At 47.7% G+C, this 71641-nt stretch overlaps 1 protein-coding gene across 2 annotated transcripts; it reads left to right on the top strand.

Annotated features, from left to right (window-relative positions):
• The first annotated feature begins 13360 nt into the window (after positions 1-13360).
• LOC144115636 (5-phosphohydroxy-L-lysine phospho-lyase) lies at positions 13361-65836 on the top strand. 2 transcript variants are annotated; one of them, XM_077650061.1, is made up of 12 exons: positions 13361-13661; positions 16679-17165; positions 18289-18410; positions 19182-19341; positions 24035-24109; positions 32507-32600; positions 33114-33325; positions 38714-38814; positions 42616-42740; positions 56820-56974; positions 57959-58048; positions 64909-65836. In XM_077650061.1, the coding sequence occupies exons 3-12, from the start codon at positions 18356-18358 to the stop codon at positions 65183-65185; spliced, it is 1344 nt and encodes a 447-aa protein (XP_077506187.1). In that variant the 5' UTR covers positions 13361-13661; positions 16679-17165; positions 18289-18355; the 3' UTR covers positions 65186-65836. The 2 variants fall into 2 exon arrangements, with proteins under 2 accessions (XP_077506187.1, XP_077506186.1); XM_077650060.1 differs by lacking the exon at positions 16679-17165 and having other exon boundaries at positions 13400-13661.
• The last annotated feature ends 5805 nt before the right edge of the window (positions 65837-71641 follow it).

Below are 71641 nucleotides of genomic sequence, written 5' to 3'. Positions count from 1 at the left end.
GCTCGTTTGACAAACATATGAAGGAAGCCAACAAACACCGAAACCAAGGTGCACAGGGGCATGTTTTTTTTTATTTGTAGGGCCATTCAATTGGTTTAAAGAAAATTACATATAAAGCAGCAGAAAAAACAACCATGCCGCCGGTGGGTTCCGAACCCTCGACCTCCGAATATCGCGTCCGTTGGTCTACCAACTAAGCTACGGCGACGGCTATTCAATCTGCTGCTTTCGTGGGTATTAATATTTTGCTTGTAAGCTAACCTTGGTGCGCGCGCGCGCACACACACACACACACACGCACGCACAAAGACACACACACACACACACACACACACACACACACACACACACACACACACACACACACACACACACACACACACACACACACACACACACACACACACACACACACACACACACACACACACACACACACACACACACACAACTGCGACGTCTTTCAGATTGCGCTTTAACAACCATAAGGCTTACAGTGCCAGCTTGGGCCCAACCTGCTCTTATTTAAGCATATAAATGGCACCGATCCCTCATTTGATGAATTAAAAGCCACCATTTTGGAATCTTGGTTTCGATTACACTACGGCCGAGAAGTCCGAGAATCGCTTTTAATGCACAAGTTTAAAGTCGTCTCGTCAGGTATAAACCAAAGCGTATAGGTAAGCTGACTTGCCTATCTTAATCAGCCCATTTGTCGTGACCAACTGCTTGAAAAGAGAGGGGACATACCTGGTATTTTGAATTCCGTTTATAATTTGTGTTATACTTGACCAAACAAGGCATCTCTATTGCGATTGCATGCCACTGAGAGTAGTTGCCATTTCGCGGGGTTTCAGTCATTTTATTGGATGTGCACATATAGGAGGTATTCACATGACGTCATCCGCAAGGGGCGCTAGCGGCCGGCGCGGCATTCGCCATGTTGGTGGTCGCGCGCGCGGCAGCCGCAGCATTTACCTGGCTTGTGATGTGTGAAATGTGAGTGTATTTAGCGTCTCGCCGCAGATCATTTCTGTCCGACCCGTAACACCGTGTGACTGAGTGGATACGCCGTGAACTGCGCGAAGCAGAAAAGACCGGGCACGCTGAAAATGTTACACTTTGTGGAAACGTTGACCCGTAGGAATGTGCAGGTGCCAGCGTGGTGTGCGACATAGTACAAGACGGTTGCCGTGCGTTGAATTCACCGATATTGAGGTTTGCCTTGTGCACGGCCTAAGTTTGCCGACAGGCCAAGGAATTAAAGCATGCAAATCTATGAGAGGGTGCAATTGCTTGACAAGCGGTCGAGCCCAACATTCGTGTTGAGGGTGCCGACGGCCGAAGTGCCGTTTTTCACCTAGGTGAGTAGTTAAACGTGTCTATTCGTTTAGCTAGCTTAACTTGATATCTCTGTCTGCTGAAAATGACGTGTTACTACTGAATGTAGCGGAATAGCTGCACATCGCGTTGCTGCGAACCGGCCTACAGATTCCAGGTCTTGTGCGCTGGAAGCAACGCTACGTTTCTACAACCAAACCTGCAAAACATTCTTGCAATGTCTGCCATTCGTGCTGCGAGTGCATGACAATATTTGCTCGACCATTTTGTCGCGTAAATAAAGCAGCCATGACGCAATATGCCTTTTTGCTGAAACAATGAGGCTTCGGCAGTTCGCGGACTACAGCCGCTGGAAATATGAGTTTCTGCAGCGTCAGTTTAGGAATATGGGTAATTAATCATGTGCTGTGTTATCCACGATGTGTCCTGCATGAGTAGCTGACAGTTATGAACTGATATTAAAAGCTGCAAGTCGTGTACATTCTTGCGTGCAATGCAGCCGGCCTGTTTTGCTACCGAGTTGCGGCACGCAGCTCGGTTAAATTACGGCACAGAATTCTGCTGCAAACTCTATGCACAATAAGCGTTCCACAAAGAAAAGTGGACGTTGGCGCATTTAACAACGTGCAAAGATGTTAGAGATCACTGGCAATACAGGCCGGATACCTCACGGCGTACCGTGACACTGCGCGAGCTTTCGTGAAACGACCGCAAACATGGCGCGTAGCGCGGCCTCAGTGAATACCTCCTATTGCAGGCTATGCATTATCGTTCAGAACATAGCTTCGCCTCCTGTTCTTTTGCTTCTTTCCTTGTGCAGCACCCGGCCTTTTTACGCATTTGTGTGCTCCGCATTATATCGCCCCTTTAAGTTCGCCACGCGTCTATGTTCTCTTGGCATTAATTTGGTTTAGTGGTTATGGCGCTCGGCTGCTGACCCAAAAGACGTGGGTTCGATCCCGGCCGCGGCGGTCGAATTTCGGTGGAGGCGAAATTCTAGAGGCCCGTGTACTGTGCGATGTCAGTGCACGTTAACTAACCCCAGGTGGTCGAAATTTCCGGAGCCCTTCACCACGGTATCCCTGTGTCGCTGTGTGACGTGGAACCCCCATAAACCCGACAGCTTATGGGGCACGATGCAACCAAATTTTGTCGAGCCACAGCGGCAAAAATAATCGCATTTTCGAAATTCTAAAAACTGATATGGCTATTACTAATGGCCGGCTACAAATCTCTCATTGCAATAAGGTACCTATCGGTAATAGTTAAAACATTAACTATTAGAATTCAATTAATCACTTCACAATTTAGCATGATTCCCCTGTTCTCTGAAGTCCGCCAACAATGACATAACTTTGGCGTAGAAAGCTTCTCTTTACCTCAGAAACCCTATACTTAAAAATTACTGATCACCTTCCCTGAAACACCTGGTATATATACTGCAGGTTCCTTTGGCGGAAGGTGAAAGGTTGAAGAAAGTAGGCTATTTCAAAGATCGGGGTCCGGTCTTTCCCAAGACTGCACTTACATCGCTTCAGATTGACACTTTAAAGGGTTGCTAGCTGCAGAGAACGGCGAAAAGAAAACAAACAGTAACAGGCGAAAAAACGGGTTCGGACAGGAATAAGGTGCGGAAAAAAAAGAGAGAAAAGAAAACACGAGAGCAAGGAGGAAGAAGACAGGGCGGGGGACAGGGGAGGACAACTACAAAAGCAGAAAAAGGAAACTAACAAACAAACAAAAACGTGCTCCCCCGTCGATATGGCGCCAAGGTGGCGGCGCTGAGCAAATGACGCAGACGGCGTCGAATATACAGAAGGAGAAGCTTTGCGGAGGTTTTTCAGTAATTTTCCTTGAGGAGATATACGAAAATGTTAGAGATGGGCGGAATGAGCTACGTCGTCACACTCATGCAGGGGTTATGGCCAAGAACACACACGGTGCGGGAGTTCCAAAACAGTTCGAAGGGTTAACCGCTCTGGCTGTGCACAGAATGGACACTGTAGGGAGGGATTGTGCAAAAAAAAAAAAAAATGAGGAAAGGTCCGGTGGCGCTTGGCTCCCCAAGAACAATGCTTTCTACTCGCCGCCCGTTCGGTGTAATAATCTAGGCTGGCTATCCTTGAGCAGGTCGTCGAACCGAGACGGGGGAGCGTGGGATGCTCTCGAGCCCTCGCAAGGAAAAGAAAAGGGGAGAAAAAAGGGGAGCAAAACTAGCCAGGAAGGACGGTCAAGGTCTCAGAAAGCGATCTTCCTGAAAGTTGCTTGTCTTGATAGTGAGAGTAAAGAAGGGCGAGAAGGGGGATTTGAGGTGTTGAATTAGGCATAAATATATACAGCGGTTAACACAGGTATGACAGGTTTAGGGTTATTTGGTTTCAGGAGCGTGGATAAGAGTTCTAGGCATTTCGTTAAGACCCTCTTGAATGGTATTAAACTTTTGGATAAAACTCACGTTGATTACGTTCTGACGTGTTTTTGAAGCCTCCTTGAAGAACTGTTACTTTTAGCGTGTCAACTTGCTTGATGGGAGTTTAACGTCCCAAAGCGACTCCGGCTATGAGAGACGCCGTAGTGAAGGGCTCCGGAAATTTCGACCACCTGGGGTTCTTTAACGTGCACTGACATCGCACAGCACACGGGCCTCTAGAATTTCGCCTCCATCGAAATTCGACCGCCGCAGCCGGGATCGAACCCGCGTCTTTCGGGCCAGCAGCCGAGCGCCGTAACCACTAAGCCACCGCGGCGGCCTTTTTAGCGCGTCAAATGAGTGTTGTTGCGAGTTTACATTTTTGCATAATGGCAGATTTGGAAGAAACTCGATGTGGGGCGCTGTGATTGTTAACCGGAATGCGGAATGGAGCAACTGCGGCGAAATTCGGAGGTCGTGGGTTAGGATCCCAACGGCGGCATGTTGTTGTTTTTTCGTCTTTCTAACCAATTATCTTTCAGCGCTAAAATAATTACACTGTTAAACTACTATTGATGAACACCACAAATCAAAACAGAAATAGAAACATTCTCCTATACTCAATGGTTTCGGTCAGTGCTAGCTTCTTCACAAGTACGTATTAATGAGCCCTAATTTTCCTTCCCTTGCCTGCTCAATAGCGTTACGAGGGCCTCGGTTCTGGCAGTCTTGATGCATGAGAGGGTTATCGCACAGCTTCCGCCCTCACCGTTCGATGATGCTCCACCTATACTCGTGATAATACAGGACGTACTACGTCCGCCGCCTCGGACGAGGGTGGCGCTGGTGAACACTGTCAAGGTCAGGTTACACACGCCATAAATGCAGCCGAAAGCAGAAGAATGGGCAGTCGCCGCCATAGTTCAGCTCGTAGAGCACCGGACGCGAAATTCGGAGGTCGTGGGTTCGGATCCTACCAGCGTCATGTGGTCGTTTTTCTTCTGCTTTCTAATCAAATATCTTTCAGCGATAAAATATTTACACTATTAAACTGCCATTTATTAACACCTCAAAATAAAAACAAATAGAAGCATTCCCTTGTGTTCAAGGTGATGGTTCGGGTTAGTGGGTATGCGTTATGATCCATAGCGCCGCAACAAAGCGCTTGTGTTCGTCCCCTGTTTTGTTGCGGCGCTATGGATCATAATAACCATTGTGTTCCTTGGTTTCGGTAACTACTGGCTTCCTTCATATGTATGTCCATAACGAGCCCCTCATTTCCCTTCTCTTGTCTGCTCTATGTATTAATTGCTGGCTATACAGACTGCATTCAAGAAGATAATGTTTGATGAATCGTATTCAAGGTTGCCATTTATTGAGTGTTGGGTTCCTGATCGCGTACTCGTTACGGAACATGTGGTTCGCATGTTTTCCAATCAAAACGTCCAGACGACACGCTCACATCCTTCGAGCAAATGAAAACTCCGGATGGTCGCACTCTGCCTGCAGCAGAGTCTAAGCAGAAATAGGAGGGAGACGCTCCCTTGACACAGTGCAGTGGAGAGTGGCTTGTTCCTTGTTTTGGCTACGAGTGCGCGGGGGGGGGGGAGTTAGCGCCACGGTGGTTTTCAGGAAATTTTTAGAAAGTTTAGTGTGAGGTAGCACACTACTTCCGGCACAGGAAAAAAGGCCCATTCCTTTCTATTTCCTACCTAGCCTCTACTGTAGTGCTACAGAAGGTTGGCTGCAATCCCCTGTTCCATTGTACTCTTTCGACGGCCGCCGCCGACCGGGGAGTGGACCGTTCGTTCGGCCGGTACGTTCAGTCCCTGTCTCTCCGGGAGATGTGGCCTTCGATGGCATGCGGGGGGTGCAGCCCGCTGCCGTCTTTCTTTTTTTGGCTGCCCCCCCCCCCCCCCTCCGGGTTTCTTTTCCCTCTTATTCGCGCATCTATTCTGTTTCCCCCTTCCTCTTTTCTTTTTCGCCACCTGTCAGCAAGGCGGCATTGTTTTGGCCCCTTCCTTCCTTTTCGACCATTCCCCCTCTGCCTCCTCAGCCAACACCCTCTAGGGAATTTGAGAAGTCCTGAGTACTCCTCCCGTGACGTCACGAAAAGAGGCCCACAGTCGCCGCCACTTACGGTGGAGTTTGTGGAATCGCGGCTGGGATCACCTAGCAGAAATAATCCACATTTTTTTTCTTCCACTAAACGCTAGAATAAAGAGCCGGCACTTTACGAGTCATTTATTTAGGGGCAATAGCCATTAACCAGCTTTGTAAAGGTTGTTTATAGGTACTAATATCAGCAACTCTGTCGCGTTCTCGTCTTTCTCACTAAACGTTTATCTTTGTACATTCTTTTAAATAAATTCACCTCTGTTTTAAAACCTTTACCTTTCTTATTTCTGTACCTACAATTTTATGGAGCGCGTTTATAATGAGAAATGAAGCACACTTGATTAGGTTCACAGCTGCGTATGTAGTTTTTTTTTGGGGGGGGGGGGGACATGTATTCATTATAATTTTGCTCTCAAGACAAATATATACACTTACTTCTTCCGTCCACTTAATGACAACATAGCAAGCAGATGTCTTCGTTTGCGGATTTGGGATTTTGACTGGGGTAGACGCAGCTGTGCTCAATGCTCACAAGTAGCTCCACCGCGGATTTCTTGCTGTTTTACTGCAGATGGAGTGGAGAAATTGGTACCCATTTTCATTATCGGCGTTTTTACAAAGTAAACTGTGACGATAATGTCAGCTTTTACTGCAACTGCATATTTGATGCCTGGAGCTTGGCCTTCAATATGTGCAGTAAATAAGGCGTTCATTTCCTTAGGTAATGTGCCGGAATGTATCCACTTCCTGTTCTTTGAGGAATACTTCGGCAGACTCTTCAAGCGCCGTTTTCAAAGCAGCAGACTCAATACGCGTTCCCTTCGAGTCGAGGACATCCCTCGCAGAATTGCATTCAGCTGGAAACTTGGTTGGGATTGTGGCTGTGCGAAAGCGGCGCAGTTGTGGTGCTCTCTGTAAGCTCCTCGATGTGGTGGCCGTCTCGCACGAGTGAAGTTTCCAAATCTAGAGGGAAGTTCAATTTTGTTTAAATAGCAGCAGTAAATAGGCAAGAGAGCTATCTCTTGAAGTTCTGGATTTGCTGCTTACAAGCTTTTTGGTTTACAGACACTTTTCTATAATACAGCGCTAAGTCTGTCCTATTTTTCAGAAGATACTATTACTTGGAGACGTTCCAAACATCTTACCTTGGAGTTCGGTGACACAACGAGGTTTGCTCGTGGTGTAGCCCTAATCCAGGCGTCCTGTTCTTCACCCAGGGGAAACTTCAAAACGTGGTTTTTGGGCCCCGATTTGCAACTGATCCGGCAGTTGGGCACGCAGCGCTTGTTACGCGCATCCCGGCAGGAGGGTGTTCCACATTCCGCTCCAAGTAAGGCACATCCCCTCGAAGGACACACAACCGCGAGCGCAGCACGAGAAAAAAAAGTGCGTTCGGAAGCATGTCGCGACGTGCCACGACTCTGCTTTCCCCGAGGCAATCAAAGGAAGTGTCACGTGTTTGCGGAACCGATCTCACTGTCGTCGCCGTCTTCCCATCTTCCCCCACTCCGACTTCTCTGAATAGGTGGGGTTAACCATTGTATACCTTGCTGGCCTCATCTGCAACACCCCTACATCGCTCGAAACGTGCTGCACGGAACTTCTATGTAGGCCTCTTTTGCGTGACGTAGCTCAGGGGGGAAGAGCCAGCAGGCCTTATGTTAGGGTGTTCGCTCGTCCCTCTCGGCGTCTCCCTGCGAATCGTGAGTCCAAGAGCAGGGGCGGACTTCGGCGGGTCGGTGACGTCGCGCACCTCCTCTCCACGTCCATCCGCGCCGGTGCCCTCCGTGTGAATACCGCAAGGGGGTCCCGACCACACCAAGGTGCACGGCTATCTCCAGCACCACGTCTATATAGCTGAACCGACCGGCTCGTCATTCCCGTCCTCTGCGCATAATTCAAATCCACGGTGACGTCAACCACCACCGAAAAGAAGGTGCCAGCATGGCATTTTCATCAGTAGGTGCACAGGGCCATCACCGACATGTCCCGCGCTACGCGCTGTTGCGCGTTATAGGTGTGTAATGCTTTAGTTCGTGAGAGCACTAATCCGACGGGTATACCAACCCCGCGCAAAATCGTTCCTTGTTCTGTTGTGTGTCGTCTTCTACGTGGCAGAAATCCGTGCTTTCGCACTGATTGGAATGTAGTAAACATTCTCTGTAGTTTGTCTCTACGTACGCCAGAAGTGTTGACCCCGCGACCACGAGTGCTTTTGGATATCACTGTTGATTGTTTTTCAATGACTTTTTACTATTGTCCTTTGGTGATACTGAGTTGAACCCAGGGCCCCGGACTCATTCCCAGTCCGCGGTTGAACTAGTCTTTGCCTGACGAGCCGTCCGAGCAGATGAAGCTCATATTTCATCTCCTAAAAGATCTTAAGGCTCGATCCGTGCACGAAGCAAAGAGCCAGACCGATATGGGCACTGACATAAAAGCTATCAAAGCTAGTCGAAAAAAAATACTGAAATGAACATTGGCGCTATCGTAAATAGACTAGACGCCCTGTAAGAAAAAACAAACTCATTCGACCAAATTGATTATGAAATATATCTACCGTGCAAAACCGCAGTGCAATTATTGTTCGTTAATTCCGCCTCCTTGCAGTCATGACTGTCCGAACTTGAAGATCAGTCGAGACGCTGCAACCTTTATTTTTTTATGGAATAGATGACTGCCGGGCATCGTGGGCAGAGTGAGACGAGTAAATAAAAACACCACTGGTAAAGAAGACTTTTAACGCAAGCAACAAATATGCAACGCCTCCGTTAGAGGAGGCGTTGACTGAGGGCAGCGACCAGACAAGGCGTCACGAACCCCTTAGACCAATAACGTTTTTCACCATCATCATGATCCCCCTGCGGAGCCACCATGAACAGGAAATTTGGTTTAAGCGGAGATTGCGTAAGCGCCTCCGTTGAGGGCTGACAACTGACGCAACAAAACGCGCGTAAAGGTTATTTAGTCGCTATCTTGGTCGCAATACTCAATATCTGCACACCTGAGAAGGCACGACACAGCACACATGCATTCCTGCAGTAGGTTAATCCAGGGGTAGCACAGATTATACCGCAACTTTTCTATGCAAAACACCTAAAAACGAAAAAACAACAACAAATTATTGTTCATTATCACAACGTGCAGCCAACTTAAGGGAAAACACTACAGCACACCGGATGCGTAACACAGCCTTGGAAGCCGAAAATTTTGAAAACAATTTATGTTCTGCGGACAATATAGTAGTAGTGGTTTATTTAAAATAACATAAAAGGAAGGTAAAAGATTTTTGCTAGCCCCGGCATCTGCCATCACGTGCGGCGGCACCTGAGCTGGGGCAGCGGAAAGAAAGGATAGCAGGCAGGTGGGAGAAATGAAATAAAAGAGGTGAGCGGACAGAAGAAAGACATGGGGGGAGGTAAATAGTACACTACATAAAATAGATATACACTGCATAAAAACATTAAAAGTGAACACTATAAATGCAAAATAAATATACTATATACATTATTTACACAAAGAGTCAAAAAGTCAGTTGTCTTCGCGGCGCGCGTGTGCTGATGACGGGAAACTCGGCAGTCAATGGTCACACGCGCGCCGCACTTTGCACACAACAGCTGGTGTGGGGCGCCCAGCTGTTAGAGCGTCCGAGGTAGCACGGACAATATAGAACCGACTCATTGTAGGGGAACAGCGGTGGGACATGTATGCAAGACAAGCGCTTTACCGAACAGACTCCCCGGGATACTGAGCAGATTAGATGAAGGTCACATAAAACTTGAAAGCATGACGTTTAATGAAATTCGGCAGTTTTTTAAGAAGTGCTAGGACATTTTCTCTATTTATGTCCAATTATTCCTAACTGTACATCTTGTTGGAGATTGGTTCCTCTTACCTCGATTCAAGCGACAATATGTGCTTTGTTTGTTTTTTGCCTGACTCCACGATCGTTCTACAGGTCTTTCTGTATACCTACCGGATCCGTGAAATTGTGAATGTTTCTTCTTACTTCATTTCGCAATAACTTTTTATGTTGCATTTCCAATCGGCAAGGGAAATTCCAGTCGTTACCGTGAATCCTTTTAAAGCAAGCAATGCTGCTGTGACGATGTTCAGTGTATGGGAGACCAGCGGCTCTGTCAAGCTTTAATAATCACAGAGCCACCGTAGCGGCTTATTTTTCTTGTTGTGAATATTATTATTGTTATTATTAGTATTATTATTATTATCTTGCGCTTATTATCTTTCAATTATTGTATTGTTCCTCTGCATTCATGTTTCTGCATCTGTTCTTCATTTCTTGTGACGAAACTGATGTGTAACACTTTTTTCTCATTTTTTCTCTCTCTGTGTTCTCTTACAAGCCAATCCTTGGAAATTTTCTTTCTGCTGGGTTTCTCTGTATTTTCGCAATTTTGCGGGGCCTAGACCCTCAAGCCATTGTTGGCTTTGACAGGCCCGTAATTCAAAATGTATCATGGAAACTGGCAATGAGATTATTAGTTATTGTTGTTTTTATTATTCTTATTATATACATCTCTCTGCCTACCTCTTCTCGGATATCACACAAAAATTCCTGCTGACAAAAGAAGATAAACCCTTTTGCACAGAATGCGGAGATGAAGTTACGGTTAACCCTATTTTATTCTCTTGTGCAAAACTAGAAGAAGTAAGGAAAAAGTACTTTACTCAATTTTATAACGAATACATTCCTTTTCATCCTGCGCTTCTTTTAGGAGATAATACAACTGTTGATATGTCGTGCGTTTTCAGTTTTCTTAGAGAAACGGGATTTCTCGAGAAACTCTAAATTTTGTACCCACTGGTCTGTTGAATTTTAGTACACCTCAGCCACTTTCTCACCCCTGAGAAGAAGGCTGAGGCCTTTGTTTGATCAGATGGGAGCCTCGAGATCCCTGCCAGGGCAAGGATGACCGCCTAGGTTACCCGACGCCCTTTAAAACTTTTAATAGTACCAATTTCTAATTTTTTTTCCCCTTGTCCTTACGGGGTAGTTGTAACTTTGCGAGCACTCCAAATCACTGAAGATCTTTAACATTTCTATAAAACTACCCAGGAAATTTCTCCATACCTTGTTCTTGGCGCATGATGACCTACGTTGCCTATGTGGCACAAAACCCAACACACAACAATCTTCTCGGATCAACTGTTTGGAATGGAACGTGAAAGCCCAACAGCGACCATATCGAAAGGGTTCAGAGTGAGTTCTTGTCCATTTGCAAGCACCGTTTCCGTCACCTCAAAGCAGACATCAACGGTGACATGCATTTCCTGGAAATTCGTCCCAAGCTACCTGTGGTGTCGACGAGTGCGAGTAGGTGTTCTCTTCCTTTACAGACTTTTGCATCGTGATATTATGTAGATGACCTGCGGAGGCTTAATTAACAATCGCGTACTGAACAAAATTGTCTGTTCAAATCGCCATTTCCTAATTGATGTCTTGCACAGCCGACACTCTCCCATTGTATAATACTTACTGGGACCGTGTAGGCATTATTTCAAACCTAGCTCCTTATCCTTGCTTTCGAACAAACTGAAAACTAGTTCTCTAGCTGCCTTTCACATGTTCGCATGATTGCTGTTTTCGCTGCTGGTTTCTCTCCTCTTCACTCGCGCCTTGCATTATGCTCCGCTCAGGTGATGGGCCCTGCTACAAGAATTCTCTCTTCATCTAAATGCCCTCTGTTTGTCATGCTTTTGTTGTGCGGTCGAGGCTTTGCTGGTACTTCTTTTAATCGTCGTGATAGTTTCACTCTCTGTTGTCCTTCCTATCCTTATCGATCGATTGATTTGATTCATTGTATACGGCGACCTTGGAAGAGAAGGGTATACCTCCCGTCACGACAAGCTGTCCCGTTTCACCACCGAGGAGCACTGCTCAGCAGGAAATGAGGTCAACAGAATGCAGCGCACTGAAGCGCAGCTAGTGTTTTTTAAATTATACTCCATCAATTGTCTCGCAAAGCGCAGTCATTGTTATCAGCAGTTAGTAGTCAAGTTGATCGAGTACACGGCTTTCTCCTTGACAGCGAACGACGAGATGGTTACAGCGCTGACGAGACCGCTCTCCGGTGCTCTTCAAGTGAAACAGATATTACTGCGGAGGCGGGATGCTCACGGAGATGCGAAAACCTCGCGCTCAAGCCTGTAAGGCGCCGCCCAGAGCCTTAAATCCTCATTTCTCGCTCTCCGGTTGAGCGCCAAAGCGCTCTGCTTAAACTCAATGTCTGAAAAGAGCGCTAACTTGGCCAAAGGGCCATATCTATTTTTATATTGGCACAAAGCCACACAGGCTGTTCGCGCGTAGTTCCTCTCAAACTCCCATTTATTTAGCTCTTTCTAATTGAGAAGATAGCTGCACTAGATAGCCAAACTCCACAGCTTCCTTTCTAATTTCATGATTCAGAGCAATACGGCGATTCGCCTATCCCACTGGCCGACGACACAGATGGCAGAGGCATGGGGCTGGCGACTGTACACGTGCCGTTTTCGCGCTCTCGACTTCGTCGCTTTCTACGACCCACGCATGAATGGAGAACCGTATCAGACACTTTAGCAAAACGAAGCGGCCGCACTGCGGATAGCCGTAATCGATCCGAGGCTTACATGGCAGCAAGGCGAGAGCTGGCACTCGAGCGAAAAGGAAATAAGGACACTCGGCAGATAGACGGGGGCCTGCGGGGCGCGCCGATAACAGCGCGACAGCTTTCGGTGGCTACTTTGTGAAAGCCGGCTCCCTGGAATCTGTAAGCGACGCGCACGCTCGACATTACCGAAAGACCCGCTCAAGGCATTCCCAGGAGCAATCAGCTGTGCGGAGTGCGATAAAACCCAGAGAACCGGCTCCGGCGCGCGATTGCAACGACAGGAATGTCCTTGTGGTGTCTCGCCAGGTCGCACACACCCCCGTGAGCAATTAACACGCCCTCCGGCACGTTATCGCCACGTGCACAGCACATGGGCGTCGTGCCCTCTCGCTTGGCGCAGCCGCCGCTTTCTCACTCCGCTCACGCCTGCGCGTTCCCAATGAGAAAAAGAAAAAAAAAAGCAGCGAATGAGCGCTCGGCCGCCGAGGTGGTTTTGGCTGGATCTGCAAACCCGGGGCGTCTGCTCACGGCGCATGTTTACGCATCCTCACAATCAAAGCGTCCAGGCGTCGGTGGCGTCGACGCGTAGAAGATTGGCCGGAAGTTGGCCGTCCCGCCTCCATTCCCCCCAGTCTTCGCCCGTCAGTCCGTCTGCCGAGAGCAGGGCAGCAGCGCTGGGAGGGAGGGATTGCTGTATCGGTATTCCTAACGCGCTCCCCGCCAATACCGAAAAAAAGTAAAAAAGCAGGCCCCCTGCGCGGCTGCACGCTGCACTCTTCCACGCAAGATAGCGTAGCAACGACGTCGTGCCTCTGGAGGGATGCAATTGGCTAGTGCAGCAACGTATTCCCGGGTCGGCCAATGAGCGTCGTGGCGCAAAAGAGGCACGGTGCCATTAAAAGCGGGCAGTGCGGCTTCACTCAGAGAGGTCGCGTCTGTGTGTGCGTCAACCGTTACCGCTGGGAAACATCGGGCTTTGCCTGAACTGCTGTTGCACTGCTGTTGCTGAGTGTTCAGTGCAGTTTCGCTGCCTGCTCGAGCGTACTGTTCGTTAAAGTCTAGTCACTGCAAGCACCGCGTTTCACGCGCACTTACGACCCGGCCGCAATGGAGACCAGCGCACCGTCCTCACTCGAGAAAATTTGCAAAGAGGAAACCATCCGGCTTCGCGACATCTATGTCGGGTGAGTCTGAATGCGTGAAAAACTCGTCTTAAATCATTTTCACGTCCGTTCAGCGCTTGGCTCATGGAACTCATTGTGTCGAGCTAGAAGCAGTGATTGCTCGGACTCCGCTGCCAAAATTTTTGTCCGTTGACCCTAGTGGACGAGCGCCCTTCACTTTGCCGTTACCTGTTCCTCACTTCATATCCTTCGCTCTGTCTTTGCCAAGTCGGGTAGTTACCGGTAGGCTGTATAGCGTGCAGACATTCTCTTTAACCGCGTTTAGCGCTTACGATGTGCGCACTTTCACAATCCCGGCGCATGCCCATTATTGCGTCACTCGCGTGGTTACCTATTTCTGGTGCATGTAGTACCACTGCTAGGGCGTTGAGCCAGAAATCTTTGCTGTGCCCGGCGTTCTTAGGCAGTCTTTGCCTCGTTCTATTTTCAAGTAACTGGCTGCCCGACCTAGCTGACGTTCCGCCCGCGGTCGCGTCTCCGTAAGCATGGTAGTTGCCAAGAGCGCAACTGATAAGCTGAGTAGAAGCGCGCACTTTGCATGACATGATGGTCGGGTGGCGTGACTCTCGAAGGATCCTGGCACCAGCAACTTTACCACAGCGTCTAATTGTCGCGGGGATAAGTGCCACACAGATAAGTGACAATATACATGCGTTTTAGCGGCATATGATCGTAATATGCTCCGCTAGGGACCTAAAGGTTAGTGTCACCCATTCTGCTATCAAGTTTATTTGGTTGTTTAGGTGGCCTCATATGCAACTAATGAAACCTCGGACCTGATGCGGTTGGCGTGATTGCCATCAATGATCGAATCTATGTGTGGTCCGTTTGTTTGCAGCGTATTCCTGCTCATTTTCCGACGTGCCCTGTTCACCTGTGTTTGGCGCTGTGCGTCGTACAAGCATGCACGTTGCAGCTAAGTTCAGATTGAATGTAACAGATTGGCTGAATTTGCCAGCTTCTTCCGAGCAGTCCCTACTTCAAGCAGCATTCAACCTGGTTTTCAGACGTCACTCTTGTGAAATGGAAGACTTCACAAGCCTTGCCTGCAAGCTTTGGGAAAACTTCGCTTTCCTTGGCACAGCAAGCAGTATGAAGTATATGCAGCAAAATAGTCATTGCATAGACGTGGATAATTGCAAGGCTTGTGAAGTTCCTGCCCTTTGAGTGGTTTTGGGAGCCGGAAGTACTGGTGTGCCCGACTAAACTCTATAGCCATCATATGAAATTGGGGGGAAAAAGCTGTAGGCACCATATGCAAGCTGTGTTAACTTTGACAATAATTATATTGTTGCAAATGTTGTTTTTGATCAGTGCACAGATGAGCATGAATGTTCCATAAAATCAAGTTCTGCTTTAGCATGTCTTTTAGGTATAGCTGTGTGGATCAGTTCTGGTAATGTGGCCCTACGTGCATAGGAATCAGCCTAGTGCATCCTGAAGACTGCAAACGTTAGGTTATGGGTCCACACAAGCATACCGTAGTTTTACTAGCTACGTTCAAGATGTAAACTTATATGGTTTGTCTTAAATCTGCCCAGTTTTTCTGCATAAATCCCTGGCCCCCCTCCTTTTAGCACGTTGGCGTTAAGGCTCCCATTTTGCATAAAATCTGGCGATCTCTATGCTGTGAGCGAAAAATCCCCAGAGAAGCAACCTAGGTGGGCTACTGGGTCACGTGACCTTGTGGTGTCATCACAACCTGCCCACCAGATTGTGAGCAAACTGACCACCATGGCAGGGGACACTTAAATTGATAATTGGTTGCAAGAGGTTGCTCGGAAAGAGCAACCAGGGTCACGCAAGCCCCACTGGTGGCAGCAGCTCCGATCTCAAGAGAGTGGCACATCACTAAACCACTGCACCGCTGCGCCAGGAGTGGTATGAGGACTCCCGGGGATCTGTGAATGTCGAGAATGACCAATTTTGCATATGTGGGCATTAGCCCATAATGCTATCCCATCATACCCTTAAAAGGCAGAGTTTAAGTGTCCTCTCCAGTTTTTTTTTTTTTCTTTCAACATGTTTGTCCACCACCACCTAGGTGTGTAAGTGAAAGCATCTCTGCCTCTCAAGTGCCCGTGCGTCTGGGGGCATGTGATGCACAGAGATGTATTCAGTTTAGAACATGGGATGTCATAAATTTCCTTAGCTTTGTCCTTTGAACACCAAAGACATCTAAGACCAAAGCAGTAGACTATTTTTTTTTTTTTTGGCATGTTGCATCTATTACACCCCTGCCAGGTTGCTTTGTCAGGTTTCAGGTGTAATCAGGAGCACTCCGTACACTGCTTGTTGACAGCGGTCTGCTTGTGAGCGGTGTATATGTGACAGAGCTGGCCTTGAGGACTGAGTTTGGGAGGCTGGCCGCATTTCCCACATCTAGAATTCCGTTTGCATGCTCTGTGGCTATGGTGTAGGCCCGACAAGCCCAAGATTGGGGAATCGAATCCTGGCCGCAGCTGAAATTAGATGTAGGCAAAATGCAAAAACTCCAGATCGTCTCAATTAATCCAGAGCCCTTCACCATGGTGTCCGTCTTGGCCCACATACAGCTTCATGATTTCAAGCCCTGTATCAAACGAGGTTTGGACGTGCATTTGCAGTAATTAAGCTGTGGTAATAAACACAAACTGAACTCTTTTTTTTTCTTTTTAGCAGGGATCTTCTTGTACTGTGAGGGCAAATGTTCCAACTGTATGAGACACTCAAACTGTTTGTATTTGCACTTGATAGTTCTGAAGCGCATTGCAGTCACTGTGATAACACTGCTGTGTTGTTTATGGGACGTAATTATTGCAGTTCTGCATAGTTTTTTCTTCTTTCTGCCACCTCTTGCACAAAAAGTTTTGCCCATCTCACTTTGGGTAGTGCCTTGATGGCTAGGTTTCTAGATTGGGTGCACCACTGCTCCAGCGCTCGCATCTGTTTGTGTGTGCTGCTGTGCGTGTCTGTGCTAAAGACGAGCCCCCTGGTCCGTCCCTGCTGCACATACTAATCTGCCTCACCTTTTTTAGTTTCCTTTTAGGCGCCCAAGCCCTAACCACCACAAAGACCACAGCTGCTGCTGCCGCCAGTAGCTCCCAGCAACCATCAGACAGCCCTTACCATTGCCGCAGGTGTAACATGGACAAATACCCCACGCGGCTGTTTGCGGTGTACCAGAAATGGGGGAAAAGGGCTAGGACACTCTTTGTAGCGCTAGCACACAGTGGACAGATGGACGGACGGATGCACATGCTCTTTGGCTGACTGAAAAAGCCCAAGCAGGCACAGTGGTTTGTCGACCAGCCATTCCCTGTGGCCAGAGGACCACTTCGGACTACACTGGGGGAGATCCAGCGTGCACTGAACTTGGAGGAGATAGCTAGCCCCACCCATGTGCTCTAGTCTCTTGTGATGGCTAGAGGTGTCCACCACATGGGTGGTCATCCCGCAGTTGTGCGGGTGTGGCCTCTGCTGCCAGGTGGTATACGTGTATTGACTCGGCAGAAAGAGGGGAAGGTAATAATCTCTTTGATCTTCTTCTACTTTATTTTGGAGGGCCCACTTGGGCTCCTCTTGCACATAGAGCCAGGGGCTGCTTGTTGGTTGAGAGAGGAAGTGTTGAGAGAAATCTGCGTCGAGTGTTCTGCAAGTGCTTGGCACTTGCATGCGTTTGTGTGTGTGTGTGTGTGTGTGTGTGTGTGTGTGTGTGTGTGTGTGTGTGTGTGTGTGTGTGTGTGTGTGTGTGTGTGTGCGCGCAAGTGTGTATGCCTGTAGCTGACAGTGCCATCCTTTCCCATTTGCACTTTGCCTCCCCTGGATTCCTCCCTGCTGTTGCAGCCAGGTCGGCGTGACAGTTTTGCCTGCCGGCGAGGTCTGCAACACTATTTTCTCCCCCCCCCTTCTATTTTTTGCTTGCCCGCCTTTCCTTTTTTTTTGTGCTCCAGAGCCACTGCGTGTGTGTGTGACACTTTTCAGCTGTGTTCTGTTGCACACAGAATGCTCTTTGCAGCCAAGAGCACAACACAGTGAAGTGTGCTAAATTTGTAATCAGTTCGAGGCACCACCCTTCCCCTCTCAGACTGCCGCAAAAAAAAACAAAAGGTTCCAGCGTTGTCTCTTAGGTTGTGCGACTGGTTGCAATTCATCATTTGTTTTGGTCTTGTGCCAGCTTTTGTATTTAGGGCAATGCCATACCTGCTGAGGCTTCATTTTTGGTCTGTGGTCACTCATTCACAGATTCATCCTAGGATTTCGGAAAGCCAGCAGTGTTGCGAGTTGTCATCGGTAGCTGACAGTGCTTGCTAACTGATTAATTTTCGGTTTACTTTGGCGCACCAGCAAGCGGAATAATGCTTCGGCAAACAAAGGCTTTCGAATTGTAATATTTCATTATGTGGATGCATCAATTTCCCCATTGCATGCATAGTGTTTAAGGGCTGCCTGGTTATAGGCTTTGAATTTGTCAGGCTGCAGCACAGCAAGCAAGCAGGTGCCTGCTGTGTCAGTTGTGCAGCCCAAGAGACATACGTTGAATCTGCCAGTGCGTTTTTTTTCTTGTTTTCTTGTGACCATTTGTGGTGGCACCCTCTAACTCTCTGTTGCGTGTGTGTGTGTGTGTGTGTGTGTGTGTGTGCTGCAGGAAGTCGTGCACAGTGTTCTTCAAGAGCAATGGGCCCCTGAAGATCGTCCGTGGTCAGGGCCAGTACATGTACGACGAGTCTGGCAATGCCTATCTTGACTGCATCAACAACGTTGCCCATGGTGGGTGTATGAAAGTGCATTTTGGGGGATGGCTTAAAACAAATGTTTGGACAGGGGCTGTACTCAAGGACAAACAAGCAATGAAGGTGAGGGGACTCATCCAGTCTTCACCTCTCCTTCGTTTGGTCCTTCAGCACACTCCCTGTCTTGTCATGCAAAATTGTCGGCCAGGGCCGGGCTTCAGTCATTTTCTGGACGTTTAGCTGCGAGCAGCACTTTTGTGCAGTCGCCGAGGCTTTCTTCCGCATGCTGTACCAGGGTTGTAATCACACATTCGTTAAACTTAATTATTAAGAATATTAGTATTAAACCATGCTTAAACTTTCCATCTTGGTGACCGTGAATGTCTCCATTTGTAAGCAATCATGCCATGTGCTATATTTTGATGGTCATTGTAAGATGCAGGAGCAGATTTGTGTTGCTTGTGTAGAACAAGAATGTTTCCTTCTCAATCTATAGGGGTATGACCTGTCCTATGGCCTTTAGTGCCTCTTGCATATAGGGTACAGGTGCTTGTAGCAGTTCCTTGGGCCACAGAAGCCTGGAGGCTGTGCTAGACTTTGATGTGTGCACTGTGTATACATGGGGCAGTTGAGGGCACACAGTCACCTTTGTTGTTGCTTTTTGAGGGCCCCGTGGGCTGAAAACTTCTGCAAGTGCCAGTACCTGTCCACCTTGCTTGTTGCCGTGCTTGAATGAAAAGGGTTGAATTGAAGGGCAATCATGCTCTTGTTTGCTGGAAGCATGAGCACACCTCGTTTTATGTCCCAGTGGGGCACTGCCACCCTCACGTGGTCAAGGCTGGCTCGGAACAGATGGCTCTGCTCAGCACCAACAGCCGCTACCTGCATGACAACCTGGTCCTTTATGCTCAGCGGCTCACGAACTACTTCCCCAACAAGCTGTCTGTCTGCTATTTCGTCAATTCAGGGTCAGTCCTGGCTTACCTCTGTGCAGTTCCTTTTCATTTTGGTGATATTTGGCACTTTGAAGGGATACTGAGCGCAACTCCATTCAGTTCTTGTTCTTGCAAAATTGGTTGCTTTGTCTGTATTTCTGTGTGTCGCCAAAGGACATACTTAGGCTCGGAAATTGTGTTTTTTTCCCCTTGAAGTGGATGGTAGTGTAGCCTAGCCTGAGTGATTTGCATACAAAAATGCTTGCAGTTCACAGTTTTGCTTGTGAAAATGGCCAGTTGTGTGTACTTTTTTTAGCCTTTTCTAGCATATAAGCGGTTTTCAATGAAAGCATCCTTTGTTAGAATGCAGAAATCTATCAATACAGGGCAACTGCAGTTTATCCTCCGTGGCCTTTGAAAAACCTTCAATAAGGGTAGGGGGTGCTGAATTTCACCTTTTTTTTTGGGGGGGGGGGGGGGGGGGGGGGATGGAGGGAGAGTCTTTTTTTTTAGCCCTTGCCGACTACACCCATTGCAAGGCAAAGGCCTCTCCTATGTCTCTCCAGTGAACCTTGTCCTTTGCCAGTTGCGTCCACCCTATGCCTGCAAAGTTCATCTCATCCGCCCACCTCACCTTCTGCCACCCCCTTCTACACTTCCCTTTTTTTGGAATCCACTCTGTTACCCTTAAGGAACAGCGCTTATCTTGCCTTCGCATTGCATGCCCTGCCCAAGCCCATGTCTTCCTCTTGATTTCAACTAGCATATCGTTAACCTACATTTGTTCCCTTGGCCACTCTGCCCGCTTCCGGTTTCTTAATGTTACAGCTATCATTTTCCTTTCCATGGCTCGCTGTGCTGTCCTTAACTTAAGCTGAACCCTTTTCGTTGGCCTCCAAGTTTCTGCCCCGTAGGTGAGTACCGGCAAGGTGCAGCTTTTCTCTTAAGCGATATTGGTAAACAGACATTCATGATCTGAGAGAACCTGCCATATGTGCTTTACCCCATTCTTGTTCTTCTAGTTATTTCCCCCTCAGAATTTGAATCAGCGGTCACTGCTTTCCCTAAGTAGACTCATTCCCTTACCACTTCCAGCGCCTCGCTGCCAATTGTGAACTGCTGTTCCCTTTGTAGACTGTTGAACATTACTTTGGTTTTCTGCATGTTAATTTTAGACCCACCGTTCTGCTCTGCCTGTGTAACTCGTTGATCGTGATTTGCAGTTCACCTCCTGAGTGACTCAGCAAGGCAATGTCATCAGCGAATCGCACTATTTATGTATTCTCCATTAACTCTTATCCCCGATTCTTCCCAATTCAGGCCTCTCAATACCTCCTGTAAACAGGCGGTAAATAGCATTCGCGAGATTGTCTCCTTGCCTGATGCCCTTCCTTATAGGAGTGTTAGTGCTGACTTTGTGGAGGACTATAGTAGCTGTGCAGTTGCTATATATATATCTTCCAGTATTTTGACGTAAGGCCCTCCGACACCCTGATTCCGCAATGCCTGTATGACTGCTTAGGTTTCCACTGAGTCCAATGCTTTCTCGTAATCAATGAAGGCTATATATAGGGGTTAGTTATATTCTGTGCATTTCTCTATCACCTGATTGATAGTGTGAATATGATCTGTTGTGGAATATCCTTTTTTACGAAGGCCTGCCTGATCATTTGGTTGATTAAAGTTTAAGGTTGCCCTGACTCTATTAGTGATTACTTTAGTGCATACCTTGTAGGCAATGGACAGTTAGCTGATCGGTCTGTAAGTCCTTGGAGTCTCCTTTCTTATAGATTAAGATAATGTTGACACTCTTCCAAGCTTCTGGTACGGTCGAGGTCATAAGGCATTGCGTATACAGGGTGGCAAGTTTTTTAGCACAATCTCCCCTTCATCCTTCAACAGATCTGCTGTCGGCTGATCTTCATCAGCTGCTTTTCTACTTTGCATTGCTCCTAAGGCTCTCTTTGCTTTCTTTTCGTTGCTGGTGGGATGACTCATTGCTGTGTGATAGCCTTAGATGCTTATGCGCCATTAAACCCAACACAATACACGCATACGTCTAGTTTTTACCTATGCCTAGTTTCCTCTTGACCGCTTTTAGGCTACCTCCGTCCTTTAGAGCATGCTCGATTCTCTCCATATCAAACTTCCTTATGTCTGCTACCTACCGCTTATTAACTTCAATAGCTCTGCTATTTCTGTTCCGTCTGTAGGGTTAGCCGCCCTCATCCTTTGGCATTTCTTAATCGGATCTTTTGTCTCCTGAGATAGCTGCCGAGCCGTCCTACCGCCTACCTCTACTGCGCACTCCGTAATGGTACCTGTGCGATTATCGTTCATTGTTCAAGCATTGAAATCATTTTCCTCAGAGCCGAATAACCCTCTTCTTCAGCGATATCCTAAATTGCTGTTTTCCCTCTTACACTAACTCGTTAATGGGACTTCCGCTTCATTTATTTTTATTCCGCATACCCCTAAAGGCCCTCCTTCGAGGATATTACATGGGGGGGGGGGGGGGGGGGGGGGTGGGGTCAGTATAAAAAAAAAAGCATGTACAAGGAACATCATTAACAAGCAAAGGAACAGTAAAAAATCTAGGTACAACGTGGAAAAAAATTGAGCAGAGCACCAAAGAGTAAGTAAAGAAGCAAGCGAAATAGACAATATAATACAAAATATAGGTTTAAAGAAAACGATTTGGCATAACGGAAATGAGAAATACTACAGTGTAAGTATAAGACACGAAAAGAACAGAAGTAATCGCAAAGTACAGCAACAGCAGGTTCTTCTGTTCCCTCTTCAAGTCTAAGTTAATTTGAGAGCTTGCCATTCTGTAGTTGCTACAGTGCACCTTTCTGAGGGTGACCACATCCTGAGTGATGCCAGGTTGAGTGCATAGTCCACTTCCTGTCCTCTCGTTTGTAAAAGAACGTATTCATGAGCCGTAAGCTATTCCTATTTGCAAAATCTGCTAATAATTCTCCCCTGCTATTCCTAGAACCTATCCCATATTTGCCTACCGCCTGGTCACCAGCCTGTTTCTTGCCCACCTTCGCATTAGTCTCCCATCAGTACAGAGTATTGTGATTTCACTTTGTTCATTGCCGATTCCACGTCTTCATAGAAGCTTTCAACGGTCTGGTCATCATGGCTGGGTGTAGGTGCATAGGCCTGCATCACCTTCATCTTGCGCCTCCTATTGAGCCTAATTACAATAGCTGCCACCCTCTCGATAATACTATAAAACTCCTTTACGTTACCAGCTATATCCTAATTAATTAGGAATCCCGCACCTAGTTCTTGTCTATCCGCAATAGCAGACTAAGTGCCTGCCCCTTAGTACTGTATAGGCCTCACCTGTCCTCCTAACTTCGCTAAGCCCTATGACATCCCATTTAATACCAGCTAGTTACTCGAACAGCACTGCTAGGCTAGCTTCACTAGATAAGGCTCTAGCGTTAGACGTTGCCAGGTTCAGATGCCAATGGTGGCCAGTCTGGAGCCAGAGATTCTTAGCACCCTCTGCTGCGTTGCAGGTCTGATCACTGCCTTGGTCAGTTGCTCTGCAGCCACTGGGGAATGAAGGCAGAGTGTTAATTGGCTTGCTCATGGAAGATTGTTGCCAAGTACTATACCAGGGTAGCCAAATCCTGTTCTAGTGAGGGAGTGCGTTGTCGGTTCTGGCCACCGAGATTGTCGATGGCCACCGAGGCTGCACCCCAGGCCTGGTTATGAAATTCCATCGACACGCGGAATTTTATTTTTCTCGCTCCCGGTGGAGAATTGCGCTGCACCAGGTTGAACTCCGGTCCTCTTGCACGCGAGGCAGATTCTCTACTTCTACACCATCTCTGCACCTCCTGTATTCCCCCTGCACCTCCTGTATTCCCCCTGCACCTCCTGTATTCCCCCTGCACCTCCTGTATTCCCCCTGCACCTCCTGTATTCCCCCTGCACCTCCTGTATTCCCCCTGCACCTCCTGTATTCCCCCTGCACCTCCTGTATTCCCCCTGCACCTCCTGTATTCCCCCTGCACCTCCTGTATTCCCCCTGCACCTCCTGTATTCCCCCTGCACCTCCTGTATTCCCCCTGCACCTCCTGTATTCCCCCTGCACCTCCTGTATTCCCCCTGCACCTCCTGTATTCCCCCTGCACCTCCTGTATTCCCCCTGCACCTCCTGTATTCCCCCTGCACCTCCTGTATTCCCCCTGCACCTCCTGTATTCCCCCTGCACCTCCTGTATTCCCCCTGCACCTCCTGTATTCCCCCTGCACCTCCTGTATTCCCCCTGCACCTCCTGTATTCCCCCTGCACCTCTTGTATTCTTCCTGAATCTAGTGTAATCTACCAATGCACAGCATTCTTGATTTTGGGAAATGTTTGTTCGTTTTGTATTGGGATGATTTGGTATTTTCTTAATGCTTGTTCTCGCCGCTGCGCTTTTGACTTTTGTCAACCCCACAGCTGCAAGGCTGTTTTCATGTCAATTTTTGGGGCTGTAGCTGCAAGAAAACCTACAACTTGAGTATAGAATTTTAATCGCGCAAATGAGATGGGAATGGTCATACTACGTGTAGAGACGGGGTGTTGACGGCAGTTTCCTTGCATCAATTTTCTTTAACCATTTGCAGAGCCACAGTGTACAGCTTCCCCCTTGTTTTTGTTCGATTTTATTAGTTCCTGTTGTTTCAGCTACACCTTTTGCTGTTTTCTTTTGTTGTAGATCGGAGGCGAATGACCTTGCCATGCGGCTGGCAAGGTGCTACACTAAGAACAAGGACATCATTTGCCTTGACAGGTGTGTAGTCCTTCACTAAACACTTCTTGTGACCGCTTCTGTTTTCTTGCAGAAACAGGCATGAAGTCATTTCATATGCCCTTCACTTTTTTAAATCCCGTTAATGCTGTGCCTCAATGGTAGTGCTACTTGCTTTGTAATAATGGTGGGGCTCGAACCTGTAAATGTATTGTCTTAGAGGCAGTAGCAGGTGAAAAGCTTTCCTTTGGAGGAAGTGAAGTGGTGAATGCCTTATACTTGCTTCATTTGAGCTTAGAGATGTCTTGCTAGAGCAGTGGGCCTGGCACGTTTGCTCGGTGTGTGTGCTGTGAATAGATCGAAGATTGCTTGCTTGCTTGTTTTGTTGTAGGATGAGAATAATAGCACACTGGTGTTTGGCATCTTGCTTGTGTGTGGCTTGCATAGTTGGATTTAGTGATACGTGAAAAGGCTTAGCATAATTCAGTTTACCCTGCACCCATTCCATTGATTGTTCATCGGGTTATTATTTTACTGCCAGCTTGAATGCCAGGCTGTGGGCAAGGTCTGCAGTAATTAGTAGGGAGCAGTTGCATGATGGGCCGCCCACAGACTATACAAACCGATAGTAACAAGCACAAGTGATACAGTGGAACCCCGTATGTGTCCCCCATTTATGCGACGACCCACATTTTATGACTAATTGGTGCGGGCCCCGCGCGTCTCCCGTAGGGGTAATGCATTAAAAGCCTCGATTATATTGCCGCCAATATTTGCAGTGTTTGTTCGCTTTTCAAATCTGCCGCGACACCACCTTATCTCGATTGATTGCAGCCAGGCAAAGCTGATTCTACGTTGTTCCCGAATGTTCCAGTAACTTTGCGCCCTTTATCTCGAATGTTGGCTATCAGCTTTAAATTGAGCACGGCCGACAGCGGCGGGCATTCTGTTCGACGACCGCCGAGCACGCTTGTCGCTTCGCCGCCGCTGAGTGATTCAGTCCATTTTGGGTGCAAGTCAGCCCAATAAACAGTTCTTTTAGAAGACCCTTCCGTCCGTCTTCATCGCTGCTTCGACTGCCGTCACCACTACGTGACATCTGGTGGAGGTGCTGGGTAACTTCCGTGTTCCGGACGCCCCCTTCAAGTCGTGAACCCAGCCCTAAGCGCTTCACACCCGAGGACGAACCAGCAGCTCAGCGAGCCAGCCGACGTCTCCAGGGAGAGGAGCCTGAGTTCGGGAAACTGCCGGACCGCACCAGACAGCGAAAAGACGCTGCTACCAGCACTGCAACCTCGCCAAAGATGTCGACACCGATCATACTGCAGCAGCCGCGGGTGCCGCCAACTTTCAATGGATCCCTAGGCGAAGACCCTGAAGAATGGTTGGACCAATTTGAGCGCGTGGCGTCATTCAACAAGTGGGATGATGCGGCAAAGATTGGACACGTTTTTTTCTCATTGGATGGCTCCGCACGCACTTGGTACGAAAACTACGAGTCGTCCCTTACGACATGGGAGCTATTCAAGAGAGAACTATTGAAGGTATTCACCAGTGTCGTGAGGAAAGAAAGAGCCGAACGACTCCTCGAGTCCAGGATCCAGAGTTACGTCGAGGACGTTTCAGCGACGTTTCAGCGAGTAATGGATACAGTGCTGGCAGGTCTGAAGTGGCAGATTTGTCTGGTATATTTAGATGACGTCGTTGTCTTCGCCTCGAACTTTGAAGAGCACCTCAAAAGACTTCGAACAGTACTAGACGCAATCAAGTCGTCTGGCCTAACCTTGAAAGCAGAGAAATGCCACTTTGCCTACGAAGAGCTGCTGTTTCTAGGCCACATCGTTAGCAAGGAAGGAGTACGCCCAGACCCGCAGAAAACAGCTGCTATTGAACAGTTTCAACCGCCGGCCGATAAGAAAGCAGTGCGCAGATTTCTCGGGCTATGCGCATATTACCGACGATTTGTGAAAAACTTTTCGCGCATCGCCGAGCCCCTGACCCAACTGACGAAGGCAGACGTGCCATTTAAATGGGAAGCGCCGCAAGCAGAAGCCTTCAAGGAACTTCAGCGTCGTTTACAGTCCCCACCGATCCTTGCGCATTTTGATGAAAACGCCGATACTGAAGTTCATACCGACGCAAGCAGCGTGGGACTAGGCGCCGTTCTCATTCAAAAAAGTGACGGGCTGGAGAAGGTCATCGCATACGCTAGCCGTTCCCTTTCCAAGGCCGAGGCTAACTATTCGACCACTGAGGAGTGCCTTGCCATCATCTGGGCTACGTCGAAATTCCGCCCCTACCTCTACGGACGGCCGTTCAAGGTGGTCAGCGACCACCACGCGCTCTGCTACCACCACGCGCTCTGCTGGCTTGCAAATTTGAAGGATCCCTCTGGCCGACTCGCTCGATGGAGTCTGCGTCTCCAGGAGTTTGACGTCACCGTCGTTTACAAGTCCGGACGCAAGCACACTGACGCCGATTGCCTCTCACGAGCCCCTGTAGATGCACCGCCGCTGGACGACGATGAGGACGCCTTCCTGGGACCCATCAGCGCAAGCTCTTTTGCTCAGCAGCAACGCTCGGACCCCAACCTAAAAGGCCTCATCGAGTACCTGGAAGGCAAGGTTTCTTCACCCCCCGCTTCATTCAAGTGAGGACTGTCTTCTTTCTGTGTGCAGAATGAGGTCCTTGTGAAGAAGAACTTTACAGCGAACAAAACAGCGTACCTCCTTGTTGTACCTACTTGTCTCCGTGAAGAAGTTCTACAGGCTTCACACGACGAGCCGACAGCTGGACATCTCGGGTTTACTTGCACCCTCCGCCGCATTCAAGACAAGTGTTACTGGCCCCGACTGTCTGCCGATGTCGCACACTATGTGAAAACATGCCGAGATTGTCGGCGACGAAAGACTCCTCCCACACGACCAGCAGGATTTCTGAACCCCATTGAACCTCCCTCAAGACCCTTTCAGCAGATTGGCATGGACTTGCTTGGCCCTTTTCCAACGTCAACATCTGGAAATAAGTGGATCATCATAGCGACCGACTACCTGACCCGCTACGCCGAGGCGAAAGCCCTACCGAACGGAACAGCAGCAGAAGTGGCCAAATTTTTCGTGGAGTGCATTCTTCTTCGACACGGCGCCCCCGATGTGCTCATCACGGACAGAGGAACAGCATTTACGGCGGAACTCACGCAAGCCATCCTGCGCCACAGCCAAACCAGCCACCGGAGGACAACTGCATACCATCCGCAGACCAACGGACTGACCGAGCGCCTGAACAAAACCATCGCCGATATGCTCGCTATGTATGTCGATGCCGAACATAAGACCTGGGATGTCATCCTGCCTTACGTCGTCTTCGCCTACAACACCGCAGTGCAGGAGACCACCCAGATGACGCCTTTTAGGCTCGTCCATGGCAGGGAGGCCACGACCACGCTAGACGCCATGCTGCCCAACGTTACAGAAGAAGAGAACGTCGACGTTGCCGCCTACCTTCAACGCGCAGAAGAAGCTCGAAGGCTTGCCCGATTACGGATCAAAGATCAGCAGCGGTCCGACGCCAGACGCTACAACCTACGAAGACGCAACGCGGAATACAAGCCAGGAGACCAAGTCTGGGTGTGGACGCCCATTCGCCGCCGTGGATTGAGTGAAAAGCTTTTGCGCCGCTATTTCGGCCCGTACAAGGTTCTTCGTCGGCTGGGTGAACTGGATTATGAAGTCATCCCTGACGCAATGACTGCATCCCAGCGACGCCGCGTACGACCAGAAGTTGTCCATGTAGTCCGTCTGAAGCCGTATTATGCGCGCTAAAGGCCGCTGCATTTCCATGCTCTATTTTCGCAAGATCTGTTTTTTTTCCCTTACTAGTCGCATTATTTGTTTTAATGCATCGGGTCGATGCTTCTTTGAGAGGGGAGTAATGCCGCCAATATTTGCAGTGTTTGTTCGCTTTTCAAATCTGCCGCGACACCACCTTATCGCTTTGTTTGCGACGCAAGACGCGACTAGATTTATCTCGATTGATTGCAGCCAGGCAAAGCTGATTCTACGTTGTTCCGGAATGTTCCAGTAACTTTGCGCCCTTTATCTCGAATGTTGGCTATCAGCTTTAAATTGAGCACGGCCGACAGCGGCGGGCATTCTGTTCGACGACCGCCGAGCACACTTGTCGCTTCGCCGCCGCCGAGTGATTCAGTCCATTTTGGGTGCAAGTCAGCCCAATAAACAGTTCTTTTAGAAGACCCTTCCGTCCATCTTCATCGCTGCTTCGACTGCCGTCACCACTACGTGACTGACAATATAACGGAAAAATGTGCACCCCTCCTTAGTTACAATGGCCGGCAGGAACTGTTTAGATTGAGAGACGCTGGCGTAGCACTTCATTGGCAGATGTGACTTCAACCAAGTTGGTACCAGATCATAATCAAGACAGAGGCATGCGCGAAACGAGGTGATCAAGTGCAGGACTACTTGTAATGACGGTTTTGCCGATGGCCCAGTGACTCGGTGTGTGCAACCTGCGGCCGTTGGTGTCAGGCGGCTCACCTGGCCCGTATTACTGCATGCCTTGCTGACGAAAGCATTAGGGAACTTACTGTAGAGGCGGCAAGAAGGTTGACACTTCTATGATCATTGGTTGCCAGTTTTTGAAAGCGGTTTCCACTGTGGCTTCACTGTGGGGTACATTAGGCCTAGCGACACGAGCCATGAGAGAGCAGTGCGCTGTCACCTGGCGGGCTGCACATCGCTACAGAAAGTGCGCAGCCGGCGCATTCGCATCGCAGGTGGATATTTTTTTTTTTTTTCGTGATGCAAATTCTTAATACAGACACTGCTGCCACAGGGCGAGGCACATGTGACTCCTAAATAAGCAAGGGCGGGAGCACTCGTACGTCTTGTCTAAAGCTGCACCTTCGATGCTGAAAAGTCAGGTTGTGCATGGTCTTGGACCCAATTCTCACAGAACGAAAGCGGATGGTTTTGTAATTCACGGGGTAGAGAACTTTAATCAATTTCTGAAAGCCAGGGTAACGGACGCATTTATTACGTAAATGCTTCTCTTGAGTGACATTTTCTGTTGTACGACAGTTTCTCATGGTCCCCAGAAATTCCTATAATCAAGGTTCTGTTGTTCATACAAGGTAATTTCAGATAAAAATAATTCTTGTGTTGGTATGTATTCGTACAATAATAATGCAACAAGCACACACTGCCGTGAAAATGAATTGTGATGTAAGCAAGGTCTCTTCTCTTTGTACAGACATCAAGTGCATCAGGACATCAGTAGTGGTGCAAGTTCGAGAAACAGCTACTATATTTACTGGAATGCAATGGGAATTTTGTACCGTAAATAGAACTGAAAAGTGGCCCCACGTGCTATATCCTATAAACGCCTGTAAGGGCCGCACCCGTGTATGGGCCACTCCCTGTTTTCTCCATGGAAATATTCAAGACATTATATCCCTTTAAGGGCTGCACCCAAACTTTCCAGGACCCAAGCTGGAATTTCTGGAATTTGCAAGTTTCATGAGCTATAGCGGGTGCCACTGACCATCCAACATGGCCGCCCGAGAGATGATCCGATGACCATTCTAGCCCTGTGCTATGCTGCACTGCCTGAGGCTACGTAAAGTTTTCCTGCGAGTGTTGTTCTTAGGTCAAAAAGCTCTCTGTGGAGGTGCTATTTTGAGCTGCACCGCAAGGATACGCACATCATCAGTCAGCGTGCGAGCCTTCAGTTTGCAGGTACCGCAGGCGTGATAGAAATAACTCGGTGCCAGGTGTGTCTGGTCTGGTATGCAAAACATTTGGCTGCTTACAGCGTGGAGTGGCAGATGCGACACATACTGTGGCGGTTCTAATCGCGGGAAGAAAGGTGGCAGGGACACAAGCGCAGAGAAAACACAGGTACCGCGGAAATTTCTCTTTTATCCTATGCATGGTACTCGCGGAGGCCAGCCTTTCAAGATGTTTGTAGTCAGTGGTCCCAATTTTCACCCGATTATAGCACGGACGCCGCCGCACCTGGCTTGCCTAGACAAGCAAAACCCCATAAATCATGATCTAGACGCAAGAAAACAAAGTAGCAGTGATGGTCTGCATATTTCAAGACCTCTGATTCAGTTTGGAGCATTACAGGTAGGCCACGATTTTTACTGACTTAACTCGTGAACAAGCCCCGATGGAACTATTCTTCAGCAGTGATTGCTTCACAAAGTAGCACCGGCTTTAAAGGGAAGCTGTGCTACCACTTCCTCGGTGCCACGAATTCTGCTGATGTTGCTGCACTTCTCCGTAAAGCTCAACGGACATCGATTTAAGTGCGTATTAGGCGACTACTGATTGCAAGCGTTGTACATAGTAGATCATGCAAGAAACTTTTTTTATTTCTTTAAAAGTACCTGTTGCCTTCAAGAATGGTTCACAATTTAAGTCAGTGAAGATCACTGCTCACATGTGGTGTGCTAGAAGAAATAATTGGGGAAGAAATTCTGACTGAAAACTGTCACAGGTTTTGCAATGCACACCTTGACTATGCTGCAAATTTGAAGACTCAAAACGAGGACAGCTGAAAGAACACAACCAACAAGGCAGGTACAGTGCTAGTGCTATCATTTGTTTCTTCATCTTCACTGTTTTATCGCACAGCTTTAAATTTTCATGATGAATAGCTAGCATGCCCGCACTGAGATTTTAATTAATAGAAAATGGGATTGCTTTGTTTTCTGCCCGCATTGTGGGCTTTGGAGGCTGCGTTAATGTATTGCCGTTGCTGTGTGAATAACGCCACTCAAAACGAAATAACGCGCCAAAAGCACCGTCCGACAGAAATAACGGCACAGAGGCTGGCTGGGAGTCGTTTGCTCAAGCCGTTCGCCTTAAGCCGGTGTTATCTCTCCGGCAGTTCTGGAGGAGGCCGCTGGCGGCAACACCGTACCTGAAGCTTGCAAATAGCCCTTTCAATGCACGCACCATGGCCACCGCGAGCATCTCTGGTTGCGCGCAATGGTGCGCTTAATCGCAGAGGCGGCACATGTGCACGGGAGCTTTCAGGTGCCACCCATGGATGGCGCCCCAGGCCGTGGCTTATCATCATAGTCGGCTTTTTCCTCCACCGCGAGCTCCCGCTATCCATATCTGCATTAGTATCACCAGCTCCAGCCTTTTGTGGCTGTCGAAGGCACTGGAGTTAAGGTAGCGTGTTCGCCGTAGTTGCAGCTTTCGCATGCTGCCACCGAGCGTTGTAGTTTTAGCACTATGGGCAAGCACCTTAATAGCTACACGGCTGGGAGTTCATTGTCGAGCATAGCATGCGGGCAGGAAATGCTACGTGACAGAAGTGCATGCGATGATGGTGCAACCAATAGGCTGCATTGAGGAACACAAGCTGCAAGAAGCGCGCTTTCCGGGGCAAGCCGTGCAAGTTTCCCGAACTGGAAGAAGAGCTGCTCTGCTAGGTGATGGAAGCGCGGAACAATGGCTACGCATTGACAGCAGACATGCTGCGCGACTTTTTGTGGGATGAGCGTGCACCAGAGCACAGCACCAGCTCAGTCTGAGTACTCCGCGAGTGATGATTGAACGTAGATTAAAATCCACTCATTCCCTCACTGGTGTGTTTCTACTGAAAAAAAAAAAAAAGTACATCGTGTGTATGGGCTCCACCCCGAAAATTTGCCCTCAAAATCAAATATTGCAGAGAAAAGACCATATTATCCCCCCCCCCCCTCCCCCCTTAAGAATGCCGGATTGGTTGACCAACGGAAGGTTCAAGCCACAAATACAGCACAGACCGCTTATAACGCATACCACAGGAGTTGGGACAATCCGTATGATAAGCGGTACTGCACTGTAACAAAAACGTAGTTGTCCATGCATTCGCGTTTTCAGAATGGCCAGCCTACCTTTCAAAGTGCACCTGGTCTGGCTTGGAGCGTGGCGAGAAGCGGCACTGAGGGTCAGGTCGGTAGTTGGAGAAGCCACCACGGGGAGTCAAAGACCATGGGCTGTGGCAATGTCGAACTGTGGCCAAAGCGGGAGCAGTGAAAGCAGATGGGTCTGTCATCAGCTGTGCACCATTCCGCCGGATTGCGGTAATGTGCCGTGGAGTAGTATAGGTGGGGTGGAAAGCAGGGGGAGGAGGCTGGCGGATGGCTGGGCGGCCAGTAGAGCATGCGGAGAAAAATCCATGTTAGCCAGTTCTTGCTTCACGACGGCCTGAATTTGCAACACAGTGGGCAGCGTCGGATCAGGGACGTATGGTGGGGTTATCACAGGTGCGAGGGCCTCCAGTCATTCTGCTGTTTACTCGGGGAAAAATTTTGAAGCGGCACCACGCTCCGAAAATTGTTCGTTGTTGGGGGGGAAAATAATTGCATTGCCCAGTATGGTAAGCTGATGGGGAATTTCTATTTGTATTTCGTTGCAGTGCATACCATGGCCACCTGCAGTCCACCACGGCCATCAGTCCGTACAAGTTCAACCACATAATTGGCTGGCAGAAGAAAAAGTCTGTTCATGTGGTGAGTGGTCTTGGCCCCACGTGTACGTCTTGTAGATCACTATTCTAGTGCCTCTGGGGTGCAGCATGACCGCCCTCTTTAAAGTAAAGGTGCAGCTGTCTCTGTATAGTACAGCTTGCAAGCACAGTTAGTCATGTACTTATTGTCAACATTGCCAGCAGTGGAGGGACTGCATTGTGTGACCACAGCTTCTCTGTGCTGACAAATGGCGTATGTAGCTTAAGGCTCAAAAGGCTGCATTTTCGCTGCATTTGTTTGATTGGCATCATGATGAAAGTTGCCGAGTACCAAGCTCAGTGCATACTCAAACAAGAAAAAATTGTGCTGTGCGAGATGTTAGGTTTGGCTCGGTTAATTTGTTGCGATTCGACTTTGTGGACACTCTTTTAACGGGTTTGCTTTCCATGTGGCCAGTAACAATAGCTAGGTAGTGCAGGTAGTGCAACTCTTTAAAGTTGGTGTTTGCAGTGGCCGAAATTCTAGCATGTGACTAAAGTTGTGTCTGTGCGACAGGCTCCCCTACCCTGTACCTACCGAGGCAAGTACCGAGACTGTGACTACCCGGCTGGCACAGACTTTGGTCAGATGTATGCCCAGGAAGTCCTTAACCTTATCAACCAAACCCACTTGGATGGTCGCCGCATTGCTGCCTTCATCCACGAGTCACTGGTCAGCTGTGGTGGCCAGTTCCCCTTGCCCAAGAATTACCTGCGCCATGTCTACCAGTGAGTTGGTTACTTACTGTAAACACACTCGGTTCTTATGTGCATTTGTTCAGCCACCTGGGAGGAAGATTTGGATTTCTTTTAATTTTTAATTCCACTCTTCTACATCTACTCTGTATTGATAGGTTTCTTCGTTATCAGGTTTCATATTTTTTCAAAACTCAAGGGGTAAAAATTCGGTGCTAGTATTTGCAACAAGACAACAGGGGAGAAATCTGGTTTTTCATGGAGACATTCTGAAATTCAGGTCTTTTTCTGAATAAATTTACAACTATCATAATCTATTCAATTTTTTTTAACTCTTGGAGTAACAACTAGGGCTATGGTTCACGCTGGCAAGCGGGCAGAAATTGGGAGTTCTGAAGAAAATATTTCAGAATTCGGCGTTTCTTTGCTAATTAACAATACTGGCAGTAAAGAGCCTGGATCAGTTTTGGGACATGAAACATTTTATTCACACAAGCTGGTCATCTGCATGCGCAGGATTTGTTTCCATGCAAAACCTGTCCGGTCTTTGGGGGGGGGGGGGGGGGGGGGGGGGGGCTGGTACGTGGTGCTAGGCATCTTAAAGCTGGTACCGGCTTTTTTTTTTCTAATCTTTCAATTGAAAGGTCTGGTCTCTATGATGGAGTCTCATGACCACAATTGAAGATTAGCCTTGCTAGCTTGCTGAAACTTATTCATTGTACAGTGTGACCCTGTTTATACGTCTTTCACCAGACCGGGAACAAAAAACATAACAGCTGGGAAAACTCAACAGTAACGAAAGCTCCGAAAATTAATGGAAACAGTGCAGCTTTGACTTGAATCAATTTATTTCCGCTAAGTGAGCTTAGGACTTAACAAAATATCGAGAATGGTAGATTTTTATTTCTTTCGCTCGCTGGAAAGCAGCACACGTTTCTCAATAGCCTGGAAGGCCGCATTGCTAACGTCGCTTTGCGGTGCGAAGTACCTGCTCAGGAGGTCCGAAGCTCGGATCTACCAACTCCCGAGAATCGTGTGGCTCGTGCTCCTCGTCATCTAGTCAAGTGGCTTCACTCACGACAAAGTTTGCAACGATCACTGCGATGCTTTGGCGCTCCGATGTCACGATGGTGGTGCGGCATTCCCTTCTATCTGTACGCTTCGAGACGATGCTCTTAGGTGTCGAGGGTGGCAGACTAAGGTCTTTAGCAATGTGGACTCTTCTTCGTGCTGGCTGCCTGTTGACTGTGTTTAGTACCTCCAGCTTTTCGTCAAGGGGAAGCGCCTTCCGCTTGCGCAATGCCATCAAAGCACAAGGATCGCGGTTACAAATTCGACGTTCACGAGGCGGATGGCCATCCAGTGGCGGCCTCACCAACTCTCGTGCGGCTTTTTGCAGCCAGTTCCGTAGCCAAGTCTGGCCAAGACTCGTCAGAAGTCAAAATAACGGTTGGTGCGTGTTGTCCGGGTGGGTTCGGGTTGCCAGGTTGCGACGTGACATGCGGGAACGTTTTCACAGCTACAACGTAACAGCGGGGCTCCCAATACATTGGATCCTATGGGAGCTATGCCGGGACCGGATGAAAACGACGTAATAGAGAGGAAACACAGCAGTGAGGAACGTAACAGCGGGGTTCTACTGTATTTAGAGGTTGCACTTTTCGGTTTAAACAAAATAAAAAAACATAACAGTGGAACCCCGCTCATACGTTATTCACCGGACCGGGGAAAAAAAAACGTAACAGCCGGGAAAACTCAACAGTGAGGAAAGCTCCGAAAATGAATCAAAATGTGCAGTTTCAACTATAGACAATTTATTTCCACAGAGTGCGCTTAGGACTTTCACCAGGCTTAACCAAGCTAAACCACGGCCGTTTTTTTAGACTTAAGGTTGGCCCTGAGCCGTGATCACTTCTGCTGGTTTTTTTTTCAACACCGCTCACAGAAGCCCTTGCTTAAAGAAATCCAGAATGGTGGCTTGCCATTTTTGCCACTAGCCTGCTTTGCTTTCGGGCCGAACAGCGCGGCATTCCCCTCTATCTCGGCACGCTTTGAGATGATGCTGTTAAGCATCGAGGGTGGGAGACCAAGGTCCTTGGCAATGTCGACTCTCTTCCGCGCTGGCTGCCTATCGACTGCATTTAATGCGTCCAGCTTTTCCTCAAGGGAAAGCACCTTCCGCTTGCGCGACGCCGTCTAAGCACAAGTTCGACGTTCACGAGGCTTAATGCACAATGACGATAGCATGATAGAAGAGGAGTCGACCCGTTCAACAACCATGTGGCGACTGTAAAAGTGAGAGCACTTTTCACGAATGGCCACCTAGTGGCGGCCTCTCAAACTGGCGTGCGGCTTCTTGCAGCCAGTTCCATAGCCAAGCCCGGCCAAAACTCGCCAAAGTCTAAATGGCAGTTGCAGCGCATTGCCTACTTCAGCCCAGGCGTGTTCGGGGCGCTAAGTTGCGACGTATCATGCGGGAACGTTTTCACAGCTACTACGTAACAACGGGGTTCCTTATACATTGGATCCTATGAAAGCTATGCTGGGACCGGATGAAAACGACGTAGCAGCCGGGAAAACTCAGCAGTGAGGAACGTAACAGCGGGGTTCTACTGTACCGAATTTCAGAAACTAAACTCTGCATGCTTTCAACTGTAAAAAGTAAGTATTCTTTGCACACAAGGCACAGATAGCTGGCTGTTAAATGCGAGCTACACTTGGTAAACATTAATTAAGTAGGGAAGCCAGGGCCGTGATGAGACGGTGGCATTCTTGGATAAGCCGCGCAGCTGTGAGACTTGACGCATTTTTCCCCTTGCTTACGCCCTCTGCAGACCGGGAAGCACCACCACGTCGCCGTCTACTAGCTAGGCACTGTTTGTTCACCATCATCACGCACTTATAGCAGTTAGTTGGGTAATTGCATTTATCAATTTCATGTAGGACATTGACACGAAACCGTACGTGGTCGTTGTGAAAAGTATCTCACGTTCGGGCTACCATGACGATTGAGTTGCTGCCATCAACATGCAGACCAAGTGATGCCCCACCCTCTGTCAGCCCAGCGCAAGAAATCTTGCCAGTCTAGTTCTTGGAAGTTCTTGTCTGCTGGCTGTCTCATAAACATGCGTTACTTTTTTAATGAAACCAGTTCCTTCTACAACCACACCTCCAAGTGCAAAATTAGTTTTAAATTATTATTGCCAGATGAACTGTTGATGTAGAAAAAATGCTGAGGTAGAGTCTGCGATTTTTTACCACGCAGGATTGCCTCATTAAATCTCCGCAGAAAATGGTAATTCATTTGTCGAACATAGTCCGCCTAGTTTTCAACAAATAAAAACTAAGAACTCCCACCCCTAATAGTATTGTGGAGCAGCATTTGTTTTTCGCTGTTTAGTCCAGAAATGAGAAGCACTGTAAGCAGAATAGTGAGACTGCAGACAAGTCAGTGTGTTCTGTTTTGTTTGCATGTTGTTGTGTTGCAATAAATTGTGACACCTTCACAGCAGTTGTTCTGCTAGAAATTAAATTGCTGAGGTGAACTAGTCTTCACTTCACCATTTAGAGAATCGCTTAATGCAGATGTACTGTCGGTTGAATAATTGCCATATATAAGTGGACTCCGCATGCAAGCCAGCTCTCGGCCTGATACCTCGAGGGGAAAAGGAAAAGAAAATGGTCTGCTTAAAATATTCAGTTCCTCCTCCTGCAGCGCCAGCTGGCCAGTGAGATGTAGGTCTACACCATGATTTTTGGAGGTACTGTATACTGCAGAATATAGGTCTGCCCCCTTACCTTGCAGCATAAAATTATATGCCACAAAACATGGTTTTATTTCCAGTGTCACCAGACTCGTTGCCTGCTCATTCTTCCAAGCCATGGTGATGCTGGAGACGGATAACATAGCGCTGGAATTCGACCAGCTTGTCCTCTTATGCCTCGGACAGCCTCTGGCTGATCGATGTGCGCCGATGAAGTGTGAATCCTTTGCGTCGCATTAAGCAACGAACCCAGTAAATGGAGCCCTTGAATTGCTCCTTGGACAGTCTGGATTTGCGGGCGAGCTCGATAGCTTTGATTCGGATGAGTCCCGATGTCACTGGCAAGGATCTGGCATGATCTGCTGCCTTGTCTTCAGAGTTCAGGGTGCACCGCGCGGTGCCCATGAAAGGACATCTTCCACGCGTTGCAGGCAGGCAGCTTGACTTTCCAAGTTTTACAATACCAGGTGCTTTTCTTAGGGACTCCAAAGTGTCGCTGGGCAGACATGTTTCCATTCATTTCACCGCATCGGTCGCTTTCTTTTTAAACGCCGCGGTGAACTGACATCGAGTACCGGTACTCATTTTGCGGGTTGTTGCAAAATTAATTCGTAGCACCAGGAACGATTGCTGCACAAAAAGGGAAGATGGCCTCGGTCCATCTGCGATGTCAACGTTGGGCCGCGTCAGTAAACGTGGAGGTGGTAACGATACGGATGTGCCAAAAGGTCTGCGGCTCCCATATGTTGCTAGACGACCATTCAGGTTGTGCCAAGGGCCGGTATATAAGTCGAGGGATGACCTCTTAGTAATATTTTTTGGAAGAAACCTCTACCTATATAGCACACTATAAGGTAGGTTTTTGTGATCCTGTGCTTGCTGTCATTCTCTTCAACCTCCCGCAGTCTTCATACTTACTGTAACATGCTTCCCGTGGGATGTTGCCATCATAGCAAATGCACAGGTTAGGATGTCTAAAAGTAACAGAACAAAAGTAACACTAATTGCAAGGCTTCCTTTTAAATGCCAAAGGAGACCAAAGATAAAAACTGCATACCTTCTGCGTTTGCATGGTTTGCCGTTCTGATTTAGCCCGGTGAGTGGCACTCAACTGACCGAACAGCCAACATCCTTTTTTTTTTTTTCATACCAAATCCAGTCATGAGCCACTTTTAGGGATGGGCTTTGGATTCATTTCGGCCAGCAGCATTCCATTAATGTGCAGCAGATATTTGTCCCAAGAGTGTCTTTTTTTTTTTTCTTTGCTCGTGTCCATCACAGTGCTGTTCCCACAGCTAGGATCAAAACTGTCTGCTGAGCAGCAGGATGCCATCATCTGAACTGCCTTGGAGGGTGTAGTTATTTAGTCTTAGCTACGTATGCAATTGAAGACTGCCCTGTCTGTCTGCTACAGCCTTGTGGAGAACTTTCCTGAAACGAAGAGTGCATGTGCTGCCTTAGCCTCGACAGTAGATAGCTGTGCAGGAGAGCGGATGTTCTGAACTTTAGCACTAAATTGATACGACCCGTGAAAAAGCAGTGCATATTTATACTACTCTTGAAGCAAAAAGTACCCCTTGCTCCCTCTCCCGGAAGGCGTCAAATATTTTTCTTCTGCTGTTAGGTGCTCATTCTTGCTTTTCCTGGTCCTTCACAGGTATGTTCGGGAAGCTGGTGGTGTCTGCATTGCTGATGAAGTCCAGACTGGTTTTGGACGTGTTGGAGAGCACATGTGGGGCTTCCAGCTTCAGGGTGAAGGTCAGCCTTTGATCCTTGCATTTGCTCGCAGCCTTTTTAATGCCCCATTTGGGAGCTTTTCTTTTGTTGGTTCATGGCAGTTTTTATTTTTGGGCTTTGTTAGGTTTTTTTGTTTACAATTTTGCAATGGCACCTTGCTAAATTCTACTTCACTGAAATGCGAAACAAAAATGGTCTGTACAAAACGGTGTTGATTCGAAAAAAAAAAGTCAGTTGGCCTTGGTACATGTGCCCCATTGTTTGTTATATCTGAGCCTGCACTAAAAATTAGCTTTCCTTGACACAGGAAACAATGCCGAATTTTTTTTTTTGCCTGTGTTTGGTTGTTACTGCAACCCAATCAGTGTTTTGGAACTTCTGGCGCCACTCGTTCTTGACGCTGACTTTAGTGGATAGAGAGCAGACAGACAGGAATCTTGGACGGCATGAACTTCAGGCTAATGTGGATGTGAGCGGGCATTGCTGTCGCAACCAGCCAGTTCTCCGCAATCATGAAAGGAGCCATCTTTCATTTAAATCAGCAGGTGCTGATGGAGACTGGTTTGAATAGGCCTGGCTGTTTGTTCTCCATCGTTGCCATTCGAAATAATGGGAGTCATTTGCCACCGTGATGGCTTACAAAGAGCGTGTGATCACATTTAAAACGGGACAGTAAGACAGCTGCAGTGTCTACCGTAGAGAGCCGACATGTTGCAGCATGTAGGCTCCCTAGTTCACCGTGTCATGGACGACGCCGTCCGTGGTGCAGAGCACCAGATGGGGTGGGGTGCATTCGGAGGCGCTTGCAGCCTCTAGTGTCTTCCCATGCTACCTCTGCCTTCGCAAGCATCGCTGTCCATCCAAGCTCACTGTTCTTCCTCCACGCGGCATGTGCACTGTCTGGTATCGTGACGAGAGGTGGTGCGGACGTTACGGAAGCATGACTGCAGCTCAGATCGTCTAATGTTACTGCTTACAAGAGGAACATGGGGAGTGGCCAATTTTGCAATTTTTTAAAGCTGGCGTTTCGCAGAGAACTTACTATTGAATTTTCTGACTGTTTGATTACTCGGACCAATTTCTGGATTCCGCAGAGTCCAAAAAGTCTGTCAGCGATTGTATGCCACTTAAAAAGTGGGCAGTAAATATGCGATTTGTGGTAGCCAAGCCAAGGATTCAAGAGTAGTGCTTTCAAAGTGACTTATGTTCCATAGCGCAGCAAGAACTCGGGACAAACACAAGCGCTAACTTCCACTAAGGCTTTATTTGGTGCACACAGAAATTATACATGAAGAAAAACGATACGTGTCAGATTAGACAGGGTAATTTGTGAACAACCTTAAAAAGCAAATGCAACACTTTTCACCGGCTGGCATACTGCCCTGAGTCTAAGAATGCCATATCTTTCTTTGACGGCGACATTGACGGACTGCTGACGCAGCTTTCAGGTCCAGCTCTTTCGATTGAAGCAGCCTCGATAATTTCTCTTGTTCATCCGTCCGCTCATCCGTCCGCATTTCTGCCAATCACCTCGCATATTTTAAAACCAGGCTTGCATTTATGAGCACGACAGTGCCGTGCCAAATTGATGGAACCGCCATCCCTAACTTCCCTATGGTGCTCACTTAACCGCTCATAAGGCATCTGCCTGACTGCCTAATGTGTGTCTTGCCAATGCGGGACAATCTTTCCAGTGCAGACATGCACACGTGTCTTCACTCCCACTTTTTGTGCTACCTTTTTGAGGGAGTACGGCAGCTTGTGGATATATGGCACCACCACTACCTTGCTGCCCCTTCGCCATCAGTTACAGTCCTCTTGGCCTTTTCCTGCTGATGCTAACTCTAATAAGTGTCTCGGGAATCCTGCTGCTCTGAGGCGGTCCACCTGCTTATAAAAACTACTTTCCATCAAGCATGCGCAGGACTTTCTAACTGCATTTGAAAAGCATGTCTTCACGACCCCTCGCTTGGCCAGCCTCGTATGCGCAGACGAAAAGGGTAATAGGGGCTTCTCAGCTCTGGGCTCGTACATCCAACAAACATGCTTTACAGAAACCAGCTTTAGTTCAAGAAACCGAATAGTGCCCTCAACCGGAAGCTCATGGGTGATCTTCAGAGGGTGCAGACTCAGAGAAGGTAGAAATAGCGGTTGCGGCTGTTACAGAAACGTCTCTATGGCTCTCACGAATGACCACTAGGTAGTCGTCAACAAATCTAAAGGTTCGAATGACTATAGCAACATCCAGTTTATTTTGCAGTTGCAAGGTAAAGGTCACCGAGCACAGGAGCAATGCACGAGGCGATGCCTACTCCACTTTTTTCCAGAACTACCTCCCGATTCCAACTAACAAAGGTCGACTTCAGATATAGAGACAATAAACTCCAGAACCCGTCAACAGACACATTTGATTCATTCTGAAAAGCAACAGCACCAAAGCCATGAATGCAGTCTTCGATACATTCTAAAAGCTGCTGATGTGGCAAAGAATAATATACTAGATCATTCACATCTACTGAAAAAAAATTCCACATCTTGCTCTTCAAATTCTTTTAGAAACCCAACCATTTGTTGCGAGCTTCTAATCGGAAAAGGATCATTAATGCTCAAAAGTTCGAGATGTCGTTGCAGAAATAGCCGTACTTCCTTCTGCCAAGTGCCTCGTTCAGATATAACGCGGAATGGTGCTTCAGGCTTGTGCGTCTTGACCGAAAAAAACGTCTCGAGGCCAAGTTTATCTGCATTTTGGACTGCAAGCGCAAGCCTAGACAGTTCAAGCCGTAAACATAACCTTTTTGCTTGTGCTTTTACCTTTCCCAAAGACACGCTTTGATGCTGATTAAAAACTGGATCTACTGCATCGCGCGCCTTCTTGCGGTACAAATCCCTTGGAAATACTGCAAAGCCACCTTTTTGTCCGTAGAAAGGGCGCAAAGGATATTGGTGCCATATATCCACACGTTGTCACACTCCCTCAAAAAGGTAGCACAAGAAGTGGGAGTGAAGGTGTGTATGTCTGCACCGGAAAGATTGTCCCGCATTTTCAAGGCCACCTGTCCTGACAGCAGGGTTCAGAATAGTTGCACAGCTCGGCACAGAAACCCCTTTGTGCCGTGCACTGAGGAAATAATCTGCAAGATCCTGCTTTCATGCGGCAAGGCGTACATTGGGCAGTCAGGCAGGTGCCTTATGAGCGGTTAACTGAGCACCATAGGGAAGTTAGGGATGGCGGTTCCAGCAATTTGGCACGGCACTGTTGTGCTCATAAATGCAAGCCTGGTTTTAAAGAATGCGAGGTGATTGGCAGAAATGCGGATAGATTAACAAGGGAAATTATCGAGGCTGCCGCAATCGAAACAGCTGGACCCGAAAGCTGCGTCAGCAGTCTGTCATTGTCGCTGTCAAAGAAAGATATGGCATTTTTAGACTCGGGGCAGTATGCCAACCGGTCAAAAGTGTTGCATTTGCTTTTTAACGTTGTTGTTCATAAATTATCCTGTCTAATCTGACATGTATCGTTTTTTCTTCATGTATAAATCCTGTGTGCACCAAATAAAGCCTTAGTGGAAGTTAGCGCTTGTGTTTGTCCCCTGAGTTCTTTCTGCGCTATGGACCATAATGGATACCCACTAGCCCGAACCATCACCTTGTTATGTCAAAATGGCTACCATTAGTGGAGGTCGCGTTGTGATGGAAAGAACATTTCCTTTTTAATCTTTCTAGGTTTCCTTGTTCTTTTTCCCTGCACTTGAACTGCACTGTTTCAATAGTGTGTTAGTGGGCCTTTGGCATCTCAGTATTTTGTGTGCTTCTTTGTTGTAGACATCTGCCCAGACATTGTGACCTTGGGGAAACCAATAGGCAACGGTCACCCCATTGCCATGGTGGTCACCACACGAGAGGTTGCAAACAGATTTGAGGCTCAGGGTGCAGAGTACTTCAACACGGTAAGTAGAGGTTTCTCGTCTGGGTGGTTTTTTGGTTGGACATTTGCTCTCCTAAGCATTCGATGTGAGCCCCCTTGGAAAATAAAAAAAAATTTCCTGGCATGAACTGCTGATTTTTTTGTACTCTCTAGGAACAGTGAAAATATCCGAGAGATAGGGCAGTCTGAAGAATGGAAAGGAGCCCCCAAAAATTGTTCTCTATAGTTTTATGTGCTTTCACATTCTTCACATGCTTCTAAATCTCTGCATGCATCAGGGTGATTCTTGATTATTTTATAATTATGCACACATTATTCAGTAGGCCAGTAGTGAATTTTGTTTTGTGAAAATGGTAATTTCGCGCACAGCTCAATTTCGCAACGTCTCAGACTTATGAATGTACATAATAAAGCCATGATGGATATATTTTGTGTGCTAAAAATACAGGTGGGAAAGAACATAGCAGGCTCATTTCCGCCATTGTGAGGAAGTTGCTGCTTCCTAGAAAAAATTTCGAATATGACACATCCCGAATATTTTTTTTTGTCAGCAAATTCCCAGAGTAGGTAAACATCAGGGTGCTAAGAGTTTACTGACCCTCATTGTTATATAATATATTTCCCTGAATCTGGCAGTTTGGATGCAGTAATGTTTGCAAAAAAAAACAAAAAAACCCATGCCTAATTTTTCTTATGAAGCAAGCTTTTAGAAGGAGGTAAAACAAAATGCCAAACAACCTGTAGCATCATTTTTTCCAACCATGTTATCCAAGATGGAACCTTTTGCTTCTCGAGCATCTGCAGGAGCACCTAAATGAAGGGGCAGAAGCAGCAAATAGGCCCTCCAGTTTTTAAATTTTCCCCAAATCCCAGGACTGGGGCCTTTTCTGTGAAGAGAGAGAGAGCATACGTAATTGCATTGTTATTGGCAAACGCCAGTCTGCGAGGTAAGCAGGATTTGGTGGCGCCGCAGTCTGGATGCGGGTAACAGCTGGGGGTGCAACCCTTAGGAATGCGTATAAACAAGTCTTTGATGTACTAATTTTCTGGCGATAAGATTGAAGCGCGATAGCACCCGTTCTTTATGCCATCCACATGACAGCATCGCTCCACAATGCTCTTAGAGGCCCCAGTGTGCAATGGAAACGTTCAAAGGGCAACCATTGTTGAGTATGCCCTGTGGGTGGTTTATTCATTGTCACTACTTAGCTAGGCCGCACTTAAAGTTTTGTGTGAATAAATAATCTGTAAAACGTTTTTCTTCGTTTTCTCAAAACTGTATTTTTGATCGTGTTCCAGGTTTGGAGGTGCAATATCTCTGGTTCTACTTATGCTATTGCTATAATTCTTTTTGCACCAGAGGCGTAAACTCATATAGAATGCAAAATTATAAATAAATATGTGGTACTTTATAAGAAAACTTTTTAAAAATTACATGTCTTGAGTGTCCAGATGGCTTTCTGGTCTCTAAATTTTGACAAGCTCTAATTTCGCATAAAATGGGACCAGCACATTCAGACTTGATTTTTGCACTCCCCGAGTGTTGTAGATTAATTTGATAGGTCAATTTTGATTGTAACACCTGTAGTTTTACAGGTAGCTCACCTCCATACAAAGAAGATAAAGTGCTCAATATTTTCAATACTTATAGCAAATCTATATGCATATTTGAAATCAGTACAAAAAACTACATAAACGGTGCTATCAAAATCTGCCAGTAAATAAAAAAAATTGTCTTAAGACCAGGGTCCCCCCTTAAAAAATGAATGCAACACAATGATTAGCGGCAGTGCGTTCCATGCATTGACTGTCTACTTCGCGACCATTGAGGTGTCAACACGCTTCATGTGTTTGCTGGAGTCTGTTCCCTGCTGCTCGGGATCTACTTGTAATACCCCTTTCGGACAAGATCGTTGAATGGCTTGTTCATGCACACATCCAGCGGCTGCAGCTGCGATGTCATGCCACCAGGTATGACAAGCTTGGCATTACACTTGCCGACTGCAGCCTTGACTTCATCCGTTCAAGGTCCAGTGACTGCGTCAGGCGCAAGTATCGATGGGAGATCTGTTCCTGGCTGTTTGACCCACATAACACTGAGCCAGTCCAGCATCATCGTATAGTCCATACAACCTTTTTTGTTGCGCCCGATATGAGTGCAGCTGGAGAAGGCCTCGTTTTTCAGAACTGTTTCCTTTTGATTACGATGAATGGCAGCAGCTTGCATCTGTCAGCTGTGCATGCGAGCGTGACTGTTACTGTAGTATTTTTCATTTTCTGTTCTGCGAGCTCGCACCTCTTTCTTGACGCGTGCTTCCCCTATGAAGCTCAACGGAGCATCCCAAATGATTGGAGCTTTGCCGGCATTGCCGTTCCAACCTATGACCTTGGTAGTAGAGCTGTCTTGACAAGCAGTGAAAAAAAACAGCACTATATTCGTGCCTTGGTTCCAAATGTAACACAAGGTGCATTCTCAAGAATATAGTACCGTATAAACGCGTGTAAGGGCCGCACTTTTTTTCCCAGATTCGGGGAGAAAATTTCGGGGTGCGGCCCATACACGCGATTTTCGAAAAAAATTTTTTTTTTTTAAGTGAAAGCAAACCAATCTGGAATGCGCGGCATTTATTTACCGTTCAGGCATCACTCACGGAGTCTTCAGACTCCGAGCTGGTGCTGTGTTCAGGTGAATGTTCAGCCCACAGAAAGTCGTCTTTGGTCCCGTCTAAACTGTTTGAAATTCCGGTCGCTTTGAAACTCCGGGTTACAATGTCGGTCGACACGGAATTCTACGCGGACAAAATCCATCCAAGCACAGTCGCGAGTGGTGCCCTCTTAAGCCGCCCTGTCGGCGTCTCGTCGTGATTGCCATTGGCCATCCATTCCGAATACTGCCTTCGAAATTCAACCTTAAAAGGCCGATTGACGCTTACATCCAGGGGTTGCAGCATGCCGGTGAGGCCGCCCGGTATCACGGCCATGTCTGTGCGGATACCGCGCAGGCGTTCCTTAACCCTACCCGTCAAGTGACCGCGGAGGCTGTCCAAGACGTGGAGTGATCGTCGGGCCAGCATGGCGCCTGGGCGCTTCTCTGAAACGCTTTTTACCCAGTCGAGCACAAGCTCATCGTCCATCCAGCCCTTTTCTTGGGCGCGAACTACAATTCTCTTGGGGAAAACTCCTTTAGGAATCGGTTTTCTTTTCAGGATGACATAGGGGGGGCAGCTTCCGCCTGTCCGCGGTGACGCACAGCATAACGGTACACCATTGGCGCTCCGCGCCGCTTGTCCGCACGAAAACACTCTTCTTTCCTTTCAGTTAAACTGTGCAGCCCTCAGGACAGTCGAACCACACGGGGGTCTGGTCGGCGTTCGCTATCTGTGAAAATATATAGTTGTGCTCACGACACAAACTGATGACATACTTCTGAAAACTGAGCACCTTGTCGGTGTAGGCGGGGGGCAGCCGCTGGCACAGCGTGGTCCTTCACCGAAATGATAGGCCCTTCCTCTTCAGAAATCTTCGTACCCAGCCGGCACTACCCTTGAAGTCCTCGTGCGGTACGCTTTTAGCACACGCCAAGGCTTGTGCCCTCACGCGCAGCATGTCCGTTGTCAACGCGTAGCCGTTGTTCCGCACTTCCATTGAATAGCATAGCAGCTCTTCTTCTAGCTCAGGAAATTTGCATGGCTTGCCTCGGAAAGCGCGCTTTTTGGAGCTGGTATTCTTCAACGCATCCCTTTGTCCACAATTCTCGTCCACATCAAATTTTCTGCCCGTGGCACGCTCGCCGTGTTCGAGAGCGAACTCCACTACTTTCAGTTTAAAGCCCGCCGTGTAGCTGTTGAGGTGCTTGCCCATCGTGCAACAGTGACAATGCTCGGAGGCAGTTCATGAAAAAGTGAAGAACGACAGCGCACGAGAGCAACAACTATGCCGAGCGACCACGCTAACACAACCACCAAAAAACGCATGCTTTGACAGCCAGAACAGAAAAAAGTTAGACCTGGCGATACCGATGCCGATACGGATAGCGGAAGTACAGTAGCAGAAGCTCGCGGCAGAAGAAAAGATGATGATGATGACCCGCGGCCTCGGGCGCCATCCATGGGCGGCACCTCGAAGCTCCTGTGCGCATGTATTTCGAAGACTGTTCTTGCGTGTTTCCTGGAAAGTTTGGGTGCGGCCCTTACACGGATTTTTTTTTTTTTTCATATATTTCCTTTGGGAATACGGGGAGCGGCCCTTACACGGGTGCGGCCCTTACACGCGTTTATACGGTAATTCCCAGGAAAAGGCAGATGATGTCCAGCAACGATGCAGTCTTGTGATCGCTCCTGTGTAGTGCTGCACCAACCATGGAGGTACCAGCCTGGTCATTAACCCGTTGAGGTTCTAATTAAAAAAAAAACTTCCCCAGGTGGTCAAATTACACATTTGTTACGTTCAAAATCTCCAATAAAGTCGGGTCAGAAATAGTAAAAAAAAGAATCTGGAACAGTTTTGGTGTCAGCATCACTCAGAACTGCAAAATGTTCAGTAGTATTTTGGAGAGGTATTGTCTTGCATGGAACCTTATCCCGTGTATGCACAGCACCTTATCACAGCCTGCATACATAAGAATTGGAAGAGCCATCTCTGTGGGTGTCAAGAGAACTAGCAGTGTGTTCAGCCACATCCCTTTTGCTGTGCATCTGAGGAAACTGTAAACAAGGAGAGGGAGAATACCTCTTAAGCTTGGGTGATAAACAAGCTAAGAGCAGCCCCAATAAAGATAGAAATCAACTTCAGGGCCCCTGCAAGTGACTGCCGGTAAAGATAAAAATCAAGTTTCTGGGGCTTGCTTCTCTTGGATCATGTGGGGAAGCTGAAACCATGAAAGGGCATTGCAGCAAAGGGCCCAACAGTCTGAAACCAAAAATGGTTCTTTCTGGTTAGCAGTATAATCGACTGGAAGCCTTAGGTTACCTTTAAAAGGCCACTGACCAGGGGCCTGGACATTTTAGATGAACAAGCTCAGTGCATAGAGGAGGCATTGAAGATAGATAGCCTTGGCAAAATACTAGATTCATGTGCGCCCCGAAAAGCAGTAAAAGTTAAAATCTAAGCTCATTCGCTCTTTCCTTCGAGAAGCCAATGCTCTTATCCTCTACGCTGGCTCCCGAGCCTTCAAGTTGACCCTTCAAGTTGACGTCATCTTGAAGACATTCGTGACAGGTATTCCACTGGTGTGTCGTTCTGACGGCGAAGGGTTCGTCGCGTTGTCTGCTCGTGCGCATGCTTCCATAAAGTCTTCCGCGTTTTCGCACGCGCATACATACCCCCCCCCCCCCCCCCCCCCCCCCCAAGAAAAAAAAAACGAGGTTTTTAGTTACTCGCGCCAGTTCATGTATGCTTCGTGTTCTTTGCGTGTCCCGTGTCATGTGTCTTAGAGCCTTTCCGTCGCTCGCACACTCGACCGCTCTGCACACACACTGCTTCTCGCTCGTCCATCTTATCTACGCTGCTGCTGCCCTGCCTTGGTTTTCCGGGCTCCTTTGAAAGACGAACTTAGGAGCAGAGAAAAGACGCACATGGAGAAGTGCTAACGCAAGCTTGCGTTTCCAAGAAATGCCGGATGGTTCCCGGGTCCACGCTTCGCCATGTTTCGAACAAAAGTGACTCTCGCCCCTCTGGTCATAAAACGGTAGGGAGGCCCCACAAAAAAGTAAATGCATGAATAGGAGGCTCCCTAACTAGGGATGACACTAACAAAAACGGATATTAAATAGATGCGCTCGCTAACATGTAGAGCCGATTATATCTCTCGATGGTTCAGTGTGCGGGGAAAATGCAATGACGCTGTTTCGTCGTTGGATGTGCACGCAGCGACTGGAGTCGGCACAGATTGCTAGAAGATTCTGCTTTTAGTCGTGTCTGGCTCCAACTCATCGGCCTTCCAGACAATCGTCAAGAATGTGGTGGCTTGTGGAAGACGCTTCCCTCTGGATGACTACGTCCATGATCCAAGGCTGCTTCAGGCAATACACAGCCCCCTCCTGCGGCTGAAGGAGGCTGGGGCGAGGAAGGACAAAGAAAAAACAAAGCGTGACCAAACACTGCTAGGGGACCCAAGGAACAAACTAGGGTGTTAGGAGACCTCGCTGCCACCCTCCTCTCCCTCCATGAAGTATCCTGGGTAGCAGAAAGCAAGAAAATATTTTCAAGGTGAGGCAGTGACAGACTTGACGTACTCCACCAGACACCACGCCTCTCCCTAACGTCAGAGGAGGAAGGGCGAATTTTCCTTGCGGAGCCTACTTGACCAGGCGCGAGAGAGAAAACCTCGGGGAGACAATGGAAGGAGAGGAGCATGGCGAAGTAGCTTGATTGCGATGGCTGTAACTGCGCTATTAATGAGTGTTTAAAAAAAAAAATTGTGGCCGCGCCTTCCGGGGGCGATGCCTCGCTACGAGAGAGGTAGAAAGTATTTTTGACCAGAAGGTGGTCAATTGCCCTTTAAGGGGGGACGCGGCTTTCAACTCACGGATAATGGTCAAAAAAGCGATTTTTTGAAATATTTATTTTCTGCTTTTACAAGCCATATTTTGTGTGATTACAAATTTTCATCGTCGAAAACCATCAAGTGTGCCAAATCATTGTTTTGATGATCAAGGGTGGCGGAAAATTTCTTCCAAGTAGCGAAAAAACGCCGCTTTTCAAGCCCCGATCTCTCGGCAACCGCCCAACGTAGCGCGGCCATCTTGGTCTCTATGGAAAGCGCGTTACTCAGACTTCAAATTTCCCGCTTCAGCGGTCTCCTCAGAGCGGAAACAAATGCATAAAGGCGCGCTCACACTAGCGCGAAGCTTCCCGCTGCGGCACAGCGTCAACGTCGACGCTGCCTCGCAGCTCCTCGGAATGACGCTCGCACTGCGCGCGTTTTCTCGCTGCGGTTGTCTTGGAATGTGGAGAGAGGAGGCACTGAGGGAGGACCCGAACGAGCAGAAAGAGAAGGGGATAGTCACGTGACACCAGAGAAGACTGGAAAGCGCGCCCTTTTCTCGCGTCGTCGTCTTGATCGTCTGCTAGCTCTCCTCCCGTCGCCCTTTTTGTCACGAGGATGGCTGGTTCGAACGATGAGCTGTTGGCTATGGTAAACGTACTCATACTTTTGAAAAAGACAGCGCATGAAGACAGGACAGTGCAGAGGCTGCTGCAGGTGATCGAGATTCGAGCCACGTTGGCGGAAGGGGCACCACCTTTAGCAGGCTGCGAGGTTGTCCGCGACTGGGGCTTCGCCCGCGAGGGGCGCAGCGGGGTTTACGGAGCTTCTCCCAAGCAAACTCCCCTAAAGAAAGCCGGGCGCCAGGCCGGGGGACGCTTGTACCCATTTTTACCGGTGGGTGCCTGGCGGTGGGTTTCGAACCATCCACCTCCCGCAGCCGAGGCGGGCGCCCTGTCTTCATGCGCTATGTCTTTTTCAAAAGTGATGCACCAACAAGCCCAAAGTTCCACCCTATTAAACACTTGTACTTGTTTGTTCGCTGCTTCTGCACCGTCGCTTTTGCACCATCTCAAGTCGCATGTCCATGCTGGCAAAGCAGCCGCCGAGTGCCCGGCCGGCCGGCTGGGCGCGCGCAGCCTCCGCCTCCGCCGACGGGGTCACTGAACTGGGACCGACGTCACGGTTCACGGTCGGCGCCCATTGGCTGTTCTCGTCAGCGGCACGGGAAAAATAGGTACCGGACCCATCGCTCTGCGGGATGGCACAGCAGGCTGTCCGTGGGAGAAAAACCGGCTTGTGCGGGAAGCGGCGCGCGGAAAACGTTCTGCGTTGCGCGTTTTCCCGCTAATGTGAGCGCGCCTTTCAACGCAAAAGTTTCACGGTCGCGCGGTGATTTCCGATTGGCTCCGCACGTCACGCGACAGCAGCGCGCTGCGCAATTGGTCTCCTTGGCGGGTGCGTCGTCTGCTACGCGTGCCTCTAGACTCTGCGGCTCCGCTGCTCGTCGTGTACGATGGGGTTTAGTCATTTGAGCAGAGAACCTCGGCTTGCCGTGACTGTCTCTTGCGCAGAGCTTAGTTTCGAATACGGATTACGCGGCCGCCATGTTCGCCAGTACGCGCGGTGCATAGTTTCGGAAGCGGCTTTCACTGGCGGTCATGGGTCGGCAACCTCTGAAGTACAAGACGGCGTGTGCCTATGGCACCCGTAAGCGAAAATCGCCGATGGTGAAGAAGTCGTCTGCTTCAATTACTTCTGATGTGCAGCGCACTGACGAAGTTACGGGCTCGCAGGCGAGTACTTCGTGCGCGGCTGCGACTGTTGGTGGCGCCGCTCCAGAGCTGCTGCCGAGCACTTCACACACGGACGAAACATCGTGTGCGAGCACGGGGGACTCTTCTGAATTTTCTACTTCGCGCTCTGCATCGCCGGAAGCATCAAGCGATGAAGGCACCGCGCGTGTCGCGGGTTCTCTTGGCACTTCACGTGATGACGCCACGCCGTCCACGAGCACCAGGCGAAAAGGGTCGGCCTATTGGTGGGAAAGGTGGCCTCACTCAGGCTTTAATTAAGAAGTTAACAAATTATTATGGCAAGGCCCTGCACGATCACGACAACGTTGAGGACATGCAGAAAGCTGTGATGGCAACTTTTTATCACGTAACATCTACCGATGAACGCCCACGTCACGAGCTTTGCCCCCAAGGACCACAGAGTTGGTGCCAACACCAGGCTGCAGAAGTAGAGGGCAAACCTCTGCCCTCCCACAAGTACCAGCTTGCAAGGCATGTCACAGATGCATTGTTGCCTGTTTAAGGTGTATCCAGACGGCGGGCCACTCCGTGGCCCGTGGACCGGTCACGTGGGGTCGACCGCGCGTAGGCCGGCCGGGTCTGGCCGGCAACAGCGTCCACACGACGGACCAAAAGAGCAGACGACAAGGCGGGCCAAGCCTCTGTGATCAGCCTGCATCAACGCTCATCTCACGCTTCTACATTCGGCGGCGAGAACAAGCGGAATCCGCGGCAGAGATCCGCCTAAATACCCAGCGGAAAACTCGATCGGTACGGGACAGATTTCTGCCACGGTGAGGAGAAAGTTGCATTCCCGCGGCGACAAACATGGCGACGCGCTTCCAAGCAGGACCGCTCGTTTCGGACTGGATTCATCGTTGTTACTGCCTTTTTTGTTGTGTTCACTGGCAATAAAAGCGCACCCATTTCTCGCTTGGTCTCACCTCGCCTAGAAGAAGACGTATGAGTGAAATATTTGCTTTATTTTTATTTAGAGTGACGATTGTGCCCCTTCGAGGCTTAATCGGAGCATACGTTTGTTGACAGAAATAGTTACCCGGCCTAACAACTAGATGGCGCCACAAGGCTGAGCGTATCCTTCCGTCCGTGTTTGCATACGCTGAACTAAAAGTGGGAAATGTGAGAAGTGCTGTAACGCCCCGAAAAATACCTGCGTTTAGACTACACGATAGTGCATACGCTTATGGCTCGTAGCCAGACTCTATGTGTGCGAGTAGGCTGAAAAGTCCGTGGTCCGCCGCCAGAAAAAATGCTCTCGCATTTCTCGTGTGATCCGGCCCGCGGACCATGCGCGGACCTCTCAGACCGGAAGCGGAACCCCACGTGACCGCTAGTCCACGGGCCAAAGCTAGTCCGTGGTCCGTCGTCTGGATACACCTTTACCGGCGGCTATCGGATGTCCAGCTCCTCAGCCGTTGTCTGGGGAAACAAACCCAGAATGCGGCTGAAAGCCTTCATTCAGTAATTTGGTCGCTGCTGCCAAAAGATAAAAACGCATCTTTGACTGCAACAGAGACAGCTCTCAACGAAGCGGTTTGCAAGTTCAATGCAGGGACCCGCCGTGCTTACACAGAGTACTGTTCGACACTTGGGCTGCAAACTGGCCAACATGCTCTTCGCAGAGCAGTGGAAAAGGACGCCTTGCTGAAAAGAAAGGCAGCGAAAGCACTTCAATCTCGAGGCAAGGCATCCAAGAAGCACCGTGTTAAAAAGGACACAAAAGACTACAACCCCGGTGCCTTTTGATGAGTGAAATACAAGGTGCAACTTCGGAAGCCATTTTCTCAAAACTGTTTTTTTTTTTTTGTCATTTGCTCTGATTGTTCCGCTGATTTCTTCGCGACCGCTGGGGCTATTTTGATACGGTTTTTTTCGCTGCATTCCTTGAGAAATGTTTCAGGTCGTGACATTCTTGGTTTTCCGGCATCCCGTTTGCTGACTTACTGATTCGACTAGTTGTTCACTGTTTAGGTGCCCATTGTAATGTCTGCTCATAAAATATTAAAACTAAAAACTTTTACATTGTAAATAAAAAAATCTAAGAATGTCACGGCCTCATCCATTCATTTTGGAATGCAACACACTTTGAAGAAGTCTTCTATCTTATTTTGTAAGTCGCTCAAGCCTGGTACAAGATGAAAAGGAGGAAAATTTTTTAAATAAAAAAGTTGTTGAGATATCAGTTTGAAATTTTTATGGTGATATCACAGAAACATTGCCAGTAACCCTGCCAAGTTTTATCAGAATCCATGAAGAAATAGGAAAGTTCATCCCGAATGCCACGTCCCCCCTTAAAGCACCGTGGCGTCTTGCTTCGACTGATCACGAGGAGTGGACGCTTGTTGGATCTGTCCATGTTTGAGCGCAAAAGAATGGTCACCCTCTTTTTGCTCAGCTTGCCGCCATGGCATTTTTGTCCCTTCAGGTCGAGCGTTTTCGATTGCAACATTTCGTAGAAAAAGCTAGTTTCATTCGCATCGAAGGGCTCTTATTCGTCCATTATACTTAACTTTCCTGCATCCAGGACGATGCTGCTTCATTGTCTACGCCCCTTGGCGACAGTGCAGTGCTGTGCTTTAAATTGCTTTAGCCATCCGGCTTCTGGTGCCCTAGAATGCGCATGAAGTCAGTCGCCTCCTGCTGCAGAAGGCTTCCAGACAAAGGCATCTTGTGTGCTGTCTTGTTGAGGAACCACTGGAATACGGCTTTGTCGACGTCTTCGTAGACTGGCGTCGCCACAGTCTTGTTCTGTGCACGCGCACTGTTCTGAACTGCCTCCATGATGCTGTTCTTGGATTTCAGAATTGTAGAAATTGAGCAGCATGGGATACTGAATTCCTCTTCATTGTCAGACTTCTACCTTTTGCAACTTCGGCGATGATTGCAGACTTTTTCTGCAGCGTCAAAAACTTGACACAAGGCGGCATATTTCAGACAGGCCAAAAAAAAAATGCTGGACACAAGCAAGTCATGGGCGAATTCGGCGTGCACGAGGCGGATGGCAAGATAGTGTGGTCTACGTGGTAGTGAAAAGGAAAAGAAGGGTTCGTTGCTCTGCCTTGATGCTTCTGTAGCTGGCTGGCGGTGTCGTGAAACGTCACGTGCGTGTGTAGATGGGCTAGCAAAAATCCGCTTTCAGTGAACTTGGGACAGGGAAGTAAATAACAAGCTACACTTAATAAAACCAGTGCTCGGTGAATGGAAGTCATGTGTGCATCGGAAACGTTCCAGCGAAGTCATTATCTGCCGCCTCCGGATAGGCCACACGCATTACTCACAACTTCCTGCTAACATAAGAAGACAAACCAGTTTGTGCATGTGGAGATGAACTTGCAGTCAGTCACATTTTAATTTCATGTTCGAAACTGGAAAAAGCTACGGAAAAAGTGCTTCTCTCCGTTTTATAACCAACGCATCCCTTTTCATCCATCACTGCTCTTAGGTGAAAATGCAATTGTGCACATGTCCTGCGTTTTTAGATTTTTAACAGAAGCTGGTGTTCTTAAAAATATGTAAAACATGACCCAGTACTTTGCCTGATGCACCTCAGCCACTTTCGCATTTCAGAGAAAAGGGCTGAGGTTTATTTTGATTGGTTGGGGGCCTCCAGTCCTTGCCCAGCCAAGGACGGCTGATGAGGGTACCCAGCCTCCTTTGAAACCTTTAATATCTTGTTTTGCTCTCAATACTGGGCAGAAGGGTATAACCTTTTAGGCATTCTACACCGCCATATTTTTTATACCTTTGTAAAAATCTACAGAAAACAATTTCTTATACCTTGAGCTTGGTGCACGATAGCCTTAGCCGCTTATGTGCCATTAAACTCAACTCAAGCTTTCAGTGAACAAAAATAAATCTCCTTGCTGGCATCATTACCAAACCGATTTAACCGCTTGTTGGCAGAAATGAACGGGCCCGACTTGTTGGATGAGTGTGCTGCTGCAGTTTTGCCACTTTGTTCCCAACTGGCTGATGTGGCGCAAAAATGTTGCAGATCACTACCTCAAACTTTCGTTCGTGCGGGACTGCTTTTTAAATACTCTCTGCTGTTGAGAGGAAGCATATGCATTGAACTCGACGAAAGTTCGCCGGGGGCGCCAGAATTTTTCATTGCCGTCAGAATTTCATTCTTGAGGGCTTTCGTTATTGAGGGGTTCAACTGTATATGGTTAAAGGGGCTACCTTCAGTTGGAATTCTGCTCTACGCAGTTCCATTGTACAATTAAATGGCGGCATAGCTATTAGCAACAGTAATGTAGCGAGTCCGAATGGAATCTGAAAAGCAGAGGTTGTAATGTGTCTTAAGTTTTGGTGTTGTGGTATTGAAGTTATGCATTGGCAAAGCATTCCGAGTAATGTCTGAAAGTACTGGGAGTCTGCAACTGCAGTCACCAACTGAAAATACACTGCAAAGCATTTTTGGCATGATTTACCATAATGCAAGGTTTTTCCAAGTTTTAGCATGGCTGATTTCCACCTTGTATTATATGCGTTTCCAAACAATTTTTGGCCAGTCCGCATTTCCGGTTTCGTTGCTGTCAAGCTTCATCACCATCACGTTTCCAGTGAGAGCAGGCACTATCTAGTGGTGGCGTAGGTCGATAGTTTCGATTTTGACACCATTTCACTACGCTAACCTGACCTTGCAATGCCGAGAATGATTGTACCAGCATGGTATCAAGACTGCAAAAGCAACACTCAGCTGCGTTTAAAAGCAGGGTAATCTTGGCTTCCGAAAGTATCAGCACCGCACTGCTACACGTTCTGGATGAGGTAGTGAGAGCCTGCAGTTACTGCTGCCGGACACTGGCCTCTGCGGCCATGCTGTGCATTTGGATTGTGGATGCTTTGGCCAGCATTCCCCAGGAGGTCGATGGTTGTTATTTCAAGAAATGTGGGATATCGAACGTGTTGACGGTACCAAAGACTCGTTTCTATAGAAAGATATCTCTGACAAAGCCTCTCGAAAGACAGCACACCCGGTGATGACGATCAGTTCCGAAGTGTGCACGCCAACGTGTATGCCGCAGTCTGTCTGCGCATGCTCGTGGTGCAGGACGCGTGTGGGTGCAAGCGCGGCACCTCTGCACCTGCTGCTCGCGTTACACTCGTATCCGGGGTGCCAGCATGCACAAATAATTGGAGGGCGTTCGGCTTCCGTGACTTCCGGAACATCTTTGGGCTGACTGCCTTTCCTTACTTACATTATACACGGATGAAAACTTTTTCTTTTTCCGTTGTCTTCTATCTCCAATATAGTACACCTCATATTATATGAAGGTCCATATTATACGTGGGTTTTTACGGTAAGGAGTAGAAGTGAAGCCTTCTTGTTTTTTATTACTGTGAATGTGTTTGGCAGCTTGCAGATAATTTGAATAGTGGTGAGAGCAGATATTTTCAGTTATTCCAAACTGTTCACTGTTTGTGTGTTTCCTTGAAGTGAACGTATGTCATGTGAAAATTGTACAGCATGTTCGCTTCTTGTAGCGCTGTTGATCATTTGGAGCTGCAGTGACGTAAAGACTGGAATATCGTTTTTGACCTTACTTTTGCCACTGTGTTACATGTTGTCCACCTATGGCTATCGAATTTCCTGTCTGTTTTTTGACGTATTGTCGCTAAGTGCTTGCACTTATTATGTCACCCCTTTATTATGTTTATTATTATTAAATTTATTACGTCACCCCTCAGTAATACAGGAGTTAAGCCAACTGGACTGACACTTCACATGCACAAGCACACATGGCACAGTCTTCTCTTCTGTCATGTCATTCCTCTTCCGCCACTCTCCTTGCAGTACGGCGGAAATCCCGTATCTGTGGCAGTGGCCTCCGCAGTGTTGGACGTGATTGAAAATGAGAAGCTGCAGCAGCATGCCAAGGAAGTAGGTGCCTACCTCATGTACTGTCTGAGAGAGCTGCAGCAGAGGCATCCCCTAATTGGTGATGTCCGGTGAGTCTCCTTGTGTAGCTCGTGATTTATCGTGCTGTCCTGCTTCCATTGCGTATCCAGATGACTGCACACAAGGAACCAATCCGTAGACCAGAGGTTCTTAATCTAGATTCCGAGTATTCCTTGGAGTGCTTTTCAGATTTCCCAAGCACTTCAATCTCTGCATGTCTCTCTCACCACCTTTCTTTTACCCACATTATTTTTGAGCGGCCATTCTGTAACTGATTGCAGCAGGCTGTTTAACTCTGCATTTAGCCGCTGCTAATCGAATTTTTTTCTTTTAAGGGTCGTCCTTCTGCATGTAGCTTTTTGTAAGCATGTCAAGTAGGAACGGATGGAAGCCAAGCAAGATAGGTGTGGTTCCTCAGCACCTTTTGAAAGCTTTTGGGGTTCCCCAAGGCTGTTAATGTTAAGATTGAGAACCCCTGACATACTCAAGCTCTTGCCAATTTTAGTTGTATGCTTGTACGTGCAGCTTTTATCTCCTGGGTCATTAGTGCTTTTTTGCAAACATTGTACGCTTTGTCAATACTAGTGCTATAAAATCTTCATCTCGTTTGGAATTATTTGGCAGGCCCTATAAAGGGAATGAATAGTCATGCTAGCTTGATTCTTGGGGCAGTGGAATGGTACCAGCAAACTCTCTCTCAGTCATCGAATGCCATTTTGGCTTGACAGTCAGTTTGGGCAAATGCCAAAGGTCTCATGTTCTGTCATAAAACAACAGTTGTTGTGAATCTCAGTGCCTCGTTCATAGTGCCATTGCTTGTACTCCATTACAATTATTAGTGCAGCCTAATAATCCTGCATTTCTGTTGCTGCACCTTTTTCAATACTCTCTCATGACTGCAACTTAAGTCACCACTGTTCTTTAAATAGTTCTTCGGGCAATGTTCTCGCTGCTGTGGTCATCTTTGGCTGCTTGCGTAGCTGTAGCTCTGCTACAGCTCTGCTAGAGCTTGAACACTCCATGTTGCACTGCAGGGGTCATGGCCTCTTTGTGGGTGTGGAACTAGTCCTCGACAGGCAGACCAGGGAACCTGCTGGAGAGCAGGCCAGTCTGCTTTCTCTCAGGTGAGCATCAGTCTCTTCTAATTAGTTGTCCCTCTTTTCTTGGATTTTTACATTGCTCGGAAAATGAGGGGGGTTGGGGGGGGGGGGGGGGGTCGGGGAGGGAATGTTGCAGTGTTGCAGAGTGATTGGGGCATCGGGAGTGCCACTTGAGCCCAGGCGGCTTGCGTTACAACAGAGCCCACTTATAATCAACACTCGTTTGCTACAAAAGGACAGTATTGTCGTGAAGCACATTAGGGCATCATCGCTCGAGGGATTGAGGCTCTGTGCTGTGAGACAAAGCCTCAGAAACAGCGCTGCAAGTGCTCGTGCTGCATGGCCATCGCCTACTATTACTGCAGACATTCATAAGCATCCTGACCCTAGTGGCTTTCATTTCCGAGCGTGGAAGGTGAATAAGATGCGGGTTACAAAAAAACGTAGCTGCACGTATGTAGCCGGGGGAGATTTGTAGTTTTGGAATAGTTCTTTATTTTTGAAGTGTTGAATATCCTGTGCCTAAGAATGGATCTTGCACTTGTGTGCCATTTCTACAGCCATAGGTTGGCAGTGCTGCATTGTCTCGAACTAATTCCCTGAAATGGGCAATGCACAGTTGGGTACTTTTGCATCAGGCTTGCTTAACTTAATAATAGAACACAATAGCACTATCCTGTGGCCCCTGCTTATCACCAGCCGCTATCGGCTGCCGCACGTGGGAGCACCTGTGGGTACATTCCAAAACTATGTTTTTTCACTGGACTACTCGTCCACACTTGCGCCATCATCCTTACTAGTGCTGCCATCGTGATTTCTGCTGTGGTCCCACAGCTCGTCATTCCAACATCGTCGTGCACTGAAATCTCGCACTTCACAAAGAGCCGCATCACGAAATCGCGTGGAACAGCTGAAAATTTTGCCTCGCTGCAGCTGCCACACCGGTATTCCCGTTTGTGAACGTCGAACTTGCGGCCCGGCGTGCAGTTCGTTCCTTCGGTGTAAAGAATGACAGCCACCTTGAATGTAGCCATGAACGAGCGCCGGTCGCTTACCAGACCCGGAGCACAAATGACTAAGCACTATATTAAATACTTGTGAAACGTGGCCGGCAGTAGTCAAATGGGTCAGAGCCAAACAGAAACTACGCGTGAGCTACCGACACTCCCCGGCGCCGCTGTGGTTCCGAGTGTGGGTGCCGCCACGATTGGAACAGCAGCTCTTCCATCAACTATTGACGCTCTCTTGAGTGCCCAGTGTGTGGTTGAAATTAAACAAAAAAAAAAAGCTTTGACCACGCCCATTATCATGGCCACGTGTGGGGCTGGTGCCGGTTTGCTGCTAATTGACAGCCACCATCGGCTGCCTCGTGCGGGGTGGGGATGATGCCGGTGCTGTGCATTGACATAGCTAGAGTTACTGGATAATTCTAGAGTACCGCGAACCTTTTCCCCGCGCCGCCGCGCCAGCGATTGGTCAACGTAGGTCACGTGGTTTGCCGCTGCCGCTGCCCGCTGTCACTCACAAGCTTCCAAACAGACTCAGCGTGGACGCCTGTCACGGCAATGGCAGTTTGTGGATTTTTGCGTTTCGCACTAGTCTCTCTGATTTGAAAGAAAAAAGCATTTCGGGACAACACGCCAGGCTGTTGCACTTTCGGGCGCAGCAGCCGGACAGAGTCGGGGAAGGCTTTTTACTCCATTCCACGGGTTCCACGGGGCAAAAACAACCAGAAAAGTTCGGGAAAAGTTCGTGCCAACCGGAAAAAGTTCGTGCCCACAAGAAACACTCTTGTGTGAAGTAAGTTCGACAGGTTCATGGCAGAAGTCTTGCGCATAGCATACAGTGCATGAAATTAGGCTGTAATAGAACAGCTATGCGTGCGGACAAAAGCAAACGGAGCGCGCTGTTGCCGGCTAACATTTTTCACACGATGCCTAATTGTAACTGGGAGCTCTGGTATGTTAAGGAACGAATGTGTTTAAATATTGTCTCCGGCTTCTGTACAATGCAAGAATAAAGTGCCGTCATTTCTTCTGGGTTTGGCTACATTTATACTGTTCTTCTTGAGTGTTTCTTCATTAAGCGCCCAAGTTGCAGGATTTTCTGCTGGGAAGTCTAGAAATAAATCTTGAGTGTGTATTTCACAACCAGGCTAATTATGACTGCCCGTTACTGGAACTGCCATGCGGGACCTTCACAATACACCTTTCAGCTTTCGTTTTCTAGTTCACATTTAATCCACCAATCAAGCTCGAAACCTCGGACACTGTTCAGCCAGGCACTGGAGCATGCTTGTGTCGCCTGTCTTGCACGGAGGAGAATTATTCTCGGAAGGTCTTTTCTGAGCCTTTTCACGCTTTTTCAGACGTGCACCACCATGAAAATATTGATAAGGATCAAGCCAGTTAAAATGCTGGATGAGGGAACAGTGGATGCTTTATTATCCTCGGTGCTTTATTATCCTCGGTACAGCAAAGCAGTTTTGCATCGATGCTCATGTAAAAGAGAATTAATTCACTCCAAAGCAAAAAAGGTCACGGAGCAAAAATAAAAATATTGGCTTCTTGTAACCCAGTTGAATGTGATGGTTCACAGGAAAGCAGATATGCTCATGGCAGGTGATAAACTCTCGTGCACATTCTCGTGCACATTCTCGTGCACATTCTCGTGCACATTCTCGTGCACATTCTCGTGCATGTGCGCGTGCATGTGCGCGTGCATGTGCGCGTGCATGTGCGCGTGCATGTGCGCGTGCATGTGCGCGTGCATGTGTGCGTGCGCGCGTGCTCGGGCATGTGTGGCGAGTTCGTCAGCAGCTTGATATGCATGTTGTTATGGTAATTGAGGAAAGAAAGAACCACCACCACCAAAATAACGTACTAATAGCAGGGTGCAGGGTTCATTGATAGAGCTCATTGGCAGTGCTGGTAATGTCCTCACGAAAACTGCCGCTCAACGTTCCATACAAGCTTACCTCGTACGTTTAGCAACTTCTACTGTTTTTTGAGAAGTTCAACTCCTTAAGGCACTAGCTTATGCAAATGTCTTTGCTGCATTCAAATTTTTGTCTACTTTCGGCTCACATGTAGCCGCGCTGGACGCACACTTCGAGCTGTTTAGAAGCTTCACGGGCGTGCCGATCCTTGTTGCCAGCACAAGGTGGGACCTTCACGGTACTCTAAAATTATCCAGTGACTCTAGACATAGCATGACTGGCGTGTTTCAGAGTGTGGCCAGCGCTACTGATGCGAAGATAACTGCTTTTGAGGTGAACGTGCACGCAATAAAAACCATTCACAGCCAGCACCAAGAAGGATGAGACTGAGCTGCGCAGCAAAAATGCAACCATGCTGTAGCATGCCTGATGTCTCATTTGTCTTGCCCTTATTTATGGTGCGATGCTTTGGTTTCGATTTTAATTCGACCTCCCCCCCACTTCGGATTTTCAAATTTTGAAAAATAGGTCGACTTACGATCTCGTAAATACGGTATGATTTGCTAGGAATTGTTGTCTTGTAAATATTGGCATCTAATTGTTTCAACACTTTTCTGTTGTTCGTAAGTACACGTTTCTGACATGCCATTCTGAATTGCGCGAGTGCATTTTCACGCCCACCATTTAATGGGGGACGTGGGTCTTGGAATGGTCAGAAATGGCCAAAAATTTTATTTTGAGAAACTCATTTTCAGAATGTTTGTACCTTCAAGCACCTGCCGTCAAATTATTAACTTTGAATTCGATCGGGAAATTATGTTCAAACTTCCCGTGCGCGCCACGGTCAAAGCAGCCAGCCGATTGCTGCCATCTTGGGCTCGGTTTGAAGCTGCTTTCTTTGTGGACATTTCGCAGCCTCTCAAAATGGTGTTGCTCAAGGAGACCGGCTACCTTCGCCGGTTTTCCGAAGGCCGTTTCCGGACCACTGATTGGCTCGCGGGGTGCGCGCATTTCAAGCATTCCGTTCCTCGCCTCCCCATTGGCTGGCATGACTGGCTTGTCATATTTTTCTTTTGTTCTGCGTTTGCCGCCGTGGCTGCCGCTTCGCGCACCTTGCTTTTGCGATAAGTTCTCGTCCGAACATTTTTCTCGGCGCATTGTGTTTGTTTTGTGCCAGTATGTCTGGAGACGCTCGCGTAAAGAAGACGTGTCACGCATGCGGAAAGAAACGAAACCATCCATGGAACGCACGACCGAAGGATGACAGCACGTTACCAAGATCTCCTGTTGCGTCCGAAGTGGCCTGTTCTCTGGCTAGCCAGCCTAGCTGCAGTACATCTGGCGTCATCGAACCGTCAGCGGGCCCTTCTGGAGGCATCTAAGACCGCATCGACACAGTGTTCTATTCTGCTGATATGTCTGCTGAGTGAGCGAGAAATGCTGCGGACGTGAATGAGAGTCTGGCATCGCAAAGCACAACAGAATGAAAGTTCAAGCTTCTGGACGTTGAACTGGCGAGCGACAGCGGCAGGGAAGACTGCACAGAGTTTATCATCGTGGACTTAGCCGTGGCTAACACTTTCATTGCGCTTATGCTTTGCCCTGAGTGCGGCACGAAAAGCGCGCCTTTATCAAAGTCGGGCAGCGAATATGGGCTATGTGCTAAGCTCGTGCTCTCCTGTAGCTCCTGCGACTTGCGCGAGGAGTTTTTCTCATCTCAGAGGTTGGCCGGTGCTACTGATGCAAAGATAACGGCTTTCAAGGTGAACGTGCGTGCAATAAAAAGCATTCACAGCATTGGCAGGGGAGCAACAGCCCTGTTGGACTTCTTCACCACGATGAATATATCTCGCCGTGGCTTGCACCAGAAGACCTATCAGGACCATATCAAGATGATGGCGGAAACTTGCACAGCGACCACTCCAGAATGTGAGGCCGCTAGCGTTGCTTGCGTGAAGGAGTTACATGCAGAGTTCGCTAACGCGCCAGGAAACACAGACGTAATCTACGACGGCACCTGGCTAACTCGTGGACACAGCTCCTACATCTGTGTGGGGTGCGTAGTCTTGTTATAAACCACGTTGTGTTTTCGAACTTTTGCCTCTGCTGCACAAAAGGGCCTAAGAAAATGAGCAACATGCAGCCTGGCTGGTCCAGCATGCTCTACTGTGCCAGAAAAACGTCGACTGCAAGAAGTCGAAGCAGCCCTACGCTTGTTTCAGCAGTCGCTCGAAAAAGACAAGCTGCAGTACACAATGCTGTCTGATGAGGATAGACGGACGTACCATGCTCTGACTGAAGATTCAGTATATAGCTTCATAAAAGTGTAAAAAAAGGCTTGAATAAACCACGTGCACAAACGCATGGGAGCTGCCTTGTGCACCCTTGTCGACAGGAAAAAAGCCCAAGGTGAGCCACTTGGTGGCAAAGGAAGGCTCACACAAGAAAAGATCACAAGTTATTATGGCTATGCCTTACGGAGCCACAGAAACGATGGGCCAGGCATGCAAAAAGCTGTCCTGGCCGCACTGTAGCACGTGTAGTCAAGAGATGAGGCACCAAGACATGACTACTGCTCTGAAGGCCCGGAGTCGTGGTGTAAATATAACAGGGCTGTGGGTATGAACGAGGAGCCGCCGCCACACAAAAACAGCCTGCCTAGCTTCGTTTGCGAGGCATTGGAGCCTGTGTTCAGGAGGCTGAGTGATGCTGCCCTGTTGCAGCGATGCACACAGAACTCAAATGAAAGCCTGCATGCCATGATTTGGGAGCATGTCCCGAAGAATCGGCATGCCTCGCTGCGCAGCAGTGAAAGAGGAGTGGCTGAGGCTATCAGCCGCTTCAACCAAGGTGTCGTGAAACGGAGCACACAAATTGCCGAGAAGCTCGGCTACAGTGCTGGAAGTTGCTTGGTGTGCCGCAGCCTCGAGGGCTGAAGCAGGCTGCAGAAATGTCAAAGGGAGCACCTCGACAATAGTGCTGCCAAGGCCAGGCTAGCTAAGCGACACAATCTAGCTAGGGACCCTGTGTACAGCCCTCGTCTGCTTTAGAGCAGTTTCACTATGGGACAGTGACCAGCCATTTAAATAACATGCTGCCATGTTTCAACCTAAACCTTGTTTAAGTTTGTCTATGGCAGGACTGCTTTATTACACAATTTGAGAATTTCTTTAGCTTGAAAGGCACTGAAACAGGCATGTCAAGTGCTAAATTCAGTTTTTCTTGCTGATCCTAGCGGCAGGTACATGGCTTTATGGCAAGCTTTTGCTAATTTTTTTAGAAGCTGCACTCTCATATTTAGTATGACCTTTCTCTTGAAGGGCAGAACTACACAATGATGCTATTCACATTGCTGTGCCTGCATTCTAGCAAAAGTTACAGTTGTCTATAACTTCAAATGTGTTTTTCTCAGGTTGATGTTTTTGGACACCGCACTCAGCCTTACGGGGATTTTTTCGATGTTTTCACTAAGCGACAATAACAAATATGGTATCACTGTAATCATACTGAAAGATCTAGGGGGTGATGCTATTTTTATCGCTCTAGCATTGTTTTGCTAATTACAAATTAGGATAGTGATGAGAGAAAACTTGAACAAAATTATTCGCAGTAAATGTTGGTCCAGTTTCTTGCCTATAAATTGCTTTCAAATGAATAAAAAATAGCATCACACCCTAGGGGATGTCTTTGGAATTGGGGCCACATACTTGCTTTTTGTATTTGAGACGAAATTTCCATAAAGCCCCATAAGAAATGCCCATTAATGTTTTTTTAAACCTTAACATTTCTTGAACTGCTACAGCTGGCAAAAATCTAATTGCAGATTTGAAATCGGCATGTAAAACTTATCAAGACTGAAGTTTCATTCAGATTAGACAAAGAATTAAAAAAAATACCCGCATCTCCCCTTAACTCTAAGTGCTCCATTTCTTGTGCTTTTCTTCAGGTTGAAGCAGCAGGGAGTGTTGCTGAGTACAGAGGGCAAGTATGGCAATGTGCTCAAGTTCAAGCCGCCCATGGTGTTCAGCCGTGAGAATGTGGACACTGTTGTGTCAAAGCTGGACATTCTGCTGGGAAAGATCGAAGACGAGTGCCTGGACCTGCGGTACAACTTTGCCGACGTGGCCCACTCGCTTGCCAGTAGTGTTGAGTCCCTCTCTACTGCCTCTTCGTTCGACTCGCTCGAAGAGAGCTCAGAAGAAGATCTGTCCTCTTCCTCTTAGATTCTGCCACTAACTGATTTTATTTAGGGTGTAAGGGATTTTTTTTTTTTTCGCCGCAACTTTTGCATTGGGGTGTGAAACAACTTCTGCCTTCACATCATAGATTTTTTTTCGTCATGCGAGTGGCTCTAGGTGTATCTATGGCATTTTCGTGTTTTCATACCTATTTGGTCTCTTGCAGCTGCGACGGGCATAGTCAAGGATGAAGATGTGCACATCTAGGCTTTGTTTTAACGAAAGCAAGATTGAGTGTAAGGCAGTGCAGTTAGTTTGCTGCGGTGCTGTGAGCTACACAATTTGAATGCTTTTATCTGTTGTAGAAATCTTGTTAGGGGATTATTTATGCTCCCTTAAATCTGGAATGAATATAGCTTTAACTGCACAGGTTGGATCTGTGTTAGGAGCCTTTATATGACTAATTTGGAGTCTTATTGTGCTGTTTTAATGAGTGGTTGCTTAAGCCATTTATAGGGTATGCATGGGTTGAATATTTTTGACCTCCGTTGTACTTAATATTATACTTGTTGCCCCCACAGACTATACAATCACTTTCTTTTTTTTTAATGTCATTAACGTTAAATATCGTCTTTGTAGCCTGTTAGACTCAGGCCACAATGCTTTGTGCAGCAGCTCGTTCTGGCAGCCAATAGATTTGAAAAAAAAAAGTACTTCCTCACTGTTTACTGAAAGAGCTGACCGGTACCTGTGAACATTTTGATTGATGCTGCAAGATGTTACTGGATGCTGCTTTAAATTGCCTTGCTTCTGCTGGCCAATGGCAGACTAGGGCTTCAGTGAAACTTAGGGCAAAGAAGTTTATTACAATTCAATTGCTTTGGATTGGTCTCAGATGTGTATCCTTAGTTTAGTGATGCAGTGTACAAAAGTTCATGCTCCATTTTGATATGGTTGTGCAGCGAAGCTTGTTCTGCAGCTCACTTGTTTTAGCTGCAGCTTTTTTTTTTTCTTCACACCTGGCTAACTTATTCTTTTTTCCTTCAGAGTGTTTCAGTTAGCATCATCCTCTGGAGTTTTAATCATTAGTGGCTGGTATCCAGCCGTCATCATTTCTATACATCGAATGTGTCCCGGAGAGTGACGTCAACTGCCGCTCCCAGTTGTGTTTCTGCACCCAGGTCTTGTTACCAATACATATTGCAGAGTCTCTTCCTTTCGTAGTTATTGCGAGTCTTTCCACCATCTGCGATTGTCCTGGGCTGGGGCAGCAGCAGATGGGCTTCACGTTGTATAGGTGCCGCCCAGGTGTTGTGTGTGCATGCCTTTTTATTAGATCATATGCTGATGCGTCCAGCTTATGACTACTCATGGGCCACTATCTTTGTTAACGGTACATTATTACAGGCTCTTGACAGTGCTTAAATGTTTTAATAGTTCATTGCAGATATCTGCCTGCTTCTGCAGACTTAGTATGGTGCTGAAAAGAGGTTTCTATACTGTGGAGATTGGAGCTTGGGTTTCTTAAGTCATGTTTCTGAGTGTTGCCGTCTTCCACATTTTTTTCGGGAGGGGGGGGGGGGGGGGGGGTAATTTCCTGCATGTGTTATGTATGCAAACCGATCAGAAGGCTTACACTGCTCTTTACTATGTACATGCCTTCCTGCAATAAACTGATGGCTATAATTCTGCCATATGCTCAACAGGAACACACAAAGGAAACGAGTGTTTCATTGTGCATACCTAGTTCACTTTATTGTAATGTCAGCTTTTAGTCCTTGTCACGTGAACACTTTATACTCCACAAAACTGGCAATATATGGTGTTCTGTGTAGGCTTGTAGCTAGTAATATAGTGGGCATGAAGCCCATTTCTGCAACTTAATGCAAAGGTGCAGGTAGGAATGGTGTCCTTGTAGGGAATCTTCCATTGCTGCTAAAATTGCAGCCTGTTGAAAGGGGCAGCACATTGAAAATGCATGGCACTTTCATCTCATTATTTTTATTTCTAGTGAAAGGATGCACCTCTGGACCAGTAAGTGTTAGATTCCCTTGCAAATGCATTTGGTACTGGCAGAAATGCGAGGTATTTTAATCATGTCAAACGCCAATAATGCTTTATTGAAGTTAAGCTACCTCCGCATTGGACATATGCACCTTGCCCACATCTTCATTCTCTTGAAACAAGCAAAGCTCCCTTTTTTTTTTACCTCTCTAAGGCCTCTATTCTCCTGTGATTCTGCAAAAAATTGCTGTGGATTTCAGCATTTTTCACGAAATTGTATGTTGCCAACATTTTTTTTAGATATTGTTTGTAGGTGTCAGTGGAATTAATGATAGGAATGTTATTACCAGAGGTGGGCAAATGCCCTCATTTTTACTTTTCCTCCCTCACCCTCAATTTTGAATCCATGGCCCTTCCTCACTTCCAAAAATTTGCTGGCCCTCCCTCACCCTCACTAACAGTCATTTTAAGACTTAGTTATTTTTTGTAGTCCAACTTCGGACGATATTAATGAGTAATAAAGATATAAGACAAGCCCTCAAGGCACTATTGGACTAGAGCCTACATGCTTGTATTGTGTGTGTGTGTGTGTGTGTGTGTGTGTGTGTGTGTGTGTGTGTGTGTGTTGAGCTAATATGTGAGACAAAATTGAGACGGTTAAGAGTTGAGCCCCAAAATATCACTCTGCGTTTACTTCTCACATGCAGTGCATGTGTGCATGTTCCCAGCTCTTATAACTAGGGGTGTGCAAATATCAAATTTTCCGAATACGAATTAGTTCCGAACATCGAGTCTAATAATCTAGGACAGATGTATTTAACCACTACAAAACATTCATTTGAGCATTCAAGAACGTCACAGTTCAACTATCAATGAGTAAATGAACACAAAAGGTGTGTGCGGCTGCACAAAAAGAATCAGTCTAGAACATTATTCTTAGAAGAGTGGAAATATCGCAGAAAATGACTAGTACACAGCACTGATTAAGGCTATCTTGCCATAAGCACAGGAGCGCATTGCTGGGATGAACATTAAAGGTTATTGTGAAGGAAAACCAGCTGCGCCACATGGTCAGGCAGAAGTCTTTCCGTTCTTGCTGAAACATATTCATTTCTACATTGAAACATTTCTACATATTCAGAAGCCTCTTTCTCCAGCTACAGAAAATGCCCTCTCACTTGGCACTGAAGTGGCGCGCATATTGCGAGGTACTTCGTGCACAGCTTTGACAGACTACGGTATCTGAAAGAACCCACGGTCCACCACCAGTCGCATGGGTCACTGTCTCATTTCAACAGTGCCTCCTCTGAGTAAGCAGCAAACTCCCATCCTGCAGCAGACATTGCTTCAGTTTCCACAGCATTCCTCACTAAGTTGTCAAATGCATTCCAGACATTAGAAGACTGCTATGCACAGAGTTCTGGCCTCTGTTTCTTAGCTTTTGGGTCAGGAGCACACAGGGACAGATTTTGTAGCACTAAATCTTTTAGCCATATCTTTTCTTTGTCGGCTCTGATTATGGTGGATTTGAAGCGTGGGTCCAAAAACATGGCCAGGCATGCCTCCTTGTCCTCTGCATACAGGGGGAACCTTGATCTGACCGAGCATGCCAGGGCTGTATGAAATCCAGTAGTACCAGTGAAGTTTGCAAGATAATGCAGCATTCCAAAAATGAGTGGTATTTGAGCTGAAAGTGATGGATAAGTTTCTGTACTGGCGATAACAGTGGCTTCAAAGAATGGCTTGAGCGTTTCTACATATTCAGAAGCCTCTTTCCATTCCTGTGAACTGAGCCCATCAACGCTGTTGTCTGAAGTGACAAGGTCCACAGTGACTGCCTCCTTTAGTTTCAAGAGACGAGACAGCATTAGGTACTAGCTGTTCCATCTGGTTTCTACATCTTGCACCAGACGAAGAGGATCTTTGCCTGTTTTTTTTTTCTTGGTATTCTAGCCTTTTTTGTGCTGATTAGCTGTGCTTATAGTGACCAACAATGTGTCTGGCCTTCTTGCACAGACGATCAATGGGCAGCGTACGAGAGCTTGCGTCGTTAAGGGCTTGCTGCAAGGTGTGGGCGAAACACGATTGCTCAGTTCACGGAAGCCTCCTGACAGCGGCACGGATGTTGCGCCCATTATTTTTCACAATGTATTTTTCGCAGTTGTCTGGTATCCCCCACTCGCTGCACATCTCGTCCAGCATAGCTGTGATGTTTTCAGCGCGGTGACTGTCAGCCACATGACGCATGTTAAGCGTGAACCGCTGTATTTGAATATTAGGAGCTAGGAGATGGCAAGTGAAGCTTACGTAGCTTTCGTTCGCTCGCGATGTCCACATGTCGCTGGTAAAGGCAACAGCTGCAGTTCCGCCTTCAAAAGCGTTGCTGAGCTCCATTTTCACCTTCTTCCGCGTATCGTCATACATGCGCGGAACAAGCACCCGCGAAAGTGTAGAGCGTGACGGTAGGCGATAGTTTGGAACAGCAGCTGCCAACAGCCCTTTAAACCCGCAAATCAAGCGTAAACCCGCAAATCAAGCGCCACCATGGCAGCGACCTTGCTGTTTAGTGCTTGCGTCATCCTTTCTGAAGGCGGCTCTGTCGGGCGCACAAAGTCGGTCATGGTCGGCTGATCTTTCTCCGGTACACCTGCAGCCATCTTTCGATACTCTTTCACCTGGGCCGCGTGCAGCTTCAAATGGTTGACAAGCGGCGTTGTACCTGAAGGCGTTCGAAGCACTTTGCTGCACGTGGTGCACTCCGCCGTTGATGGCGATGTCTTCACAAAGTATTTTCATACGGCGCTCTTTCCTTTTCGGTTTCCACAACCTTGGTTCGCCATGGCACGAATCAGAGTCGGACGCACCGTCGCAGGTATAGCCACAAAGAAGCTCACCAGCACAATCGGCTACGTCATGGCCCGACGTTACGCATGGCTCTGAGCGCCGCCATGTTGATATGTCGATGTCGATAGGACTTGCGGACCGAAACGAATGACGGTGCTCGCAGTAAAATATTCGGCTAAATACGAATATTTGCGTCGGATCGATTATTCGAAGCAACACGAATACGTGGTTTTCGAATCGAATACGAATACTAAAAATATAATATTCGAAAATTTCGAATATTCACACACCCCTACTTATAACATTTCACTGTTATCTATATGCACTGCTGAAATTAGTCAGTGCATTGTTGTGTCTGTGTACGAAAACTAATGTACGCCAAGAATATGTAGGAAACAATGCAGTAGCGTTTACCACGACAATTACAATAAGTGCTAAGTACAGAATAGATTCGCAAGGAAAGTTTCTAGGTTGCTTAATTACAATTACCTGATGACATTGCACTTGGTCTTCTGAATTTCATTGCAACTAATCTCCCTCCATTTCGTGTGGTTTGCTGCTTGCTCGTCTGATGACGCTTCACGCGCACGAATGGAAGGTGGTAAAGACCATGCTTTCAAACTACAGCGAGAGAGACCGGTAGTTTAGCACGCATGAACACGGGCGCGTGACGAAGATGACATCGCAAGCATAGCTTGAGACCTTGGCAGTTCGTTCAGGCGGGATGTAAAGATTTATCTCGACTGATTGTTCATTTGAGGGAAATGTATGAACCGACCTACTTCAAACCGGAGTGGCACTCCCTCTTGGTGATGTGCCCAGCCTTTCCTCGCGTCTAGTTATTTTTCGGGTTATTTTTGTCGTCTGCAACTTCTGGCGACATTACTGAGTAATAAACATATAAGACAAGCTCTCAAGGTGCTATTGGATGAGAGGCTTGACGCTTATATTTTGTGTGTGTGTGTTTAAGCTAATACCTGAGACAAAACCGAGACAGTTAAGAGTTCTGCCTCAAAATATCACTCTGCCTTTACTTCTGGCATGCACTGCATGCGTTCATACATGTGCCCTGCACTTATAACACTTCATTGTTATCTATATGAGCTGCTAAAATGAGTCATCGCGTTGTGTCTGCATACAAAACTAATGTATGCCACGACAATTACGAGGTGCTAAGCACAGAATAGGCCCAGAACAAGGAAAGTTCGTAAGTCTCTCAATTACCATTACCCGATGACATTCCGATACTACTGATAGATTGCAGCAATTATTTTGTCAGAGAATGTAAATGGAAATGATCCGTGCTAAGTGGCTACTAGCCCACGGCTGACAGCGACCTGAGTAGCCCATTCAATGGCCCGGATTTGAACGCACAGGTCTGAAATGACCAACACGGCCTCGCTTTGCTGGAGAGTACGGTCCTTTATTAGAGATTCCGGTGGCGGCTCCTCTTTACTGTTCCACATTATGTCATCGTAATTGGCCATTTCTCCACATAGTGTACATTCCAAGTTGCAACCACCGGGATAGAATTTATTAAGGAGCCATGAAGGATCGCATCCGGAGTCGCCTCCAGGTGGTCTCCTGCTCCTTATCTAAGGTTTTGTCTGGAGGGGGGAATATCCTCCTTTCTAGTTTAAAATGATTGGTAGT

This window comes from Amblyomma americanum, chromosome 1 (assembly GCF_052857255.1).
Source record: "Amblyomma americanum isolate KBUSLIRL-KWMA chromosome 1, ASM5285725v1, whole genome shotgun sequence".
NCBI classification, from domain to species: domain Eukaryota; kingdom Metazoa; phylum Arthropoda; class Arachnida; order Ixodida; family Ixodidae; genus Amblyomma; species Amblyomma americanum.
This window is presented reverse-complemented; position numbering and strand designations above follow the sequence as displayed.

Bases quoted from the DNA above. Each gene is read 5' to 3' on its own strand.
- LOC144115636 (XM_077650060.1), top strand. From the start codon at position 13,585: ATGGAGACCAGCGCACCGTCCTCACTCGAGAAAATTTGCAAAGAGGAA. The intron at 18,411-19,181 runs GTGGGTGTATGA...TTTATGTCCCAG, and splicing joins CATCAACAACGTTGCCCATG to TGGGGCACTGCCACCCTCAC. The intron at 58,049-64,908 runs GTGAGCATCAGT...GCTTTTCTTCAG, and splicing joins GCCAGTCTGCTTTCTCTCAG to GTTGAAGCAGCAGGGAGTGT.